General features: G+C 38.6%; 2 protein-coding genes across 2 annotated transcripts; one reads left to right on the plus strand and one right to left on the minus strand.

Moving 5' to 3' along the window:
- The first annotated feature begins 1604 nt into the window (after positions 1 to 1604).
- faim2b (Fas apoptotic inhibitory molecule 2b) lies at positions 1605 to 6340 on the plus strand. Its single transcript, XM_014999473.2, has 12 exons — positions 1605 to 1778; positions 2704 to 2752; positions 2845 to 2912; positions 3014 to 3078; positions 3183 to 3236; positions 3316 to 3366; positions 3904 to 3943; positions 4029 to 4066; positions 4160 to 4247; positions 4340 to 4435; positions 4676 to 4729; positions 5302 to 6340. The coding sequence occupies exons 1-12, from the start codon at positions 1764 to 1766 to the stop codon at positions 5449 to 5451; spliced, it is 768 nt and encodes a 255-aa protein (XP_014854959.1). The 5' UTR covers positions 1605 to 1763; the 3' UTR covers positions 5452 to 6340.
- A 1370-nt stretch (positions 6341 to 7710) lies between these two features.
- LOC106925268 (RNA-binding motif, single-stranded-interacting protein 2-like) lies at positions 7711 to 47896 on the minus strand. The gene is made up of 14 exons (XM_014999484.2): positions 47655 to 47896; positions 29052 to 29218; positions 21607 to 21665; positions 21277 to 21368; positions 16153 to 16310; positions 15954 to 16033; positions 15735 to 15844; positions 15505 to 15548; positions 15226 to 15319; positions 14957 to 15007; positions 14510 to 14620; positions 14340 to 14420; positions 13502 to 13589; positions 7711 to 13273 (listed from the first exon to the last, which is right to left on the minus strand). The coding sequence occupies exons 1-13, from the start codon at positions 47724 to 47726 to the stop codon at positions 13509 to 13511; spliced, it is 1200 nt and encodes a 399-aa protein (XP_014854970.1). The 5' UTR covers positions 47727 to 47896; the 3' UTR covers positions 7711 to 13273; positions 13502 to 13508.
- Between the last annotated feature and the right edge of the window lie 6228 nt (positions 47897 to 54124).

Below are 54124 nucleotides of genomic sequence, written 5' to 3' on the forward strand. Positions count from 1 at the left end.
TTTTCTTCTGCTGTCTGTCCTCTAGTGGACAAACCAGAGGACAGCAGAACACTGAGCTTTTATGACGAGTTTCATTCCAGATCATGTTCGGTCATATTAGGTCTGTTGTACCATAAAATCACCATTTAATGTAATTTTTAAAGAGTATTTTATATGTTTGTTGACACTTGAAATTACTATTATTATCATTATTTTTATTTTTATTATGCTGTTGTTGTAAAATGTTTCCTATAATACTATTTTATCATTGTTGTTATATTTGTAACTTATAATATTATAACAGTGCATTGTACTGACTTGTAAAATAATATCAACTATTTTCTTCTTTTTCTTTTGTTGTATGATTGTTTAAGCACAGTGCAAAGGATTACAAGCAGACAAAAGCAGAATCCTTTTAGGTAAATCTCCTAATGTGAACTTCATAATGATCTTAACCTCACACCCGTTACTTTGTCGTGCCTGTTACCAAAGCTGTCTGTTACACAAAACATGATGTCATTTGTGTACAAGATGCTAAAATTAAACTTTCCAGAATCTATCTAAAGCTGGACTCCCTTCCCGCTTCACCACTCTGGCTATTTTTACAGTTTTCATTGCAAAACGTCGACAACAATAGCACTGACAGTAATAGGGTGAGGCTCTGCCACTAAATATGTACTGCAGATATCAGTTTATGTTTGACAATAACTGTGAAACGAGGAGCAAAATGTGCAAATGATAAGTAAAAAAAACCCCATCACGCACTGATTATTACTTTTATCTCAATGCCATAGTACCAAACATTAATGTAAAAGGTTATATGAATATCAAATCTGGGTACCACTTTGCAATAAGGCTCCTCTTATCGATAGCTAATAAATAGTTTATAGCTATGTTATCCATTCATTTATAAACACTGTAAATAATTAGTAACTGTTTATTATGTGAGAATTAAGTATGAGGACATTATATGCCTATATATATATATATATATATATATATATGTGTGTGTGTGTGTGTGCTTACAAATGTTTATATTGTTTAAAAGGTAGTCTGAAATGTTTAGTACAACAACTCTGGATAAAATATAGAGGTGAACAGACTCGGCTCACTGTTTGGCAAAAAACCGGAAGATTTCTTAATTAATGCATAATAAACAGCTATTAATAATTTATAAAGTGTTTATAGATTAATTAATAACATATCTATAAACTATTTACTAGCCATCTATAAGAGGAGCCTTATTGCAAAGTGGTATCCAAATCGGTATTCGCTTACATTTTGTGGAGTAGAACATTATGTAATGCTGGTGTAGTTCAGTATTTGAAGTCATTTAAGTCTACCTGGTGAGCAGTTAAAACAATTAGAGATCTAAACTCAGCTAAGAGGGTCAGGGAAATAAATAACCACTCGTATTTTGGCGAAACGCACTGGTCCAGCCGGGCTGGATCCCAGCGCTCTGGGCCTACCTGGAGAGTGCTAGAGCGAGGTGATCAGGCCCGGGCAAACGGGTGGAGGGGGGTTGGAGAGGGATCAGGGTTAGCGAGAGATTAACGAAGGCCTATAAAGCTGTGTAATCCGCACAAATTCAGAGCGTCAACTCCTCCGCAAACAGCGTCTGTGCTCACACTGTCGGCGTGTTTCGGAGCCACAGGGAACCATAAAACCAGAGCGACGAGGGCCGAGTGGCAAACCGACTTAGTGCAAAACAGGAAAAAGAAACGCCACAGGAGGCTGAAACCTTCCTCAGCATCAGCAGCTGAACGGAGCACGAAGGGAGAATCATGAAAAAGTCAAAGGTATCAAAGGTCTTTTTGTTTCACGTCGAACTAGATACATATTTTTAAAAACGTTATCATGAATAGGGTGTGAATGTGGATAAAGAAAAGTTTTGATAAACGACAAAATCTGAGCTGGTTAATGCAGAATCTCTTTTCTTAAGTCCCTTTTGTTTGGAAACGTCCTTTAAAAAAAAAATTCCCTTTTGTTATTGCTTTGTGATCCATGGTGAGCGTAATCACGTACTCACCGATGCTGCTGCACTTTTCGTACCGCGAATATATGTGCATTTTGAGATTCCATATTTTCAGTTTTTATTGATTATTTTTGTCTTATTTCCTTTGTTTTAAATCTTTTTTTTTCACCAGTTTGAATAAAGCATCTGGTAGAGTCAAGATATCTGGGTCCTGCAGAGATTTGAACTTTTCTTTTAATGCTTTAGATTCTGTATCAATATTGATGCATTCAAATTGTCACTTTTCGTTATAATGTTCAAAGAGATGCGTTCTAAAATAAAAATGTTGCACATTTGGATTAAACAAGTCTGAACTACATTAATCCACATATTTACTCAGTGCAGCATCTTTTTAAGGAAATTCCTTTGTTCTGTAGCTATAAGTAATAAACATGTCAAAAATTACATCATAGTGTTAAAACTTTTTGCTATTACGTAATTATTGCAAACATAAGTGGCACGTCAAATAAAGCATCAAAAATGATAGTCGATATAATTGTAAAGTCACCTCACTTTTGTTTTTCGGCCTCCCTTTGCCTACATGAAGGTTCTCATGAACCTTCAAACTAATCTAACAAGTGAGGTCAGATCAATTTAGCATAAATTACTCATAGAAACTTTTTCCAGACGGTTAAAACTGCCGGTGAGTTGAGAGCAGGTGGGACGATGCCAGGATTTAATGGTCCTGCTTGTCTCTTGTTGTATCCCAGCAGGTGGGGAATGAGAATGAGCCTCCCAGCTACCAGGAAGCAACTGCAGGTGAAGAACTAACGCCGTCTCTGCAGACGATGCAATGATGCAGCTAGAAGATGATTATGATAATATATGTCCTTTTTCTTTTTTTTTCTCAGGTTATCCTGAGATGGAGGCCCAGTTTGCCTGGGATGATAAGACCATCAGGAGGACTTTCATCAGAAAGGTGACTGAACGCAGATTGAGTCAAATGAAGCGACGTAATAAACGGAAAAAACGTAAAATAAAAATAATCCTAAACCTGACAAAGTGCTCGTCCGTCTGCAGGTTTACGCCATCCTCATGCTCCAGCTGTCTGTGACCGTTGGGATTGTTTGTCTCTTCACATTTTGGTAATTTGGTCTCATTTTTCCTCCTCCTGTTCTGCTGATCTGAACTCTTTCATTTATTGATCCACATCCAACCGAATCTAGACAACTGCTGCTTTTCTTTTCAGCGCACCTGTGAGGTTTTACATTCAGACTAACCCCAGCTTGTACATGGCGTCTTAGTGAGTAAAAATACTTTATTATATCAATATTCAAGCTGCCTATTTACACGATTCATTACCTTTTTTCTTTCCTTGACAGCATCATGTTTTTTGTGACCTACATTGCTCTGTCCTGCTGCGGAGATCTGAGGTAAATTATGCTTACAATAAATGATGATTGGTTTGTCCTGACATATTAGAGAGTTGACTCTGTTATGATTTTCTTTTTCTTTTTAATTGGACATTTTAATGTTTTATTTTAGTGATTCAGTTTGCATGCCATACTAGAACATTTAGCTTGCTCCTTCTCATATTGTTAATCATATTTGATACGTGACACTTTTACCATCAAACTTAAATAACGGTTACGTTTTAATTTTGTGCATTTAGCAACATATTTACCCAATGCTGTGGGGTTTTGAGTAAACATCTGTTAAAGACGTAAAATTGTATCAAAAGTGATACATTAGGCATTAAAGGGTGAAGTTGGGCAAGTCTATATATGTTTAGATACCTTGACCGCAACTATGATTTAAATCCATAAAAGTAGATTCATGTTCATATCAGCACACAAAAGCATAAATATTGATATGTTGTGACTAAAGAAGCTGAGGAAACTTTGCATGAAAAAAAGCTACATTTGATGTTATGGTGAGGATGACGATGTATTTTTCTTTTCTCATAACAGGAGGCAGTTTCCCTGGAACATTACTCTTTTAGTTCTTTTTGTAAGTATTTTTTCTCCCAGCGTTAATAAAACTCTTTTACATTCACTTCACCGTAACTCTGCCTCTTTTGTTTTTTTCTTCAAAGACTCTGAGCATGGCCTTCATGATGGGCTTTGTTTCAAGGTAAATATTACCTACCAGGCAGAAGCAGTGTTACATATTTCAAAGTAAGATGTTGTGCTTGTGGAAAAACTAAGAATTTTGAAATGTTTGCAGCTTTTACAACACCAAGTCAGTGATGCTGTGTCTGGGAATCACAGCTCTGGTGTGTCTGTCCGTCACTGTGTTCAGCTTCCAGAGCAAGGTGAGCAGAGGAGAAAATGCTTCATCGTCATCTATCCAAACAGCAGTAATTTGGTGGAATAACTGAATCATTTCCTATTTTTTTTGCTGCAGATTGACGTAACGTCCTGCCAGGGCGTGCTCTTCTCTCTGTGCATGGCAATGCTGCTCTGTGCTATTACCATCTCCATCGTCGTCCCCTTCGGATATGTAAGTCACCCCTCTTCTCTTCTCTCTCCTTTTTTTATCCGGGGCCTTCTAGAAGAAGGCTAATTTAGCCGAGGTTAATGATGAGTTAAACAACAGTTGCAGCTTAATGCTTCAGGTGCTGCTGGCTGTGTTCACGTATGCGTCAGCGAGAGGGGATTGACCCAGCAGATAATCTTGGACTCTTCTGCTTAAATTGGCTCGCTGACTGTGTTTGGTAATGGTGGTTGTCTTGCATCACAGGTTCCCTGGTTACACGCCATCTATGCAGTGATAGGAGCCATCCTCTTCACTCTGGTAAGTCAGTCAGGATGCAACCACAAACATTAATGTATCATCGTAGCTGTGGCTACAGAAATAAAGTTTATTATTGTAATTATTCTTATATTTGATGAGTGGGACTGGTGTGTTTACTGTGATACGGTTTATACTTTATTTGAAGGGGTGCACATGACACCCCTTCAAATATTATTAATTATTATGTTATGTCATATAACATAATAGATGTTATATGACATAACATCTATTATGAACATGAAGGAGTCTTTATGAATGTTTGTGACTGTTGTCATGAAGAGTCATTTGGTAAATAATGACACTTTTAATGCAAAGTTGCTTTAAAAGTCCATTCAAAGTGCCAACGTTGCATTATTTGGTAAATCATGACACTTTAAAGCAACTTTGCTTTAAAATGTCATGATTTACCAAATGACTCTTCATGACAACAGTCACAAACATTCATAAAGACTCCTTCATGTTCATAATAGATGTTATGTCATATTTATGACAGTGTCATGTCAGCCTGATGCACATGCTGGAAAAGTTTTTTTTTTATTGTTCTTAACTCTTACTTCCTCTCCCTGCTGCAGTTTTTAGCTTTTGACACACAGCTGCTCCTAGGAAACAAGCGCTACGCCATCAGTCCAGAGGAATACATTTTTGCCACACTCAGCCTCTACCTGGACATCATCTACCTGTTCAGCTTCCTGCTGCAGCTCACAGGAACCGGCCGGGACTGAAGCGTGTGGCGCTGAAAAAACCTCCAAAACCAGCTCAGAGTCCATTCCCAGCAGCAGAATAACAAATCGGGGAATATCTGAATCCTCGGATCAGATTCCTGATCAGTCTATTGCTTCTTCATGTAGCCCCAGTGTTGCCACCCTGCTGCTGGTTCATGCTGTAAGACGCGAGGGAAGTGGTTTATATTTGTTCAGTGCTCTCTGACCCTTCATGTTTAAATGTTCGGGATTTGTTGTGTGGGTTTTCTGTATTGACTGCAGTCCTACAGTAAATGCGTGAGCACTCACAATCAGAGCCGACTCACTGGCTCCATTTCCATTTAAACACCACTAAGCCAGTGGCTGAGATTCAGCAAATCTGCTCTGATGCGCCGCTCTTTTAGATCCAGCTGATTTTATTTAACAACTTATTTTGAAAGGAGTATGTAGATGACCTTTTGTACCTGTATTAGCATTAAAAATCATTTTAGATGCTGTGCTCTGTATTTTGTGTACTGTACGTGTACAACCTATTCCAGATGAACACTGTTAATTTATGGATGAGATTTGATCGACTTGTGTATTTTACCTGAAAAGTGAGCAAACTTCAACCACAAGGGAAAATGTGTGTGTAGCATGTTAGAGTGCTTTAACTGGTAAGAGCTGTCTAAATATAAATTATGAATAAATGTTAAATGTGGCCTTTTAGATGTAATGGAAATATATTTTTTCTTTCTCAGATTAATGACCTGTGTGAGAATGAGGAAGGTCTAGTGTTGTGAATAAAAACGAGGAATGCAACTATTTTTTTTTTTACAAACTAAAAGCTATGTGTAAATGCTCTGACTACTAAAAACTGACCCATGACATATATTGTATGGTTTGTGTGAATAAAAAGGTGAAAACCAAAGCAGTGAAGTTTTCAGTCAATTTTCTGATCACATATCCAGTTAACATGATGTCAGAGTGAAAACTCTACATTTATAACATTTTTAATATTGTGAGGGTTTTTTTTTTTTTGCTTTGGGACATTAATTTAATCCAAGCAAATGCTAAGAGAGGGTTTAAATAATAGCTGAAGTCAGAGAAACCTAAAAAACAAACAAACAAAAAAAAAACCAGAACAAAACAGGAGATTGAAATTAAACATATTTAAAACCTTAAAAAGTCATAAAAATTATTAAAATTGTGTATAAAACATACCTTACTGCCACCACAGATTAAAAAGATGTTTTGGATTATCATTTATCTAATTTGCACCTTAAAATGTATCCAAATAAAACTACTGAAAACAATATGATATAAAAAAAAATAGGTCCTGCTCATCCACATGTGGACATTAAATACAAATTTTAACAACAGTAGGAAATCCAGATAATTAAAAAAACAACGAGACTGAGCTAAAATGTTTCTGTAAAAAGTATAAAAAGCATTAAAAATGCCAATTTTTGGTGAGGAGTAAATTATGAAATGCTATTTTCATAATTTAGGGCTGCCCTACTTTTAAAGCTGTGGGGCTTGTTGTGCTTTTTCATGCTTCGGAAGCAAAAAGCCCGAACAGTAACCTCCACCTTTCCTTGGTCTCTGTTTGACACTAACGACAATAAACACACTTATTGAAAATAGATACAAAATAAGGTAAAAAGATTGTCCGTTAGAATGGGTTAAAATGTTTAGATACTTAAATAGCACATTTTTATAAGAAAAATGTCCGAGAATATTGCCTACTAGCATGAGCTAAAGTTAATGTTAGCCACAAAGTTTAAGAAAGTAAAACTCACCTTCGTGTCTGCGAATGTATAAAGAGGCGAACATCTTTTTTCCAGCTTACTTGTTGGGGTTTCAGATCGATGTACATCATTAATTGTTACCTTGGCCAAGTCCTGAAAGCACCGAGTGCAAAATGCCATTTTAAATAGACCGGAAGTGACCGAGCTGCTTTTGGAAGCTGACGTGCAAAGAGCCAGAATATCAGCCTCATTGAAGCCTTATGTTGTAAAAAGTGTAATGATTTTTACATTTTACCTTCAAAAAATACCAGAATTTGCTCATTATTGCAGATTTGTGTCTGACTTATTACAATGCTACTAAAAAATAGTAATAATAATTAGACAATAAAAAATACTTTATTAGTTTTTCCTTGAGTAATTTTTTAAAAATATAACTTTTTACTTCTGCTTGAGCAATTACTTTTTTGAAGTGATAATACTCTCTTTGGAGCTAATCTACTCAAAGCTGAGTAGATTAGAGGTGAGCACACAGTTAAATAAAAACAGCTCATTCAAACATTAAAAGTTTTTTATTATAAAAAGAAAACTGACAAATTCAAAGATAAATCAAAGAGAAAGTAAAATCTTGTCTCAATCATTTAAAAAACAAACAAACAAACAAAAAAACACAAGTTAAAGACAATTTAGCAACTCTGGCACAGGAAGACAAAAGTAGCCAAGTGGCATTTGCAAAATAAACCAAATAGAAAACCTCTTTCCTCTAACAAAACTGTACAAAATGAGTTATTGTATAAATAATAAAATGTTCACAAACAGGAAGGTTTACAAGCCCAGTGGATTTTCAGAATGCTTCACGAAAAACGTTCAGTGTGGAAAGTTCAACAATATACTTGAGCTAGGCTTTGATCAATAAAGGGTGCAGAGAGTAAAATTTCAGACGATCTGCTGGGATGCGAGCCTAGACATTCTTTTACTCGGGCGGAATAAGAATCAGCATTGTTTGTTGAAAATCCCTCAAAACAAGCAATTCACACCAAAAAAATGCCCGGTTTCACCATCATGTTACCATGGCAGCTGCAACAGGACATAAACATGTGCTTTACAGCGGATGTTTTGTTCTTTATAGCCACTGCGGTTTCTCCTGCCCTCTTATAAAGAGAGGTGGAGCAAGTTGAGAACTGGGCCCGAAGATCTCACTACATCCTAAGCGATGGATGATCCACTAGGAAAATAACCGAATCTAAGAAAACAGATGTGTAGCACTGTGAAAATCCAGACTGGACAACCTAAAACCGCCTGCTTGGAAATCCTATCTTAGCAGCGAAACAATTTGAAACTATGAAATAAGCCACCAAATTAACATTAGGATGGATTTTTTTTTTCTTAAAAGAGCATTTGAAATATTAGTAAGTGCAACAAATTCTTTTTAAATCTTAAATTGTGTGTACTATCTACAAAATTAGTTTGAGTATTTATTTTTTTTCATTTAATATCGCAATCAAAACACAAGTTCATTTACAAATATTACAACTTCTTCTTGTAACATTTTCTCTTGTAAAAAAATAAAAAAATAAATAAACACTGCTTTGCAACTAACACATGGTCATTTCATAGTTTCAAATATCACGGTTTATGTAGTAAAAGTGGTGGCTAACACATGGAATAGCATTTATTTGGATATTTCCTTCATGGTGCACTGAATCTGAAAACTTGATAGTCACGATGTTATCTGGACAGGTCATAAATCATACAAAAAAAAAATCAATGAATCACACAAGATGAAACAAAATAGAATGGTAAAGAGAGAGCAAGTAGGAAGAGAGAGAAAAAAAGGCTATTTACAAAAGTAACTTTTGTGTCTGAAAACTGTCTGTTTAACACCATGAAGAGCAAAGCTGTGTTCCTCCTGGATGTGTGCTGAACCCCCCATAGATTCACCAGTGTGTCTGCATGCAGTCAAAAGCTCTCCTATTTACAGTACGGGAAAGTCCACCCTACAAATGCTTTAAAAAATGCATCAAGAGGACATTTCATTTTAGATGCATCGTCTTAATAGGTCTGCAAAGGAAATAATAAATTGACTTTACCATAGTCATAATTTTGAGCATGATTGCACACTTGTCCTATTTCTAATGTCTGAGTTAATCCAAATTTTTTTAAAATGGATTTCTAAAAAAAATGGTGATGGCTACAACGTCTTTGGTTGCAGAAACATAAAGCAGGAAAACAGAAAAAGTTACCGTCATAAAAAAAGGCCAGAACAGAATCAGGATAATCAAACTGTGGGGCCTTGAGGCAGACGCCATCCACCTCGAAAGACGAATGATTGAACAGGAACATAAACCAGGAGCGGCTCTGATGTGATAACTAACTAGACGGGATGCAAAGAAGCCTGTTGCCATTTTCATAGTATATACAAATAAAAGTCAATTCAGTGAGAAATCAGGCAGTAAATCCAGAAAAGGATCATTAAGGCTTTGCTAAAAATGTTTAGATTTTTTTTTTTTTTTTTGCAGAATTTTGGATCTCTCACAAATTCATTCAGACTTGCAGTCTCACTAAGGCTGTAAGAATTGTCTGTAATGGCACTTCCATGGTCTGGTGAGCAGTCCTTTGTAAAAACCACTACTTACTATCTACATATCTACAGTTCTGGTGTCTACAAATTTACAGGTCAACGTATTTGAACAGACATGGTGACGTAAGCTCCACTTCGCTCGATGTGCCGACCGTCACTTGAACACCGCGACACTGAGCAGGACGAATCGCTTAGATCAGCACAACATTTAAGTCAGTTTGGTTGAGCTCTCGGCTCTGAAAAGCTCTCGACAAACGGTTCGGATACAATGTGAGGACAGACAGACGACACAAGGCTTGGAACGGAAATTTTTCATGAAAGTAAAACAAGAGAAATCTTGACGTGAACAAGAGAACAGCCTCAACCCATTTGAAGAGGAAACTAACATCTAGTCTCTGTGAAGAATTAAACTCTACAGCTAAAGTCTAACCTAAGAATATTTCATCAAAAAAAGGCAAATCTTTTCAGCAACAAACAAAACAAGAAAAACAAAAAAAAACAGAAAAAAAAATATCTTTCTACAAACTAAAAACTCACTGACAGAATCAAACTCCGATGACAGCAGCATTGAAAAAAAAAGACTTATCACTCCCTTTCCTATCAGACTACATCATTCGGTGGGATTTTCTAAGTCTTTCATTAATTTTCCCTCATCACTTTTACTAAACTACTCTTTAATTTAGTAACTGCATTGCTCTTTTTACACATAATATCTAACTTCTTCTTTCTAAAGCATGTTCACCTAACCCCCTGGGACAGAGGTTGAATTAAAAGATACCTGATGGCAGCTGCAACGAAACCGCTTAAAACCACTTCTCAGAGATAGGCATGGGCCGCTGTGAAATTATAAGGCTGAGCAAAAATGACACGGTTTCATAGGTATTGAAAGACAAAATTAATAAATGGAAAAGAACAAAAAAAGCATAGAGAAATTGGCAGGTAACTGTAATTGGCTAACAGCAACATTCTTCAGAGGGCAATTTGTTACAGAGGGAAGAAGACTCAAACTTAGCAATCTTCAGTATCAGTACGGCGTTTATAAATTAAGTCTTAGGAAGTGCAAAAGGTTCTTTCTATTTTAGCTATTGAGTCCTGCCTCCTGTTCATTCTGGAAGTTGTTTCTAAACAGGCTGTGAGATTTGAGCAGACAGCAGGAGGACTAAATGCATCATACCAATGTTGCTCTGTTTTATTAACCTGAATTTAACATGAAGCATCCTGTAATTAGAAATGTTGCCGTCCCTTTGGAAGCCTCACAGTTAAGGTAACGGTCTGCAATCTTTAAGTAAATTTTAATGCAAAACAGCACATTTTTGTTCCTGACACTAACAAGACGAATAACTAATTTAAGATGCTAAACGCAGCTTAAAATGTTCCACCTTCAATCATTTAGATTTTTTTATGTATATAATCATAAAACCCTGTTCTACAAAGGCTCCTTTATTATGCAATGTGATGTTTGCTCTGCAAATATTATAAATAAACAAAAACCGGCCACACAAAAAAAGCTAGAACAATACAGTTTAAGTGCTGTTAATTATAGTTTTTTAAAAAGAAATCTAAATAAACTAATGTCAACATCTGCAGCTTGACAAGCTTCACAAAACAATGAACTAGACTTCAGCCACAAAACTGTTTAATGTGGTCAAATTGCTTTAATAACAAACACACTTAATGCTAGAGCTCTAGATATTTTGAAGACAAAGTTTGAAGTACTGAGATGAAATTTAAAGCCCATGTTAGCTAAACACAGGAGCTAATCAAATCTAGATATTCCTAACATAAACACAGTGGTGTTACAATATTTTTTTCCAGCCATTCATCTCTTTCTAAGATTACACTGGGAGTCTGACAAACTACTGCTAGCTGGTTAGTTATATGTGGAAATGCTCACTTGGGGGATTCGCTATGCTAACTATGTAATTTCTGCCATTTGGCTCTTTATAAATAAAAGTTGAGAGCCTGGAAAGCTAATATTTTTAGCTAATGAGCCAGATTAGCTGTCACGTTAGCAAAACTGTACATAGCCGTTTATTCACCAATGGACACTTGGATATTGGTTTTTGTGGAGTTTTGTTTCAATGTAATACCTTCAATTAAACAGATTTTTGGCTAATATGTTCAATTTGCAGCAAGATGTATTGGGAGCCTGACAAGCAATTGTTAGCCAGTTAATTAGTGACATTAGCTGCTGAGTTAGCTTGACTGTACCGGGATGTTTGTTGCTAAATTTCATTTTGAAACAATAGCTACTTTAAATGCCTTTTATCAAAAAAGGCTAAAAATGTGTTCCTACATGGTTATGATGCACCTATTGCAGCGATCACTATGCTGAAAAACTGCCCTTCCCTTAGCATCAAAATTCGACGTCTGATTGTGAAACCGTGACTTTGTAAAATCGAATAACAATAAACATGATGTCAGCCCATGCCTACTCATTGACAAAAATATGTGATGAGATTGCAATCTAATATACCAGGATGACTGTCAAAATGAACACAAGTCACTTTGATGTTTCGTTTAGCTGATAAATACTCAACTGGAAGCCACTAAGTTTTCAAAAACCAAAAGAGTCACTTTGGGGAATCCATTAGTGTGTAATGTCAAAATTTGTAAGTCCATTTTAGCTCGTCTTTCAAGACTACAACATTAAATAACTTCTTTTTCATAAATGTACGCTTCAATGATTAAAAACTCCAAAAAATAGAACTATGATTTGAATATAAATATAAATAATCGATTGTCTTTTGTTCCGTTATGGTCTAAATAAACAAAAACTATGAACAGTCAATGTTATTTTCATGCGTGTGTGAATAGAAATCTCTGCAGCAGTTACAAGAAGAAGTAGCTTTAAACGGTTTACCTCCCACAGTTAGAATGACTCCACACATCAGACCAGCAAAAAGTTTTGAAATCTGTACAAACTGCTGCTGCTGCAAATAGAATGTCAAACAACAGACATCAAAAAATAAAAATAAAAGTTTGCATATTTTACACAAAAAAATAAAAGACACATTGTGTTTCAACTCTTCCTTGAATCACTCTGAAACATCCAGAATGCTTTTTTTTTTCTTTTTTAAAAATAAGAATTCGCTATACCACTTGCACAAAAATAATGCTCTGTGTCATTTCTTCCTCTCCTATTTCTTTTGACATTTTTCAACAACGTTGTTATTTTTTCCTTTTTCAGTTATCAAAATAGACCCAATCTTCTTTGAAGAAGGTTCCCACCTTTGGTTGGTCAACTCTTGAGGACGTGAACTGAAGAGTCTGATGAAGTTAATTGTCCTTTTTCTTAAACAAAGAAGAAGAAGAAAAGAACAAAAACAAAACAAAGCAAAAAAAACAAAAAAACAAAACACACACACACACATTCTCACCCACAAGTACAAACAAGCACACGCACTGGCACACACGTGTTCCTTTTGTTATCCGTGTTCAAGTCCCGGTGATTGGTTGTGGTTGAGATCTCTTCCAGCTTGATCCTGTTTTGGTTGGATTTGTTTCTTGCCCTGCGGCTTCTCATTGGTGGGAGCTGGAAAGTTCACAACACAGTGTTGATACTTTGAAGGTGCTCAGCAAACAATATGCATAAGATATGATCTCTAAATAGCACTTTCATTGCAATCACTCTTATTTCCTTTGTCACTTTTTTGACAAAGGATACTCAGTTTTTTATTCTAATAACTAAATAACATCCGGAGCAGCCAGTTGTCTATATTCATCATCTTAATTACACGCCGGGCCCTGGACGTTTTCCCACCTCAGCTTCACTTGGTGTGTTGGTAGGAGTAGTTTGTATGTTCTGCCGGATTCTCCATGGCGACCTGCTGCTGCTGACCACCATTCTCCTGTCAGGAAAAAGTAAGACAAGACGTGTTGCAATAAAAAAAAAAAAAAATTATATTAAAAATACTGAAATGAGCAGCATTTGTTCATAAATTAAATGTGCTGAATTGTGTTGAGTGGAGGATTATTATTTGTCTCCATGTTACATTTTAGATCAGCTATGAATTAGAGACATCGCAGAGCCCTGCTGTTTGTGTGAAAGTCATAGCTGAATATTCGGATATTAAAATATAATTATTATTTTGTTTATCAGAAAATAAAAAGGACGTTATAAAACTTTTACAGTTTGCCTAAAAAGAGAGCTCACTATGTCAAAGCATTCCATATAAAACACTAGAAAACATAAAATGTATTTTTCAATCCATTTTAAAATTCGTTTTTTTCCACGTTGGTTTGCAACTTAATATTTAGATTTTGTACTTTGAAGTTTGCTTACATTACACTTTAAAATTCACACAAAACACCCAATTTTATCAAGGCAAAAATAAACAATATTACTTTTGATATTATTTATTTGAAAAATAAATGAAAAGAATTGAAAAATTAAGTGAAAAATAAGATGTTAAATCGTTTATTCAAAAATTAGTAAATTATTTGAGAAAAAAAAACAGAGCCAAACAGAAAACCTTTTACTACAGATTTCTTCTAATGGGACTCTAATCTATTGGTAAATCACACCGCATAAACCCTTAAATACTGTAAGTGAGCGTAACAAGTTCATACACAAGCAAACAGTGGAAAGTGTGTCATACCTCTACTGGGACATTGGAAGGAGGCACTGGGGTGTACTGGGGGATATAAGTCCCCTGCATAGTAGTGTTGGCTGGAATATACTGTAAGGACGACAGGAATAAATGATGTCAGGATGTCAGGACAGGAAGCCAGCGGTTCTGTACCAGGAGGATGTGAAAGCGATACTGACTGTGCCTGTGCTGCCCAGAGACAGGTGGCTTAATTGCTGAGTGAGAGGCCCCATCATGGACGTGGGCTGGATGGACATGGCATGCTCCATTGTCGGGGTTAGCACTGTGCCCTGCGGACAAACAGATGCACCGACACTCAGTCAGCCTGTCTCCATTACAATGTTCACTTTAATAGTCAGACAGGACCAAGCAGGGCTCCTGTACACAGTGAACAGCTCATAACTGGGAGCAAATACAAAAACAACACTAAACACTGGATATTCTGAGATTAGATCAGACAGTTCAGAAAAATGTATTTTTGAAACTTGCTTATTTTGCTTTTATATTCAACTTCAGACTGCTCCTGTCTCTCCCTGTCCTCATGCAGCTCTCTTGAGACTTCCTCTCTGTTAAACTGCGCACTCTAACAACAAATGAATGGAGCAAAGGATCTGTGAGATACTCACAGCTGGCTGCATGAGGTATGACTGGTGGTGCATCCAGGACGGACTGTGTACCTGTAATTGGGAGAAACGATAACGAAAACTCATTTGTGCTTTTCGTCTGTGACGGTCACCCTTTGGGGTGTGGTATGAAAATGCAGAGGGAGAGGAAGAACTTGACGAAATGCAGCTCTATTAGCTTAGGTAATGTGAATTTAATGAGGGATTCAGGTCGGACGTGACAAAAACAAGACTATGAAGCTAAAAACAATAATTATATTGGTGTGTCTCACCTGGTAGGAGGAGACAGGAGAATGCATGTAGGGCGAGAGAGAGGTCTGGGCAATCATCCGGTTTGGAGCCAGACTGTAGGGTGAGGAGTAGAAACTGTCGAGCAGACAAGAAGACCGTGAGAACGACGTGCGTGCGCTTTGCAGGTAGACTCAGCAATATTTGAAGGTTTCTGCGCCGGCCAGCAGAGGGCGACCTTTCACTGCAGCTCGTCAGCCAGTGTTTATTTTACTGTAGGGTCGGGGCTGTTTTCTGTCAGTCTGTGCATACCACTCACTCACCCATTCTGTAAGGCTGTTGGGTCATACGCTAGCGTCATTCCTCCCTGGGAAAACAACACACAGGATTCAGAACCAGTGAGGTCATGCAAACACTGGGGCGAAACAGCGTGTACTCAAAGAGCAGCCAGCTAGCACGGAAAGTGTAATTTAAAACAAAATTTTAGGGAAAAAAAAACAATCTGGCTTTGAGTTCCTAATGAGGCAGACGATCAACGCTTTGGCTGCGTTACCGTATCGCCGTCTCGCGCCCAGGGCCTTCCATTCTGGAGGTACTTCCCCTGGCTCTGCCTCTTCTTCTGACCCCCGTCTGCAAACTTGCATAATAAGGGCTCTGTGGGTGCTGAGAAAGCGACAGATCAAATGAGTAAGTGAATTCGGTAAAATCACAGCAGGGAACAAAAACAAAACAACATCATGTTTGTATAGTACAAAGCAAACACTCCACACACCGAGCACTCCTGGAGGAGTCTTGATGAATTTGCCATTGAAATGCTGAATTATGGCCTCACACTTCTCTGTGGACTCCATTCTGAAACAAAAAAAAAAAGGTCCGACTGAACTCCCTCTGCAGAAATCTGTTCGCATTACATGTGCATGTTACCTTGTTCCTCCACCAGGACATTTTAAATTCAGACAGAAAAGCCTCACCTTGCGAACCCCACGCCGCGGCTGGTCCCGTTGGCGTCCCGGAGGATGCGCGTGGAAATGACCTGGCCGAAGGACTTCAGCATGTTTTCCAGCTCCTGCTCGTCCATGGACACCGGCAGGTTGGAGATGTAGAGGTTGGTGGGGTCCTGCTCTTGTTGCTGCACGGCAAGATTTCATGAACCATTTGAACGCATCAGGATTGATGTTTAAGGCATGAACATTAAAAGAGTTTCATTTAGCTCCAATATAATTTGGGGAAGAAGGAGAAAAGCTCAAACTTGTTCACTTTTTACACAAACTTCAGTACATTTTTTTTAAAGATTTTTTAAAAATATTTATTTTAAGTTGGTTTTGGCACTACTAGCCTTTACACATTAGTACTTCAGTTACAGCAAGTCTTGTTAAGTCTGAGAAGATAAATTTTCAGGGAACGCCAAAGGTTCTCAGATCATTCTCAGTTTCATTTATGCCTGGGCTTTGACTGGACCACTTTAACACATACTAATGTTCTCAACTAAGCCATTCTCTTGTAAATTTAGGGTTATCGTCCTGCTGCAAGGTGAACCTCCTGTCCAGTCTCATCCCTTAGAGCATCTGACAGGTTTCCCTCTGAGGACTGTCCAGTTTTTACCTCCATCCACCTTCCAATCAACTTTGATCAGTTTTCCTGTCCCAGTGATGTTGCCTCTACCGTGGGCTCAGGACGATGTGCAGAGCTATATTTGACGTCTGTTTACTAAGCGGATACTATGTTTTATTTATAGGCGGAGCTGCACAATAATTCAAACCACAGTTGTCGCTACATGTCAATGTATGAAGCATCTCCATGCAAAGGACAGCTTGGATGCAGTTCTTGGTTGGATTTCCGCTTACACGCATGCAAATTCTGCATGACAATAACTGATGCATATATTTAGTTTGGCTATTGTATCGCATATGTTTTCCTAATATTGTGCAACCTTTTAAAGCGTATCAGAGTAAAGCGGGTTGAATAAAATGGACAACCATTTTGAAAACCATGCACCATTTCCCTTCCTCCTTGTGTGTCACGCAAACTTCCAATATTATACACTGATGGATATTTTAAAGTGCTTCATTTTTAATGTAGCAATAACTTTTGAGTCCTTTCAAAAAAATCTTTCAGAATGCATCTGGACTCCCAAATACAAGATTCCGGTCATGTCGCTACAAAGATTTTTGTCCTGGCAGCCACGAGAGCCGTCGTCTCATCGGTGTCTGCTGCTTCTCCTGGTCCATTAAAGTTTCATCGTATCTCTGCTCCTTGTCAAGCATCACTTCGTTCCAGGATCCGAAATGGATGAACCGTTTTAAGCAAGTTTTACCTGATCGATAAAACTGAAAACTGCATAATTTGACACCCGAGACTTCCCATTCGTCACCGCCTCATCCTGCTGCACGCTGAATAACTTAACATTCACAGCTATGAATGTGAAAGAAAAAGAAGGCACGCTTCTTGGTACAATTTTGTTTAAATGGGGAGATTTTGAAAGCGGCAAATCAATCAAGTATGGAGATCATTCAGAGGCATTTTTAAGGCAATAGCTTGAAAGTGAAACCTTGTGTGACTGTGCAGAAGCCCACAGGAAGCCAGGCATGAAGTTTAAGAGTTCACAGAGCAACAGGAGCCTGGCAACCGGGAGAAAAGAGGCTGGACTAAAAAGACAGGAAGGGAAAACAGAGAGTGAAAGAAGAGGATAGGGCAGAGAGTGGGTGGGAGAAATTAGCAGCTCAAAGGACTGATATTTTGTACAGAAAGAGACGACAAACAGGATGGGATGTAGTCGATGTCTGGAGTGATTTAGGTAATTAAAACGGGGAATGACAGACAAGAGCAAAACAGGAAGGGAAGACAGATGAGCCTCTACCGATCAGCAGGCTCCTTGCCTTTCATCTAAATCTAATATATTTCCACCGTTCACCATCAAGCCTCCTCTCCCTGCTGCTAAATGATATATGATTACCCCGCAACCACAAATAATAAAGGCTTCATTGTGGAATGAGCAGACTGTCAAGAGATACATTTGGAAGCCATATGAACTGGAACGGTGCGAGCAGCAAACAGGAGAGGACATGCAGCATCCCCTCGCTAATGCAGGTCTGCACGGCAGAAGTTGACAGAGGTGTTGACGTGACGGCGCAAAATCCTGGGGAGTATTTATAGCATCGAGGCGTCTCGGCAGCTAAAAGGAAGCAACGTGTTTTCTGTTACTTTAGTCACTCAGGATGCCTGTTATATAACAGGTCTGGGCTCAGATGAAACTTTTGTTTGGCGGTCCCCCAGCCCTGAAGTGAAAAACGAAGACTCGTTTCACGTTCACACACACAAACTCATCCGCGTCGTTGTTGTTGTTGTTCCAGGCCGTCTCTCAGCCGCATCTGTTAAGGTGTGCCTCCGAGCTGACAGATTTGCCGGCTTGCGTTTAGAGCGGCGGGTGTGTGACGTCTCCGTTTGAAATGCGAGGTGCGGGGAGGTAAGAATGGGTCTATTTATAACTTCACCATTGTTCTGCTGCCCCGAAGCATGCAGCTCCGCCGGGCTCGCCGCCGTGCGTCCCGGGTGGCTCGTTCAGGGACTGAGCGTCCTCTGAGGACAGCGGCTGTGAGGTGTGGCTCGCCATGTTTGTGAACTGCACAGCTCAGCAACTGTGGTGAAGGTCTGTGCGAGCGAAGCCGAACCCGATACGAAGGATGTCCTGATCAGGACTGTTTTCTTTGTTTGGTCTCTGATACCAGTGAGAGTCACTTATGGATGAGCATCTGCTATTTAGAGGGCCAGTCCAATTTTTTATTAAGTAGTGTTTAAAAATCAAAAACACAAAATAAGAGGAACGATTTATAAGAATAGCAGTTTTTACTTTTCTCTTTAGAAACTCAAATATTTAGAGCAGAAATTTAGAAATGGATGAAGATTTGGCTTCATTGAATTAATAATTAGTTGTATAAAAACCTTTTCTAAGATTTGTTAATCTTGTGGGTGTAAGCAAAAATGCTGCTAACTTACTCACAATTTTCACTGCTTGCATCTAAATACGCCAAAGCAGTTCATCTGGGAAAAAAATGAACATGTCCTCTTCAATGTCTGACGTACTGAAATCTGATCCATTTTTCGCAGCATGCTGTATCCCCACAGCATGATGCATGTGTCTCCATGCTTTACAATGTACTGTTTCTTCACTTGTTTAAGGCTTGTCTGATAAACTACAAGAAGGATCTTCCGGACATCTATCTCCCAATGTTTATGGTGGCTTGGTTTTGATTTGTTCCAATGGCACTTTTCATTTTTCCAACACCACATCCAGCTCACGAGATGAGTCTCACAAGACTATAATATGTGCAGAAATAATAAATGTAGCAGTTTGGAAACAGCCCCATTTCCAATAAAAAACCAAACACGGGCGTCCACAGTGTGGGAGTACCACCCGTATTATGTTTACTCTGTTTCAAAAGTTGGCAACTCGAAAAGCTCTGAGTGGTATTTTACCAATCACATAAAAATGCCAGTACCTCAGACCAGTACGTCCCTACTTGACATTCATATTGTTTTTTTTCTTTGAACTGCAGTAACCCGGCGACACCGAGCAGCTATGTATATTTAGGTTTATAGAGTAGTTATCAACACGTCTGCCAGAGGACACATGCTGTCTGGGTGAGTCAAGTTTTGGTGTCCAGTTGCACTTGTCGAGTGTTAAGGTGTAGTGGATAGTGTGGCGCTCTTACAGGGGAACTGCAGCAAACTTAGACTCTGGATCTAGTTGCGGTGTACTGGTTCAGCTCAACCGGTCACATTGATCTCTGACGGTTTTAAAGAGCTGGGCCAAGGGAGACCCTGGTGTTACATTGCAGCGGGTTATGTTTGGGTTTAGGAAATGGGGAGGGGACACTGGGATGGAGTGTATTAAGTGGTGGTGTCAGCCCCAGACCTGGGCCTGGAAGATGGACAATGCCGGTTCTTTGTGCTTGTCCCATTGAAAGTGGGTGTAGCGGCGCCCTCCCCGGGGTTTCCTCAAAGGGGAGCATGAGAGCCAGAGGGATCAGCTTAATGGGCCGACAAGAGTTGCTTTGACTGCAGACACTTTGACAAAGAGTTCAGAACAAGCGTTACAACTGGAGCAGGTTAGCAGCGTACACAGGGCGCGAGGGGAAGCGTGAGGGGGAGAGAGAAAGACGAGGGAGGAGGAGGAAGGTGAAGAGAAAAAAAAAAGAGGCTGGACGCCGGGAACACAAACAAAATCAACTGGTGAAATCAACAAAACCACTGCTGCCAAAACCACTTTTAGGAGTAAACACTTCACTAAACGCAAGACTTCAAGTTGTGCACTCGTCACCAGGATGACGGCTTCATGCAGCAGCATCACTTTTATACAGCAGGGTTAAGAGGTGTGTACTGTGGATGAACAGAAGTAAGTCTGCAGGTGAACACTGATCATCTACCTGTTTGGGGATCAACACAGGCCTGTTTTCACTCTGCTACCCTGAACCTTACGCCCAACAGCATCTTTACTCCAAACCCTCAATTTGGGGTTTGTGATGTTTGTGATTTTTTTTTTAGCATTAAAACCATAATTACAGTTTGAAACTGTATAGGTTTTGTGATTGTTTTTATTTGTGCATCAGATTTTAAAAGTTGTAAAAAAATATATATATCACAGCGTTTGGAAGATTTAGTTTTTTTTTTGTATTTGTGGATTGTCAAAGGCAGAACTTTCTGATTTAAATTATATTCCAGTTGAAATTCACAGAAAATAAAGAGTTTAAACTTACTTAACGGAGAAATATTGCTGAGATTATCTAACAAATAAAAAGTATTTTACACACTCCCTGTACTGAAGGTTTAGGGTGATGCAAAATGCACTGTCACCCTGTCAGGGTAATTTTCAGGGACAAATATCTACAAAGCAAAGATGCAATGGAAACAGAAAGAGGGTGAATATTGGTCCTGGAAAATAATCTGGTTTCTGTAAAATCTTCCGAAGTTGGAAGGAGCTCTCAAGAGAGAAACAGGTTGGACGTTAAGGTCAACTGAGACTTTTTATGTGACTTGGATTTTATACTTTATAAGAGGAGTTGCTAAACAGAGCAGAAGAAGACTGGAGTGATTCTCACTTTGGCCATCTGAGCCTGGACTCCGCTGGATTTCAGAGCTGTGACGGCTTTTTGTGCGGCAGCTGGACTGTCAAAATCCACAAAGCCATATCCTGCAAAAAAAAAACAAAAAACAAAAAAACAAAAAGAGCAGCTGGGGTTAAATCTACTGTCATTAAGACGTCAGAAAACACAGTGACACAATATTTTAGATTACCAGAGTAAATAAGTTACAGTACTATACAAACCACTCCTAATTCATGCAAAATATAAAGCGGGATACTTTTGAAATACAACAACATCAAGCAGTCATTTTAAAAGGCCTTATAATAAATGAAAGACGTGGTTCACCTTTGCATTTGTTGGTAGTTTTGTCCAGAATGGCTTTGGTGGAAACGATTTTGCCGTACCTTCAGGGGAAAAACAGAAAACAGAATAAGTGACAGCTGAGGTGACTGAGAGACACAGACAGGAATCTGCTCCTACAACATGCATACCAACATTTCCACATTTCCTCAGGGTGCCAGACTACAGGTGTTCACATGAATGCGTACTCTGTCCTTCCTGTGAGCGACTTTGTCTCATAAATGCCATGATCTTCAGGGCTTACAAAAAAATTTCTGCGCCTCCGCCCTTCTGTCTACGTCGCCTCTTGGGGACTGTACTCTATTCCTAGATCTTTTTTTCTTGAAAGACAGGAGACGGCACTTCAGGGACAAAAACTAAGACACCGTCTTCATCAGACTCACGCAGGACAAAACACGAACACCTGGCTTGGAAATCCAGCTCTGCCTTTCGGGTATTTCTGGCCCAAATAATGCTTAGAAATGCTGCTTTTAATTAAAAACAACAACATATTTCTCTGTTTTTGATTTACCTATGAAGATAAAAAGACATATAGCATATTAAACATCCTGGTCTGCTGTCAACAGAAACAAAAACCAAAGGCCAATCCCTAAAGCAGTGGAATCAGTTACCGCATTAATGCCGTCTCATAAATATTCATGGTCTGAAAATTAGCTTAAAAGCAGTAATCTACAGGCTTTATGTGCAGCCTGATGGAATGCAGTGTTATAGGAGTGTCCGCCAGCTCTACAGCCTATTAGACCTGCCTTCGCCTTTAGCTTGTGCAGGAGGCCGGTGTTCCTCTGTTTGGGCGACATGGCGTCTGGGTGGAATGTACACTGAAACCTGATGCTTCACCCCACCACGTCCCCCTCCCTCGCTCCCTCCCTCCATGCCTCCCTCCCTCTTGCTGTTTTTCCACCCTCACAATACAGCAGACTGCTGGGTCCTACGCTCCCGCCTCGTTGGAGCGGATATTTAACCGGATGACTCAGACCGGGCTAGACAGCTAAAACCTCAGTCACACAAGATGACACCTGGCTTTAAATTTAAACTGCAGGTACCTTTTTTTTCACCCCCACCCCCCTCTAGATTTCTGGGAAAAGTGAAGCTCAAAATCCTGTAAAACAGCTTTTATTTCCATACATCCACATGCACTGGCAACACCCCCCCCCCTCCTACTCTCCAGCACAAATTAAAACATTTTCTGTGTAAACTGAAAAAAAATGCTTGACGTTTCATCTTTCCTGCTAAGTTCGGCTGCGGGTTTTGAGAGCTGCTTCACATTGGTGCTGCATGGAGCCGATCATCTCCTGGCACCTGTGGACAGGCATGTCAGTCCAGGATGATTGAACCACAAAGATTGGCTTCAGGCAGGCCTCGTCTTATTGCTACAGTACTAACACGTTCAATCCTTCATAACACCTGGCCTCCTTGTTGGAATTTACCCCCAGCTTTAAACTGATTGATACTTCGAGTTTAGACAAACATTTCGATCAGCCAATCACATTTTGAGTAGCGGTTAAGTTTGCATTGCTCAGGTATATCAAGGTTTTAAAAAGTTACATTAAAAGTTCACGTCGCCCTGTTCCTTCAGCCGTCGTAATGATTTGCCAGAGAAGGTGCCGCTGTTTTCTCTACCTGGATGGAGCAGCGCAGCCCCTCCCCTACCTGTTGCTACACACAGCCAATTAGCCGCGGAAACGAAGCCATCTACGTGTTTACTTTTCGTAAAAAAAAAAAAAAGACAAATCAGGTTGTTTCGAATAATTTCTGGTCACAAAAATACTAAAGCAGCAACAACTCAATCAAATTACATGTCTGTTAATCAGACAGGGCTCATTTTCAAGTTCCTATTAAAGTTCATTAAGTCTTCTTTTGTGTTCAGTTTTTATTTTCCATGTGACAATTTAACAGATATTGAAAACTAGAGTGTTGCATCATGGAGTTGCTTTAGTAAAAGCTTAAACAGTTGCAACCCGTATTGTGTCTCCTTCTGTCATAAAGTGGAGGCTGTAGATTTTGTGAATTTATGCGTTGACGTTTTTAGAAAGAAATCCCACAACTCCAATAGACACACTGCTTCACTGCCTTATAGCTTTCCATAGTCATCTATCTAAACGACGGCTACTACACATGAATATTTACACAAACTAAAAATAGTTTAACCAAAGATCAGCAAAATCTTTAAATCAGATGACCAGACTTCCTCAACAAAAATCCTCTGACGAGCACCACACGTCACATCACGGCACTTCATGGAGGGTCTTAGGTGAAAATCAAATCTTATTCACACTTTTTTCACAGCAAATACATGTGAACTTATGAAACAAACATGAATAATACTCAGTTTCATTCACACATATTTTAGAAGATCATAAAATATTTTAAGCATACAGAAGTCTTTGTTTAAGCATGTTACTTCTCTTTTCGTCCAGTGTTCCTTGCCTACATTTAGTCTGATAAAACTAGTCTATTTCAAACAAATCAAACCACATACAACATAAAGCCTTAATAAATTACCTGAATTACGAGTGTGAAAATTATAACATTTCATTGAAAATATGCCACCAGGACTCACAGTATGAATATAATGCTATAAAAAGTATGTCTCTTCCAGATTTCTTATGTTTTTTATTTTTTTGTTTCAGACCAAACAAACTTTAATGTCAGACAAAGGTAACCTGAGAAAGTAATCTGAGTAAAAACAAAAAAAAGTTTCCAAAAGATGATTTAATGTTAAAGGCGAAAATATCTCCGAACTAATCTGCCTCTATGCAAAAATTACTTACGCCGTTTGTTAAATACTGAATAAACTGAATTACCTACAAATGGAAAGTGCCGTTCAATTTCACAAGCCACACCAAAACCCTACCTCCTCCCGGACCTGTGACATAAAAAAATCACTTATACAAAATCTGTCTGACAACACGAAGTAGGCTAAAGGATCTGTAACAGATGAACATCATGCACCAATGAAAAGGAATCAAAAACACATGAAACACAGCAAATAACATGTTCTAGTCTGATTAAGGCACCATTTCCAAAGCTCTAGGAACACCAAGGAGAACCTATTATCCAAAAAGCCAAACAGGGAACAGTGGTGACCCTACGTAGGAGTGTCAGGCCTACCACACATCTGAAGCACTGCAGGTCTCACTTGCCTAAGATGAGGTCAGAGATTGGGTAAAAATGGCCTCCATGAGCTTCAAAGAACAAGAAACACAGGGACAGGAGAGGGAACAAAGACCAGTGTCGAATTCGCCAAAAAGTCTTAATTCTTTCCAAGCATTTAGTTAAAAAGATTCATTGGAAAAATTAGACAAAATCAACATTTTTGGAGGGTTTGTGCCCCATTGCATCTGACATAAAACTAACACCATTAAAAAGATAGAACATCGTACCGATCATCAGGCATGGCCTTCAGGATTTGCCGTAACTCTGAGCCATGAAATCTGCCCGATGCCACAGGAACAGAAATTTATGAAGGAAATTATTTAGTCAGGCGTTTGAGATCTTAAGTAAAAGCACACTTGGTTTGAGCATCAAGACAATGCTACTAAGGACAACAAACACATGATTCAAAAACAAAGTAAATGTCTGGCAGTGGCCTAGACAAAGCCTGGACAAGATATTGTGGCCAACCTTAAATAGCTGAATCATGATCAAAAGATGCCCTCCACTGTGGCTGATTGAAAGCAATTCTGCAAAGAGGAGTGGGCCACAGTGTTGTTCAATAGCCATCTATATATTTATTATGCAAATATTTTTACTAGTACTTTTAAAAAAAAAACTGACTCATATTTTTTTACTACTCACACTATTACACAAGGAATATATATTTTTTAATCATCTATAAGTGGTTCCTGGAGCTCCAAGATAAATTTAATACCAGCTTGTAATATTTTAACATTTTCAGGCTGAAATCTTCTTATTTATTTAATCTTTTTTCTGGTTAGCATTACAGAAGAGAATCAAATGTTTGTTTTGTTTTTCAGGAACACCCAGGGAGTCACCAGGAGAGATGAAAAGTGACTTTAGTCCTTCTGCAGCTGAACGCCAGCCCACCGCCCGGTGAAGGCCAGAAGGACTTAAAAGACAACCCCAGCCCATATATGGCCAGCTGACATTCTTTCCCAGCAGGCTTTCCAACCTTTTTCCCACATCATTTAAGACCCCCCCCTACTGGTAGACACTTCTAAAGCGTCGTTCTTCTATTCACCTCTTTTCCACTCCACAAAGATGTTTCTGTAAGTCTGCCTCTGCACTGAAGTTTCAGCATTTCATGCGGCAACCACAGATTTCACACCGGCTTTGATTGCTGCTTTGATCAGACGCAAGCGTCACCGTGCGCCATGTGATTTCACTCAGTCGGTCTGAAATCTACATATGTCTGAATGTGCTGTGATGTTGACTAAACCACAATAATTAGAAAGGGTGGGGCCGGCTGGCGTACCAGACACACAGTGATGTCAAGACTTATGAAATTTGTCCGCACCTCTTCACAAACGGATTTGGTTTTCCTGTGAATGAATTCTGGAAATAAGAATGCATGACTAAAGTTCCCCTCTCTGACGTACAGTGTCGTTCTGACCTGCAGCCGCCGAAACCAGTTTGGGTGCTTTACAGCAGCCTTCATCTGTAACTTTATATGCACACACACACACACACACACACACACACACACACACACACACACACACACACACACACACACACACACACAAATATGCAGGCTCGCTGTTGTTTTAGAGATGATTTTTTTAGTCCCATAGGAAGTATAATATTTGATCAAGAGTAAAAAACACAAGACGCTCTGAGTCTTTTGGTGGCTCCTTTCCATGTTACCCTCTGGTTTTGACTTAGGTTTCTATTATTTCCTGCTGCATGATTTTTCAGATCATGATTTATTTCTGTGTAATTAATAATAAACAAACTGATGCCCTGCAAAACTACTGAACCTTTTCACTTTTTGTCACAAACTCAAATTTATGTGATAGACTGACAGAAATAGTGCATCACTGTTAAGTGAAAAGAATAAAAATCTAAAAGGTGAGGCATACATTTGCGCTTAAATGTTTTGCAGCTTGTAACAAACTTCCCTGCAGGCCTGCTCTACAGTTAACTTGATCGGTTCTACCATTAACTCTGAAAATATTCTCACTACATGACGCTGCTACCATCGACGTGGTATGTTTGGGTGATATACGTTACCTTGTATGTCAAACAAAAACTTTACTGTTTGAGTGTATCTGACCCGAACACCTTCTCCAAATAATATTTGCTGTGACACTCAAACAGCTGGTTGCAATTTGCAAACCGGGCTTCTTATGACTTAACATCATCAGTTGTTTTCTTCTGTCCACTTATCCAAAAAGGGCAGATGTTTCGTTGAGGGCATGTTGTCCTGTTAGGATATTCTTCCACCTGAGCCGTGGATCTCCGCAGCTCTTCCAGAGTCATATTAGAGGCGTTCAAACTTTACACTTCTCCAAGCGTCATCTCTGACCTGTCTGCTGTGTTCACTGCTCCTCACGATGCTTTTTTTTTGTTCACTGTTATCTAACAAACCACCGAGGTCTTCACAGAACAGCTGGATCAGATTAAAGACATACAGGTGCACGGCATTTACAAATTAGGTCACTGTTAAAAGCACGGCCCAAAAAAGTTATTTTTTCTTAAAAACAAGTCCTCCATACCTTGTGCTGTATTACCACATAAAATCCCAATGTAATACGTAAAAGATTGTGGTTGTAATGTGGCAAATTATTAATAACTCCCGGTGTTATGAATAATTCAGCACGATACTGTTTCTGTGTTTTGTTCCATTCCTGCCTAAACAGCTCTAGAAATGAAATCATGTGTCCAACAGATGAAGGGCTCAGATCTGGACGGCACAGATGTGTTTCCTCGCATTGGGTTTCTGTGAGACTCTTTTCCTCATTCAGTATCAAAGTCAAAACTTGTTCCACTTAATGTGGACTGGAATGTACAATTAGGTTCGGTCACACAATAATGTCATTTATCATAAGGAAATAAAAAGAAAGCTTGCAGTGAGACAGCATCTTTGATATAAAAGCGCTGAATGTCCTTCATCACACAGTACAGCTTTAAAGGTTTACTTGGTTTCCATAAAGCGCCAGATCACAACAGAAGTAGGGCTGTAATGATACACTAATCTCACGATACAATGCACGATATTCTGCTCACGATACGATATATCACGATATTCAGCAAGCGATACAAGTATATACATTTTTAAGATTTTCTGAAAGATTTTAGAGGGACAGAGTGATTTTGGTGACATTTTGTGACTGTTTCATAGACTTGGATTGAATTAATTGAACTGATGGTGTAATAAATGTTTTTGTTATACATTTGCTTTGTTTAAATGTTAATTGTATGGATTTGTGTATTTGGTTGTGCAGTAAAGGAACATTTTTTGTATTACTGACTTTTATTAGAAATTGTAACTTATCTATTTAATTTCATTATTAAATTAATTGTAACTGGCTGTCTTGTTACATGTCATTTTTAATCTAAAATGTGCAACTAGGTAAAAAATGATAGCTGTCATTTAATTCATGTGGATTTGACATAAAACTCAAAGTAGGATTTAATGTATCAACACTCGCCGATGGAAAATTTATACTTTGAAGAAAAAAATATTGATAAATATCATAGAATCAACAAAATTACACAGAACCTAAACAGAAGTCATCATTGGCTGTGTTTTCTATTTACAAGCCTATAATATTTCCTTTTATGAAGCAAACTAAATTGGCTTATGCTGTATACACAGTCTATGTTCTTTTAACCCTGCCAGACCAAACGGATCTGCAACGATCCAGTCAAAGTTGCAGTACCGTAACTCCGCCACACGTTGCGCTATCTGAAAAATTCAAACGGTTTCTGAAAGGGGAGACGTTGCGCTTTCGAGCCAATATCGGGTTATTATGGTAATTAGAGAGTGAAATTAATCTGAGGGGCGCTCTTTTACAAGACGGTAAATTGCAAACATAACTTGCTAGATATTAAAAGTTCCAGTTGTTATGGACAAATGGGCAAATATATTTATTCATACGACATTTAAAGAACTGCGTACAATTAAACTAAGCAAAAATATCCAGGCGGACATTTGAAACTTAGACCTAAAAGGGTTAATAAGATGCTAGATAAAATTCTGCAGCGGGCAGAGTTTGTTATGGGTGTTTGCAATAGAGCTGCTCTGCATGTTCCCCTCCTTCACCTGTTTCGGTACACTAACAGCTGCTTGTACACATTGCTCTTGTTTACAAGACAGAAAATTGGCCCTTTGGAAGGTCGTGGGATGGAAACTAAAAGATCTGTTTATTCAGGTAATTTCATTTTCAAAGTATACAGGCTAGACAATATGACAGTTACTGGGATGCATCTAAAAGCTGCAGGTTAACAGGTCTAAAATCACTCACGGTTGGCAGAGCTTCACGAGGTCCTGGTCCGTAGTTCCTGGGTGGAGGCCGCGGATATATAGGTTCGTTTTACTGAGCTGTTCCCCACCTCCGCCGCTGCTGTTGCTACTACTGTTGGTGTTGGGACTGGGAGGTGCCATCTGGTGGCCGGAGGACACATAGGACTGCTGCATTGGGGAAAACCAGGACAGATAAAACATATTCACTGTGAGAAACAAGACTAGTGAAAAGAAAATTGCCAAGATTAATGTAATTCACTGGAAATCAATGTGAGAAACTTAGAGCCGTGATATTCACATGTGGAGAGATGAAAAATAATCCTGCATCAAACAGTTGATTATGTGGGAGCTGTGAAAATTGATATCATACAGCCCGCATGTCAACACTGTTTAATACAGTACACTGAAGGGGAATGTGGGGCCTCTTGGCTAACTGCTCCATGCAGGGAAAATGGGGCCTCTCATGCTTTCTCAATATTGGGTAACTTCTTTCTTTCTTGTCGAGGTATTTGCCCTCTGATTTAAGGAACCCAGAAAACATTTAGTCCCGTTAATCAGAAATAATTCAAATACTACATGCCAATTATTATTAATCCAGCTCCTTCATTTACTTCTACAGATAAAAATCAAAAAGTTAAACATCAACATTTGCTCAAACTTGCATCTCGCTTGGACCTGAATGTCTCACGGCCATTTAATCTAAAACTGCGCTGAAGATGTACAAATAAAAAGATCGAAACTGGCAAGAGACTGATAAGGAGGGTTAAGTTTAAATTATAAAACAAGAGCGAAACAAAGGTAATGTAGAGATAAAAAATAACAACAATGCCAGCAGGGTGTTACATTATGTCAAAAGTAGGTTCCTCACTTGGCCAGAATCTGCTACATTTTATCTGTTTCCAATGACCAGTGCCAGATTTAATTCAAGACGACGGTGTGGATGGCCACCTCAGCGTTGCGCTCGTGGTGCTTCTTGTTCTTGCTCCTAATGTCTGCACACTGCGAGCGACTGAAAGCAGAATCAGACTGTTTGTGCACAGCATCTTGGCCAATAAAGCTGATTCTGATTGTGAATTTAAGTCGTAAACTCCAATGGCGGACGAGTCCGTGACTCACCACGTGCAACGCGATGTGATGTTGCACAACGACTCATGCATCTTCTAATCTCATCTCACCATGGGACTGTGGCTGTCCTTAGAGATATCAAACAAAGTGTTGTGTAACCAGGCATATGTGTGTATTTTCATGAAATAAATAAAGCTGGTTTTGTTTTTTCCGTTTTGCCAGTCACAAACAAGAACTCTCCATTTCAGACGTCATCCTGTCTGGTCTAAAGGGAGTTTTAGAGCCTAATGTTCTATTAGTTAGAAAAATACCTTAATTCACTTGCATTTGTTCAATTAGTATTGATGCATGAAGGAGTGAAAACAAAACATCTTTTATTTAAGGTGTACAGAGTAGCTCATTGGACGGAGCCAACAAGAGGACAATGGGTTAGCATAGCACTGAAGGGAAGGGTCACTGATCAACCTGCTGGTGTTTAGGAAAAACCCAGTGGGATGACAAGCTTAAACAAGGACCACCTACAACGTCAACCAACTCCGCTAATTGGAAACCATTCATGAGGTAAAGACAGCTCTCCTCACCTCTGCTTTGTTGACAGCGAGTAAAAAAAAAACAAATAATAAAACAGAGAACGACCCTTATCCTCGACTACACCAAATCTTTTTCTCAGAGAAAAATGACAGAGATTTGTTGTATTATCTTATGCCATATGCATTCATGGGTATATGATATGTGAATGTTAAGAAAGCAACATAATTTGCTTAATTATAACCAGAAACATACAGAAATTAATTGTGTTCATCCTAATGACCTAAAACAGAAAAAATAATTTTGTTCTAATTTTAATCAGGGAACAAAAAAATATGTATATATTTTATAGAGTTTATGTAAATTACTGGATTTAACTCTATGTATTATAAAAAAAAAAAATCCTAAAAATTACCAAAAGCGGCAGTAAAACTGGATGTAAAATAACATTTTTAGTAGCACAATTTAACAAAAAATGCTGTGTGGTTTTTAGCTTTTTCAAATTAAATCGTAAACGATAACTAATTTGTTCTAATAATAAGCTTGATTTTAATCTGTCTGCAAGTCTTTTTCTGTGTGCAAGTTATAAACTGCGGAGTAAACACAGTCTGCCTGGAGGAGTTTGTCGTGTCAGAGTAATTCTCGATGAATATGGTCTGGAGGCGGCTAATTTGTGAATGAAAGAACAGGAAAGCAGAGACCTTTAATCTCATTCATAGAGTCTCTCCCACCGTGCCAAGTCCCAGTGATAGTCCAGACAAAACCAAGAGCGTGTCATTGCAGCAACACTCTTAAATCATCCGGCTTCAACAACAGACACACACACACACACACACACACACACACACTCATTCATTCAATCTGAACTAGTTCTAAAAGTCATAGGAAGGCTGTAAATGACTGTTCGTGTTCAATTAGAAATTACATTTATAATAAATGATCAGTCTATGTTGTTCAAAACCGCTGACATGTGGAAATCAGTGTAAGGTTTTTGAAATGTTAGAAATGCTGAGGTGACTCATCATCCAGTTAGATAACCCAGTGCTTTGTGATTCAGCTTGTACATCAGGGTTTCAAAATGCTGCGGTAGCAAAACTGCTTATATTTAATAAATAAAATGTAAAAATGCAAGAAGAAGAAAGAATTGCAATACAGCTTAAAGAGGGGTAAAAGTCATAGATACTTTTTAAGTGTGTCATATGTTATTTTATTGTACACAAAATCAACCTAGGTCATAATTACATGAACCCAAGAGGATGATACAACTACATAATAATAAAAAGAAGTTATTTTTCTCAATAACTTGCTACATTTAGTAAATATGAGATTGAAATACTAAAATATGATACTAAAATTATCTTTACAAATTTTCTACAAAACATCCTTCTTGTTATTCATAATGTCTAGTTTTAAAAATTACATAACTTCTTTTTAAAAAACTGAGTTTTCTACCAACTGCTTGGCTTTCGAGGGTTAAGCTAATATTTGTCATTTCACTTTGTAGCTTAGTTTTCATTTATCTTCCTCTCCATGGCAGTAAGAAAATAGCACATTATTTTTAGCACTACAGATAATTAAAAAAAAAAACAAACATCTCTATAAATAGAAGATTCTGGCACCTTTACATGAACAGCCATCAAGTCTCCAAATTGTGTATCTTTTAAAAGCTGGCTTCTGTTGGTTTTACTTAAGAGTGGCTTTGCGTGTTTAAATCAAAGATCTGCTTTATTTTTGACTGAAACAAAATAAATGTGATTCATGCTAAAAAAAAAAACAAAAAAAACAAAACAAAGTGTGGTTTTCTCTGCACTCAAGTGCATGTCTGATAATTGGTGCATGTCCGCAGAGAGCCACTTGCTGGTGAATCTCACCTTTTAGTGCCACACCACTGTTTTATCTTCTCCTCTCCCTGTGGGACTTCTCCAGCTGACCCTGAATTGACCCACGGGATTCCATGGATTTCCTGGCTGCTGGGAGGTCTGTTTTCCTTTCCTGTCCCGCTCAGCGACTGAAGCTCCTGTCTTTTTCCTCCGGCGGTTAGAGGAGACATGACTGTCCAACCAGCTGACTCGCTTACACTACAAGCTTATGTGCAGATTTATGACTGGCCTGACGGAGGACCAGGCTTGAGGCATCAAGCATTTGGCATCACGCTGCTGATTAAGTTGTACTCAGCTCTCTTTAGGGCTAACAACAACTCCAGTGTGGGAATTTCGTTAATGGGCTGGTAAATTCCTAGTTATTTACTCTGATTATTTCGTTACTTATATCTGAGTAAGAGCTGCTTGCAAAAGCATACAAGGTCTTGACCATTTTAGTTTGTGTCACTTAAATGTGAAGTGAAATTACAATGATTTCAAACTCTTTTAAACAAGAAATCTGAAAAGTGTGGCATGTATTTACAGTTTACCTCTTTTCTTTACTATGATACACCAGCAGAATAACAAGGCGAAACATAGTGTACAGCCAGAGCTGCAATCACAACGGGTTCCAGGGCTTGAATGGTCCAGTCAAAGTCCAGACTTATAACCATCTGAGAATCTGAGGCAAAATTTGGAAAAGGAATGTTCACAGACTGTCTCTGTCCAATCTATGACCTTGATGTAGACTGCAAGAAAAAATGCCTCTGCAGCTGAGGCTGCAGTGTAAGCTGGCTATACAAAGTATTGACTCATTATGACTAAATGCAAATCCACACCGCACTTTTCAGATTTTTATTTGTTTAAAAAAAAGTGTTTGAAAGCCACTCATCCTCTTATCTGCTGAAACCTGCAGCCTGATTACTAATAAAAACTCAGGCATGTTATTTTTAACACGGTAAAACAATATTTCAGTGTTAGCTCAGCGCTGGGTGGGTCAGCACTGCGTGACTCGTAAAGACGTATGCTGTGTCACTGGCGGCAGGCAGGAAATCCGCTCTGTCTGCTCGTGATCTTATCATGAATAGGAAGATCTGCATTCCAACCAGGTGACAGGGACACCGAGCTCACGTCCAAACTCGTTCCTGAATCCTCCTCCTCGTCTGTCTGCAATCCTCCCCTTTTTCTCTTTGTGCTTTTATAGTCGCCTATTAACCCTCGGATTGTCTACCTTTTTGCCCGTCACACCTTGACACACATGCTGTGTGCAAATCCACATGCGTGCAAAGCTTTCAAGTCGGGTCAGGTTGAGCCAGGAGAGCCAGAAATCAGATATGTGAAAACACTGGCCCCGCAGCTCGGCCCGAGATCTAACAAAATGTGAGACACACTGAGCGTCTGGCATCAACCGCTGTACTTGACATCAAATTTCTAAGAGCTGTGCTTTCTCCAAGGACTCTGGCTGCCTTTCTACCTGTTAACCTTGCCTGCTTGATGCTATTGGCACTCACGCTGAGGACCGATCCGAAACATCTGACACAGTAAACAAAGAGAGATAAACATATAGATGGCAAAGCGCCAGAGGGACAAAGGTGGCGGCACAGCAGGGTTCAGCCAGGGTAGACTCACCGCAGCAGAACAGCTGGGTTCGTACACAAACACTAAGGCAACCGAGATAACGCAGCGTGTGACGTAGTCACCGCTTTAGAAGAATCGCAAGCACTAATTTATTAGTATTAAGCATTTACTTATATAAGGAACATTATTTCTGTCATATTAAAGTGAATTCAGTCAGGTTGAAGTAAATATTTTGAGACTCCAAAATAGACTCAAGCTGCTAGTTGAACAGGACATTTAAAAATCAGATTTTAATGTTTGGAAAGGACAAAAGATAAAAAAAATAAATAAATAAAAATGGCGTGCCTCTTGGTATCTTTTCCCAACAGTTGCAAAGACAGAGCTGTGACATAACTCAGCTTAGCACATCTGCTAAAGAAATGCAGAATGGAGCATTTTATGAGAGGAAATTTGCTAGTATTTTCTGAAGGAAAACCGTCTAAACAGTAAATCTCTTTCGCCTACTTTGCTTCCTGTCGTCATTGTTACGGATGATGTGAGAAGCAGACAGGTGCATGAACACAAAAGAAAACTACTGTGTCTGTGAATGACACAACGAAGCCCGTCTCTGACCACAGAGGATAACCAATGTACGCTCAGAGGCTCTTTTATTAGATGGAACCAGGAGCGCTGGGTTGAACGCCATTTTACCTTCAGAACCGCCTAAATGAATTAATTGAACAAAGTGTAAGAAAATTCCTCAGAGATTTTGGTCCATATTTGGTCCAGCTTCCAGAGTTGGGTTGTAATCCGGTGAAGCCACTGGACTACGGTGAATTCAAATCTGTTTCAGAGGATCTGAGTTTTGTGTCAAGGTGCTAGACAAACAAATCAATAACAATATTGTAATAAACACATGATCAATATCAATAGGTACAACGTCTGATGGAATATTAACTAACTAACTAACTAACTAACTATTTGGTTACAGCCTGTTGAGTAACTTGTGGTTACCTAGCAACCACCTGTTGAGTAACTTACGCAGCAGAAGTTTAAGGTTTCACTTTGCCTCACAACTGCTTAAAAATAAAAACAACATGGAGTGAAAACCTTAGATAAAACAGGAAAGGCCACGTTTAATTTGGCAGTATTTTAGATATTTACAACAACAAAAATGAATCAATAATTATCGATATTGACTGATATGAAATGCTTATATCATGATATGTTTTTCAGCCATATCGTCCACACCATTACACCTCCAGCAACCTGCAACATTGATACAAGGCATGTTGGGTCCATACTTTTATGTTGTAGCGTCAAGTTGCTACCATGTGATTGGCTGATTTGCATTTTGTGTACAACTCATTTGCAATAATTTGATGCCAAATTATTTATTTTTTTTATTTTTAAACCTGAATAAGAACTTATTATTTCCCTTTATGATCACAATTTGAAAAAAAAATATATTTACCAGTAAACACTTTGGACACATCTACTGGCATTTGCAGCCAAATATTGATTTTTTTGGATTTAAAAAGTCCATTTTATCACTCTTTTTTAAAGTATATATATTGTTGTTTAACAATCTGCTTGTTCAGGTAATCTCTTTACCTCAACTTCTGAAAATCCTCCATATTTGGGCAGGGCGTAGCGAGTTCCTACAAACTTGCCTAAACTAATTCCTTTATGTTTCAACAGTCTTAAAGATTAAAGCAGAGGTGTAGCAGTAATTGTTGCTCACCTTTTGCTCTATTTTCCACTTTGTAATCGTTTCCAAATAAAACTGTAATGGTAGAAACAGACTCAGAAGTTTCTGCTGACCTTAGAGAATCTGGTTAGGAAAAAAAACATCATGGCTGCTGCCAAAGAAAGGTTGTGATTTTGTTTTTAGAAGCACATGGATGCCATTTAAAAGAAATTAAAAAGCGTTTTCTGCTTACTTTGACATTTAAAAACACGAATACCCATTTTTATAATAAACTAGACTGATACAGTAGTGTATGTTTGTACAGTGTTGCCATATAGACAATAGATAAATAATCCAAAGTGCCTTAAAAATCTAAAACAAATAGTAAAGACATCACTAAAATTGACTTGTAGAGTAATCTCCAAAAGAAAGCTACAACAAGCAGTTCTACATTCAGTCTTACTTTTAAAATAATTTCTTCCAATCTCAAGTTTTTAGTCAGTTATTTTCACAGAAGAGGAATACAGAAACTAAATGTTCCCTCAGTTTGTTTAGTTCTGGTCCTGGAAATAAAGAGCAAACATATTTCTGTTTCATGTCGGACCAGCAAGTCTTAAAGATATAAAAGTCCAAAACAATTCAGTGCCTCAGAGACCAATAACAAGATTATAAAACATATCCTTTCACAATCAGGGTGTCAAATGCACCATCACAATGATCTAACCTACAGAAAGAAAAAGACCGCTCTAGTTTTTCTGTGCTCTGATTTGACAGCAAACTGTTTATTCTCCAAATGCTGTTGAGATGATTGTAGGATTTAGTAACAGATGTGGATTTTATAGCTGAGGCCCATTGCAACACTCAAGCTTCTTGTGTGCCTTTTAGTCTTTAGCCCTCAATGAATCTAGCATTTTTGAAACTAAAAACAATGTATTATGCCTAAATTCAGTTCTTTTCACTTACTGGTTTCATGGACACAATGAATCTGTGTCTGTAAGCTGTGGTAATGTGGCGACTGGACTATTACGTGTTGTCAGGCCACTTACAGTAAGACTTATAGTAGTGCTGCATGATCAGAGCTAGGGGCAGCAAACAGAAAGATTAGGAGTGCATTCATACCAGCCCACTTTGGTCCACTTTAATCCATCTGCCTAGAAAGTCTGGTTCATTTGCTTGTGCTACTGCTACATATGTGAATGCAAAGCAGACCAGAGAGCGCTCCAAAAGCAGCGCTGGGCATTCTGGATAAACACAACAAAAACAAACACACAAGTCTGGCTCTAGTGGGAGAAATGGCTCGTGTTTTTTTTTTTTTTTGCCACAGATAAAAGTGAAATCCTACAACCGCTAAAATTTGATGCCACTCCATCTTTGTTTGCATTTCTTGAGAAAAAGAAGTTGTACCCAATGTCTTCTTCAGATGTTTTCATGTTGTTTCTTCTTGGTGCAGCACCACCACAGGAGAGGGGAAGAACAGGTCTTTTGAATTGTTTACTCCGTTTGACACAGTGCAATGTGAGAACGTGGCTCACCAGCAGAAAATGTAACAAATGTCGCAATTTTGGTCCCCAATCTAACCCAGTCCACCACGTTGTCAGGTGTGGAAACCGAGGAGTTCAGATTTTATTTCTAAAGAACACAAACTATTCCCAGTCTGCAACATAAGGCATGAACAGGTGGATCAATATGTTATGATCAACTGTCGATACAGCAATATCAACAAAAAAAAGTTTTAGATTGATTTCTACTAAGAAATATAAATTAAAACCTTTACCACTGCAGGTTTAGTGTTGTGTTGTGGTGAAGCCCTAACCGGACAGCATCGGAAAGAAGGAGTAAATTTGTAATTGCCGTAATTAAGTCAACGAGAAGTGTTCATTGTGGACTATATATGCCAGTGATCAGGGAAAGCATGATGAAATAAGTACTAAATGGACAACACTTTTTTTCCACTTTATGGTTTTCTCAGTCATTGTCAGGTGAAGCAACAAAATGCTTTCTTAAAGACCCAGCGATAAAGGAAGAGAAAAGCTCTGTTAAAAGCTCCCTGAAGCTTTTTAGTCTACCTCCTGGTCGTGCTTCAGCCTCTCTGCCCTATATAAAACACACTTAGTGTGCATTTACAGCAGCCCTAAATACAAGTCCAGCTCGTTTGCTCAAAGAGTCCGATTTGTTTGAGGAGTTGTGAAAGTGCAGTCCGACTGGTGCAGATCAAAGACTCAAACTCTGAAGGGCCTAAACATATAGGTATAGTTTGACTTTAAGTGAACCTTCTGCTGGAGCAGACTTCAACAAAGGGCATTGTGAGTAAACACAACCGAGACAAACATATGTAGCAAAACTGCCAGGAGAAAGAGTTTGAGAAAACATTCAATGCCATTTTAGACAGAGAGGGGGATAAGCGAATCAAAAGGCCTGGCTCATTTGAAAAACTGCATCGTCAAAGCAAAACCAAACCAGCAAACAGCGTCTACCCCGATCGAACTCGGTTCCCAATCGGTCCGGGTCTACTGGACTAAAAGGTGTGAATATGACCTCTGAGACAGCTGAGGCAACAGAGCTGACAGCAAACAGCAGCGCTTCCAAAAGAGCATTAAAACTCTCAAAAGTCCCAAGAAAGTTTTTTAATCATATTAGTTACCGGTATCCAACATAGAAAAACAGCATCAGCTCCTTTTATTGATTCATCTGTGCTGTGTCTCATCCTGTGCAGACTGCAGTGGGGGTTATGGCGATCGCCAGCAGCCAGTCGGCACAGGAACTGTGTGAACAACCACAGCATGCTGGTCAAGTTTAGATGCATCAGCTTGTTCTCGCTTTACCTCCATGTGGGTACTGGTACATCTTGCTCAAGAGACAAATATCGCAGTAGTACAAGGGTAAGTCTGTATGTTTGCATATAAATCTGATAAGATCGAGGTCAAGATACAAAGCGTTTTACAAGGGGAATTTACTTCCAGCGGTTCTCGGTTTCACTGCTGTGCCTTCAATGTTTAGAAACTACAACCGACCTGATATTCTGTTGTCCATTTACTTTAGATGACATTTTAGAGTTGTAATCTAATATGTAACGCACAGATATATTGTGGACAGAATAAGCAGAAAAAGACATCTTTAAATTTACGACTCTTTTCGTTCCCAAATATCAGATGGTTTCACTTCATGCTAGTGCTGTAGCAAAAACTAGTAAATCAATCTACACCAATCTTTGCTCAAGCCACTGCATGGTCCACGAGCCATCCTGAATAAAACCATTTAAAAAACATAGTGAATAGTATAATCACGTAGTTCCTGGGAAGACCGCAACATTTCATCCTGCATCATATATTCTGTAGATGTTCACTATAACAAACTGGCTTGCAACCAGAAAAGGCAAATTTTCAGAGCAAGATTTTCAGCTGATAAAAGGAAGGCTGAACTAAGTACAGAAAATGTGCTTTTTTTTAATCCTCTTGAGCTTGGAACCTCTGTCTATCAGCAGACATGCTGGATTTGTTGGCAGCCTTTTGGAAACCTTAAAGTTAACATAAGAGATTGCATTCTCTAGAATATACACACAGATTACTGTTTGGCAACGCTAACTCTGCTAAACATGCTAACCATGTTAACCACGGCACATATACAGAAATATAACCATAGCTTCCAGTGCCGTTTGTTCACATAGGTTCTGATTTTAAAGTTATTATCAAAAAAATTGGAATTGGCAAAAATCTGCAGTAGATTAAAGCTTTACGTAAACCACCAGAAATTGGTGCGTTTCTAATCTTATAATTTTGTATTTATGTCATAATGTAAAGCTTTAATTTTCAACTCCAGTCAGATGCAGGAGTCAAGCCCTACATTTTTTATGCAAATATATTAAACAAGTTAAAACATCAGGCTAATAACAAGGTGAAAGGGAGCATGACCGATAACTTGGATATGTTATCCAAGTTATCTTACAGAGTTTCAAGTGAAAGGTTAAAACTACTGATCTTTAAAGTCTTAGAAGACTTCAAACAAATGGCCTTTAAACGGCAACCTTCTTATGTTTGGGTCACACTTTAATGCTCCAGTCTATGTGATTCCTTCAATTCTTTTCATCTATAGCTGCTTTTTTGGCTCTGTTGAATCTATGTTGAGGCTTTCAGAGCTTTAAATCACAGCAGTAAGTAGACATCAGTTGAAAAGGTCTCCCGCCAGGACGACGACAAAAACTCTGAATGAAAAGTAAAAAAAAACATGCCGTTGGATGAGGCCCTGACTGAGACTCATGACACCTTAAGAAGTGGAAAGCCGCCGTTGTTATTTTTCTCCAGCCAGTGAGTTTTATGCAGGAATCAACCAAATTTGATTTGAGAGCATTCATTGTATTTATTTGAGTCAGGAAATGAGAGGCAGTCAGGGGAGGAGCAACAGAAACCTTACACCTTTTCACTCAGTCTGAGAAGGAATAAAGGACATTTTTCTCACCATTTATGGGTTTATTTTTGCATTCACACCTTTACGCCATGTATTTGTATAGGTTAATCATGGATCCAATAAGAAGGAAAGCATAATACAGAATGCTGAAATTCCAGTGAATTGGGTAAGACTTTTCTCTTTCTCCTAATTACTATACAATATGATTTCAAGACCATCCATCCATCCATTTCATTTCATTAAAAAGTGCCTTAAAACAGTTGCATAAAACGACACATATTTAGTCAATAAAAAGGAGAACCTGTAATGATAAACAAAGTATATGAACAAACTATCTGCTGATGACAGCCAAGTCAAACAGACCTCACGAAAGTACAAAATGTTCATTAAGGCACAACATCCTAGTAATATAGCCTTACCATAGCAAAGCAGCACACTACACCCAAAGTAAACAACAAATGAAAGTGAAACATTGAAATGAGCCTGTGCTTGTTATTGGCCAGACCTTTAAATACGATACTGAGATATGGAGCCTAACAAATCCATGTTTTCCTTTACAGTGTGAGGCTTATTTAACAGTATATGCGATACTGTATTGGCAGCTGCAGTTTCCAATCTGTTTGGGTCATGTAACGAAGTCGCGCGACCCAAACAAGCCCACCAGGAGAACAATGCAACTATCTAATAGTCTGCCAATTGCCAAGTGTGTAGGCTTTGCCAAGGGCGTTGGTGTATGTTCTGGATGTCATGATTGAAACAGAACTGGAGAGGAGGTTGGTTTTTTATATGTGGACTTCAAAGAACAACAAGCTTTACGAGGGTAAACACTGGAGAAAAATTACCTTTTATGGAAGCTAAGAGAAAAACACATGGAAGCAGTAAACACTGCTGAATGAGCATCTTATTTTCTTTTAAATAGGTGATAATTTATGCTTTGCTGTTAAGTTCCTGCACAATTGCACAAACATAAATATAAATCAAAATCGACACAGAAATGTGGTGTTTATGTCCAGTGATTGCTGTCAGTACACATTGTAGTTCACCTTTCATTTAGATGTGGACAGGTTAGTGACAGGCGGCCGGTCATTTTGTCCCTTGGCCATTTCTTTCTGTTGCAGGTTTGATTGTTTCATACCGAACCTTTTCAGGAACTGTCTGCTGCCGGATGCTTCGTACCAACAACGTGCCATTTAATACCTACAAGCAAAACGTTTCGCACCTGCTTTGATGAAAGATGAATTCAAGTATTTTTTTAAGTTTCTTAAGAGTCCACTTTAAGGAAATGTGGTTATTTTTATTACCGTATATGTTTACTACTAACAGGTCAGTTGACTGGTCAAAACCCCAATCACTGGAAATATGGCAGTATGTAAAGTCATCCTCAATTAAACTATGTGAGAAGTCGGCATTTTAATTTTTTTTTATCTCTGTATTTCATCAAAATCAGAATTTATCAGTGGAAATAAGTGGGGAACACAGTGGTACAAATACATGTATGAAACGATTTGGTTGTGGGAAATGACAAAATATTCCACAGTAGTAGCATCACAATTCATGCTGCACATGGACACCAAAGCAATAACTCAATAACAACATTTCTTAATTTCCCACTGTACTTTGGATACGATTTGCTCATCTTAAGATGATGTAAAAGTGGAAGAGCTTTCTAAAAAATTAAACTAATAATTATCTGACTACCATAAATAGATAATGAAGTGGTACCAAGTACAAGTAACAAACCTGCTCGTGATGCAGCAACACAATTGATCCCAGTATGCACAAGCTATTCAGAATGGAAGCACATCAAAACTGAGTGACAGGCCTCAATGTTGCACAAATATAAAACTTTATTCCTTCACATTTAAACCCACAGAGCTTGTTTTTCTAAAATGCAGATATACAACGGCAGAATATGTAGACTTATAGGTTCTGAATTGTTCATAAATAAAATTAATCACTGCCATCAATATTGCAAGGACTTGCAGTTTTATCGTCATTGTTATTGTCATAACAAAGATATTTTGAATAATGTCAACTTTGTATTAAAAGTGTCATAATTTACCGAATGACGGTTTATGACAACAGTCATAAATATTCATGAAGGCTTATTCATATTCATGACATGTGTTATGTCATGTTAATGAAAGTGTCATGTCAGTCTTATTCACCCCCCTTCAAATAAAGTGTTACCAAAAGGTTTTATATCAACTCAAAGTGTGTTTCATATGATTTTTTTATGATTGTTGTAGAACAATTCAATCAGTGTGTGATCAGTCTGTTTCACATTTTGAGCAAGACATGATCAAAGAACAGATTTCTTAAAAGTCAAAACTATTACCCTTTGATTGAAAAGGGTAATATCTTCAAATTATCTAAGCTGCAACTTCAACTTAGATAACGCCATCGTAATTAGTCAGCCATGGTGCACTGCTGATGTTCTTGTGTTGTTCTCACACTATTCAGAACATTGGGGTGTAAAACACCCCATTGACTCAACCTGCATTCTAAGAATGAAAGAAACTTGATTCCAATGTGTAATGATGAACCTTTGAGACATTTCTGAGATTGCAAAAAGACACCAGACTTTGATAGAGGACTGTGTACCGTTACTCAAGCTCAGGATAAACAGAAACAGCTGAAAGTCTAACAGGTTGTTCTAGTTTCAGCTGCGTATAGAACAACCTTACCCACAAAGAAGAGTAATCTATTTCTATGGCTATGCGCATTAACCAATACCATGCAGAGTAATTGACATATAACATTTTTCGGTTTGCCCCCTGACTGAGCGTTGCCTTGGGCAGTGGGCCATACTGTCCATATCAACAAACACAACTGGGAAGTGGGTGTCGCTTCAGGCCTGAGTTCACTGAATCGTTTCACTTAGTCTTTTGTCTCCCCGATCTATTGATAGTTTTTATTTTTTTTATTTCTCTGCTACAGGTGGTTCCTTTTTATTTCTTTGCATACCGTATTTAAAATTCAAGCATTTCTTCAATTCCACACAGTTCCAAAAAAGAAGAAAGACAAAGAAAGAAAGAAAGAAAGAAAGAAAGAAAGAAAGAAAGAAAGAAAGAAAGAAAGAAAGAAAGAAAGAAAGAAAGAAAGAAAAAAAAACATTATTTCACATGATTCACCGCTCTACAATTTGTTCTGTTCCACTTTGGTAAAAGTGAAAAACTCTCCTTCACTGGCGCAAGAAGCAGTTGGTGAGAGCAAATAAACACTGATTTTGATTTGGGAGCAGTCGACTTGTTGAACTAATCAATAAAGGCTCACATCTGTATGATTTAAACCACCTTAGATAGTTGTTCATGTTGTGATAGGAAAACTATGACTTTAAAGCATGACTGTGTAAAAGCAGTGATAAGGAATAAACAAACTCAGTTCCTGCTACACAAAAACACAAAAGAATAAGAACTAGATTAAAAGGCTTAATTTATCAAAAGGTTCCTGCACATTCATATTTAAGGCAAACTAAAATGCAACATTTATTTTTGTATGTTTGTTGAGTAGAATATGGACAAATCAAGTGATAAAACTGCAAGTGCCTGCATACATAAATCTGACTTCCTTCATAAGCAGCATCACTGTCTGTTGTGATACAAGCTCAAGTGAATACTAAAGTATCAAAGATCCAAATTCGGTTAAAGTCTAATATGTGATATGTAAAATAAATAACTCACAAAACTTGAATTGTGCAAAAAAAAAAAAAAAAAGAAAAAAAGACGACTTGGTTTTCCACAGACTGGCACAAATGTTGACATCAGATTTGTGAGGATGAGGAGCCAGGTGACGCCCAGGATCAAAGGAAGACAATATGCCAGTATACATTTTTAAAATGCCTCTCAAAGTCCAGGAGATCGCAGGAGCAGACAGAGAGCGGAAAGCACCGGGGGAAGCTGACTTGCTATGGATCTGCTGAATGGAAGGTCACCATACGCCATGTTTAATTAAATTATTGCCCACAGGGATGATGACCACACAAACACAGGCACTGCAGCCAGAGCAAGACGTAAGAAAACTGAGCAGCTGCAAACCAACAAAGACCCTCATGAGAACCAACACTGTCACAAAAACCTGGTTTGTACATTTTCACACAAGAGATTCAAAGGTGGGGAAAAGGGGAAAAACTTGCATCATTGATATTTATAATGTTTTATGTAAATCTGTGTAGTTCAATATTTTGTTACTAATATGTAAATGTTAGCAGTTTGGATTTTTTTTTTTATTTCTACACAGTATCTAAGCTGTGAAAATAAGAGCAACCAAAAAACTGATGTTGATTTTGAACTAATTGAAACTATTTTAATATCAAGGCTACACTTGTGAAAGAGCAAGTCAGAGCTCAAGGTGCATATAAACATATTTCATATATTTATATATTTAATGTTTAAATGTGGATAATTTATAGAGGTTGTTCATCTAACATGTATGTAACATGAACGTGATTCAAGCTAAAATATTTAGTTGTGGCGTGAAATATTTTAAATTATTATTATTACTTATTTACTTTATTATAAATATCCACGCAATTCAATCAGGAAGGAAATTACTGACTTTAAAAATATTTTTCAAAAAATGTTCTGGGCAAGAAAGACAGCACTAAGGAGTAATTCATGAGTTAGCACAAAACATGTACTAGCATTAGCATTGAAATCAGTCAAAACATCTATTTGTACCTCCTCAATGTCATTATGAAGCCCCTTTAAAATGTCCACTGACCTTAAGGTCATTCAGAAAGAAATTCCTGGTGTGAGATGCAGCGTATTTCAATACTTTTTTTTTTTTTTTAATGATACGACATTCTTACCATAAAAATGAAAAAATGTGCTAGTAACTTTACTGTCCATATTTTTTGAACAGGAGAATGAAAGGAACAGTCCTAAGACAAAAACCTTGACGAACATCATTAGCTAAAGAAATTGAACTGGAAGTGAAACTGAAAATGGACATGGTGTTCTTCGTGAAAGATAATTATGAAATGAGTCAACAGTGTGATCAGAAAGCTGGTTAGTCTCTGCCTCAATAACGTGTTATTTACAGTATCAAATTAGTTTGATAAGTCAAGAGAAAGCAGCAAAATATTACTTCTTATTAAGTGTTTCCATGGTGTTAGTTACCGGACTGAAAGCGAGGCAATAACGATGCTATTTGGCAAATCCAAAGTAAATTTAATTTCTTAATATTTTGGAAAAAATTCAGATAATTTCTGATCAATTCTGTCACTTAATTACATTTTTCTAAGGAGAGTGACTTTCCAAAAATGTTTTGCCTTTTGCAAAAAAAATTACACAGAGGTTTTTTTTTTATTATTATTATTCCAACAGATCAAGATCATTGTAGCAACACTTACAAAAGAAACAAGTGTGACCTAAAATCACTTCCTTTTAGCAGGGAATATAAGAGATTACAGCTCAAACTGCAGAAAGTTGCTATAAAGCTTTAGTGAAAAGAGACACTGGAATCAGAAGTACATTAATTGTTGAATTTTCTAGAGTTGGTCTCAAAGCTCTCACAATCTGCATCATCATCAGAATCATTACTGTCCGATAATTTATTGCATGCATCACTGCCCCTTCAGAAGCTGAAACCAAACCAGAAGCACCTGCAATTTATTGTACCTAAAATTCTTAATTACCATGTCTAACGTACAGGGTTAAAAATGCAAATGGCAGACGTCACGACACTATAAGATAGGTACAAATCTGCAGCGTGCGATTATTTGACGGATGGACAAAGCAGAAAACATAAACATTAAACTAAAAGTGTGTGATTGAGATTAACTCTCTTATTAAATGTCAGTGAACAGGGCGGAACCACTTGGATTTCTAGAAAAACCCCAATCATTTGACTAAGTGTAATAAATTTTATTACATCATGCATTACACTGCATTTTACAGTCACATTCAGTGATTTCATCCAACATTTGGTCCGCATCACAGTAATCACAGGATCCTAAAGACAGCTTACTAAAAGCAATGCTTTCTCCCCCTTTTAAAAAAAGGAACAAATTAGTTTATTTTCTAATACGTAAAGAGAAGACAGCTTCATCACAAATAGCTGACATCCGGCAATATCTGTTCTGATGGTTCAAACAGCAAATATACCTTAATAAGCATCAGTGCAAACCATCTTGGCACTCCTGCAGAAGCTAATATCTGTGGTCTTTCTTATCTCCACTCTTGGAGGTTCAAAAAAATGAATGGTGCACCTGTGTTGGCTTTGCAGCATTACGCCTTGGTATTTCAACTCCCCAAGCTGTATTTATTTCTCAATTATTTTAGATATGTTCTATAATAAAATCCACATATAGGCAATTTTTTTCTCAATAATTTGTTATGTTCCACAGAAAAATCTGAGAATACGCGAATTTGCACATATTGAACCACGAATAGGCAGGACTCCACAGTATTAAAATAATAAAAATGTTTTATATGGCTGACATTACTTTTCAGCTGTAAATTATAAAAATGTAATTGTACAACACAATGTTTTATCAACATTGGTGCCTGGTTTTATTAAAAGCCGGATTCTGTTTAGGAACACATGGATCCAAGGACCGGCCATGTTTATAGGAGCATCAGGCTCTTAAATGCAAAAATAAACACATAAACATTGTTCTATATAACTGACAGACACATTTTATATTTCAAAGGCTGTTTTGCTTTTGCAACATAATTATATGTAACACTTTATAATTCCCGATGTTACATTAAAAAAAAAAGTCACATTGTCAAAAGTGAACATAACCACGAAAGCGCGATTCATAATTCTGGGAATGTAGTCATCATGGTCTGGTGGGATTTTTCGAGGGGTGGGGCATATTCCGCTTTCAGATGGGAAACGAGGAAAAAAAAAAAAGAAAGAAAGAAAAAACTTCGCTAACTTACGCGGCAGCGGAGACAACGAAGAGCTGATTTTACCAGCAGATATAAATGTCTGTCCCGATGCCCACGGAGGTAGCGGCAGACGTGATTTTGTAATAAGTTCTCCCACAGCCGGCCCCCTCTCTCTCCCTACCCCCACTTCCATAAACACATCCAGGCACCGACGCGCTATCCCAGCACGGTACAGTTACCCCCGCAAAAGTTGCTCTCCACCATTGACTTTCTCAAACGAGTGAGCAGAGCGATATCGACATCCCCACTGTGGCTCCCACACATATAAATACTACAAAATAGCAACAGCGGGCGTCCAGCGTGACAGGAGCGAGCGGCAGAGACCCCCCCCCCCCCCCTCTCTCTCCCCCGTCTCCAACCCCCTCTAACCCAGCTTGACACTCAGCGGACCTGGGGTCCTTCTCCGGGCTGCGGATTCACTCCACCAAGTCTTTAAGTTGAATTCAGAGCGTTTAGCTTCTCAAGGACACTGCAGCTCACTGTCACAAGCTCCCTATTTTGTCGCGACGGACGCGGGTTTGTTGCCCCGCAGGAGGAGGAGGAGGAGCGGGGGGGTAGAGAACAAGCCGAAAACGAAGGGGGTGAAAAGCACGAAAGCGTTTTACCTTTTTGCTGTTTCTGCTGTTGTAGCCGTTGTAGGGGTTGATTCCTGCCCTTGGCGGTACGGAGAGCAGCATTTTTCTCGGCGCTATGTCCGGAGCGGCGAGCTCAGCCCAGGCTGCCAGCTGACGTCAGCAGCTGGGGAAGTGAGAGCCTGGAGTCCCGCTGCTAGACTGCGAGTGGTGCTGCTGCTGCTGCTGAAGCTGCTGCTGCTGCTGCAGGACGGGGCCCCGCTGCTGGCCCCGAGGCCCCTGCAGGGCTCCAGCTCTCCAGCTCCATTAGGGGTCTTACATAGGAGGCCTTTAGATCAGATTCATTCACCGTCCAGTGTTATCTCACTCACCAGGGGACTTTGGCAGGGATAAACTGGACAAAAAGGGGTATGTAAATTCAATTACCAACATTTTAAATCCACCCCTGGACCCATGTTGCTCCTGTAAAGGAATTACAATAATACCTTGTACAACAATTAGCAACAGTGACGGTCCTTGCAGTAGTGGCGTCCTGGTCGAGCCCCTCCTGCAACCGGCCCCCACTCGCCCCAAAACACAAACTCATCTGACAAATCCCAGCCAATATTTTCACTATGCAGCTTGCAGGTTTTACCACATAGCACTCTTATTCCAACCTGGTAAAAACCAAACATAGGGTCTGGACTCCCAGCTATTGAGAAGCGATTGCCTGCTGGAGGTTTGGACTGTGCTGAAGTTTTAAATTTTAACCAATCTCTAACGTTTGACTGTGACAGCTCGATGAAGCTTATCTGGAATTGTGTGCAGTGTAAGCAACCAGAGGGCCGTCTTTGCCAGCAATAAAATGTTTAATACATTCCTCTCACTCTGACTTTAATTGCTCCACATTTGGAAGCACGGCCAGCACAGGCTGAATGGCTTCGATCACTTCCTCCACTGCCATTACCAAACTACAACACTATGTGGGCAGACTGCAATTCTAAAAACAGCACAGAAAATGTTTGTCGATTGATTGATTTCTATTAAGCCGTAGAAATCAGGCTGAATGGGAGAAATTCCAGAGAGAGCACTCAGGAGATGAGAATTGAGTAGAATTGCATGAAGGTAATGGCCAGACTTTTCTTTTTAAATTGATAATAGTGCTCTTTCACCTCTGAAAAAAATATTCATTCTCCACTTTTAGAAGACTACTTTAGCAGCTATATTAACTTTAACAGGAGAATGCAGCACCTCACCACATAAAACATTATTTCAGGTGATCTTCCTGGTGTTTTTTGACTGTAATTCAATCTGGAAAGACTCAGACGAAGAGAAAAGGAACAATTAAATGATTTAATGACAGCAATGACAGCTCGGGCCCCGGCAGCTGATCTGAGCTGAGATTTGATGTGAACTCGATGAACATCCCGATAACCGAGTAGGGATGCTCTCCCCCAGGGCCCGACACTGGTGGTGGAGGTCTGGAAAGGGTGCCATCCTGGAGAGCCGAAGGATGTGGGTGGAGAAGGGGCGGTGGTGGGTTGAACGCAGCTGGGAAGCGGCTGACGCTTCGGTGTGGATCCTTTTATGCTGAGCTTGATTGATGATTGGACACGCCGGGTGAGGTCCAGAGCTGAGGTCCGATGGGCGAACGGAGGTGATGGAGTCTTCCAGGTTGAATTTTTGCTATCAGCTACATATCAATGGCTTGCCCCTCCTGACTTTTCTCATGATTTCTTTAAAAAAGCTTTGGATCTTATTTTAACAAACTTACATGCACATAAAGTGAATCATATAAATGAACAGGAGCCACACTTATCCTGTGGATCCTGGCAGTTTGATCATTTAAGATAAATTATTACACAATAATAGAAAAAAAACTGATACAGAAAAGTCTATATAGAGTAAGAAAAACTAACATATTTTTTTCTTTTATTTGTTTTGGTGCACAAAGGTAACCTGAGTAAATGTAAAAGCTGTTATTAAGGGAGTACTGAAGTTGTCTTTTGCCAATGATCAGAAAAAGGCATCAGCCCTCATGACCCTGCAGTAGGTATATTTAATTTAATTTAAATCCTAAAACGTAAACCCGTGTCGGAGAGGCGGGAACATCCCTGACATGTTGATAGGCCATCACAGGGCAACACAGAGAAGCTCAGAAGAACAAGTATGCACACAAGCATTCATACCTAAGGGCAATTTAGAGAAACCAATTAGCCTAACAGTCATGTTTTGCAGCAGCAGCAGCAGCAGCAGCAGCTCTCTAAAGCTTGGGGGATTTTTGTCTCCTCCCTCTAAACTTTCCCTGTTGGAAAGATCAACTGATTGTGTTTCTAATGGCAGCTTCCAAAGTTGTGAAGATCAACAACCATTACATGTTCTCATGAATTTCAAAATCTGAAGAGTTGCTAAGAGAAATAGGTCTTTGTATTGCATCATATTTATACCCCAGGGAAGCATAATGTCTAGATTACTAATTAAAAAGTAAAGGATAAATAAAAAAAATAAATATTTTGCAGGAACTGATTGAAGTGCCACCATCTCTGCTTTAAATTTGAAATGTGGAAAACAAAAACAAAAACCTCCTGAGTGACCAAAATCTACAGGTCATTCCACCCAGAAACGTGTTTAGTTTCTAGAGACAAACATCCTGTTTGTCATTCAGTTGCAGTATTTGGTTTAATATTGTAATCTTTTTCTTTTTTCTGTGCTTAGTAACAGCTTTGTATTTGTTGTTGTCGTCTCGATTTTTATTGTTCTTAATGGCTTGAAAACAATAACCAAATTAGATTATGACAAACATTTAAGGCATTTAAATAAAGAAAAGCACAACAAACCTGAAAAACAGAGTGTTTAAACAGTTTGAGTTAAACGCAGCTCACAATGAAGACATTTCTAATAAACGGTCTGAAGTGACCAGCCTGATCCAATCAGAGCAGTAGCTGCACCACCATTAATGTCCAATAGTTCCTTCTGAAGGTCACAGACGAAACCTGTTAAATCACAGAGACACACAGAGAAACCAAAATATTCTGCCTCCCACTTTGTACCCAGGACTCCTTCATTTTCCACTTTGGCTTCGTTTTTGTATTCAAACATCTCCTGGATTTTTATTGCTGGCAGCAATTGACATGAAAATGCAACAGAAAGAAACAGAGGCATTTAAAGCAATCAATACAAACCACTTGTGAAGCAACTTGTACGCCTCCTTCTTATAAACTCGATTACAAACAAAAACAACAGTTCTGCCTTTGGTTCAGGTTGTTCCGTGGATTTTACTTCAGGCTGAAGAAGCTGCGGGTGAAAATTATTTTTTGACAGCATGTGGAGCTGTCACGAGTAAAGAAGTGGTAAAAAGGCACCTTTTTAATAAAAAAAAAGAAAAAAGAAAAGAGGCATCTGTTGGATGGATAAACAGTCTCAGACTATATTGTGATATCTCTCCAGCTGCTTGGCAACACTGACTTCCTATGAAGTTCAAGCTGCTTACAGCGCCAGTCAGAAATTTACAAGCAGTCATTGTAGGCAAGATTTCTTTTTCTTTTTATTTTTTTCAGGGGTGATGACTGTAAAACAAGTTTAAAAAATTTGGCACTCAGGTTTGAAAGTGTAAATTTATTCCACTTGTTAAACCATATATTCAGTGTGGAAACAGACTAAGTGTCTGCGTACACTTCCTCTAATGTCGGATAAACATCTCTCAGCTTCTTCTTGTTGTCTGGCTGGACATTTAGCCATTCTTATAAATAAAACTGTAAAAGTGAATCAAACTGTTGCACACCGAGGACAGAAAATACTCAGAATAAATATTAATAATTGACAAACACCAGTGTCATGAACTGGAAGATGTTGGCTTCACAGTGACTGAGAAGGTCCCCAACAAGAACCAATTCACTTTAAGAAAAAGTTGTTTAGAAACATTCTTTCCTGGCAGGAAATTATCAGGACACTTTCCGCTGAGAGTATGAACATTTCCATCAACTCTAAAATTGACTTCTTCCTTAGTTTAGCAGTTTATTATGTCAAATTTACAGACACAATTGATTAGTTAGTAAGCTTGCAGTATATCTCCTGGTGCATTCACAAACACTTATTACTTAAAAATATTTTTCTGGATTTCTACAGTGTATCTACATTTCTAAAAAGAAATAGTATCATGTGTTACATATATTGTAATGAAGCTCAAATTTGTAAATTTCCATTTAGGAAGCCATGCCATAATTCCCTCTGGAGGAATGGACAATACAGAGGACGCACCCAGTTGAGGGTTTGTTTCACTCCTACTGGTTCTTTGCACAAAGTGGATGTAGTTTTGCCTCCAAAAAACTTCAGCTTCACCTCAGTTCACAGCTTTCAGATCGACAGGTGTTGCAGCAGAACAATGATCCAAAACAAACATCAGAACTGATTTTGGAAACAAAAATCCGACTGACACTGAGCTTGGGGAATGGCCCACGCCCTCGCCCTACTACATAAAAAAGCTTGGACTTTAAGAAACCAATTAATTTAAATGAAACCTTCCAGTTCTGATACAGAGGAATCAAAGACCCATCCTGAACTGCACATGCTGCATGTTGATGGCCACAGAAAGCTCCTGGTTTCTTTACAACTCCAGAATAATCCACTTGCCCAATCTGCAAATCATGCTAACTCTTGATATAATTTATGGTGCATAGAATGAATTCTGAATGATAATAATCATAATAATAATAAAAAGCAAATAATTACAAACATGAACTTAAATGTGCTGATTTTCCATTGTTTGGAATGCCATTCCTGTTTTTGCACTCAGATACTTTTGTTACTACTGTTATTGATGGGAGCAGTCGGCTTGGGATTGAGGTAATTGCTGCTAGTGATTAGTTTGAAGCTTAATGGCTACATTTACACCCAATGTTATAATAATAATAATAATAATAATAATAATAATAATAATAATAATAATAATAATAATAATAATAATAATAAATAGTAATTGCTGCTATTATTATTGTTATTATGAACATTGTTTGTAAGCATCTTTACAGGGAGAATTTACAGATATAACTAGAATGATGACAGCATGTAAACTGCTGACTGGGATTATAGATCCAAATTTTTCTTCAAAAAGATCCAAAGATGTTATTTAATAGAAAGGTTTTGTGTGATCTAAATGAACGCCGTAAGTGTATATGGAAACTTTGTGGAGTTAACAAATGAAACGCTCGCTCTGCCAAAGTTCAAAGCGTCATATAAGACACTTTGAACTTTGGCTCTGCCCCGCTGCCTTCCGGTCAAGAGGCCTATCTGCGTCTTTTCGTTCGCTGGCATTCGGGAACACACAGTGACATTGTCTCCACTCAGCAGAACCTCGGTCTGGCCCGACCAGCTACACTCTGACGACATGAACATTGTTTGGATATCAACAGGCCTGTTGCTAGGGAACCCAGCCCCCACCCATCCACAAAGAGCGTTCCGGCCTGTGGCTTCATACCTATTACCTCCTGGGTAATGAAGTTGTTTTTGTGGTTCGCTTTATGCATGCACATGCTTTTAAGTGTGATTTTGCATTTGTGGAGGATTTCCTGATATTGTTTAGTGAGTATTTTGTGTGTTCCTTCCTTTTTTTTTTTAAAATTTAACACAAGGAAGGAAAATAGTTTTTTTAAGTGTAAATCAAAGGTTTGTCTAAAATAAACTGAAAAGAATCCTTCCTTTCTTGATAAGTACGGAAACGTTGATACTAGATAGGCTGCAATCTAGCTATTTTTCGTGCAAGTTTTGTGCGAAAACACAAAACAAATTTGCCAAAGCCCTCATTCGTGCAGCTATTTAAAGACAGCAGCACATGTTAAGGAAGTTCCACCCTTCGCCTGCATTAACAACCAACACACCCAATCTCCCACACACTTGCACACACATGCTTATGCAACAGTGTCAATGCAGTGGGGGATGTACCTCCATCATTAAAGCAGAGGAGGGGGACCTTGTGTGTGTGGAGGAGAATGGTTATGAATGGTGCGGACGGGTTCAGGGAGTTCATGTGTGCCTGAGGGCCTTGGTCATTGTCGCCACGGCTGAAGGGTTCAAGGTCGAGAGCCGGAGAACAACAGCGGAGGAGGAGGGTGCAACGTAGGAAGGGAAACATCAATTAAAAGAATGACATTTAAGCATTCGGCTTCTTTCCCCGCAGTTCGCAGTCAAAAACAGTAAGACACGAGCTGAATTTGGAGATGATTACTCTTGTCGTTTGTTTCGCAACATTCTTACAGTTACATTTCAGGGTAATGGTTGTGTAAAGTGCAACTCAAGACTTTCAAAATGTATTCCATGTGTGTTTTTTTTAATTATTTTTTTAAAGTTGTTGTTATATATGGAAGGTTGAAATCCTGTCTCCTCTCATCTGCAAGTGGGGAAATCTTTTGGCGCGAGCTGCATTCCTGTTTTACAAGATGACAAAATGTGGTCAGAGAGAAGCACAAGCAAACAAATGGATGTACATGCATGCTTTACGTGAGAACAGTTACTTAACATGTCTGGAGAAC

The sequence above is a fragment of the Poecilia mexicana genome, unplaced genomic scaffold (genome assembly GCF_051168715.1).
Source record: "Poecilia mexicana isolate PSO_F unplaced genomic scaffold, ASM5116871v1 scaffold_5, whole genome shotgun sequence".
Taxonomy (NCBI): Eukaryota; Metazoa; Chordata; class Actinopteri; order Cyprinodontiformes; family Poeciliidae; genus Poecilia; species Poecilia mexicana.

Excerpts from the sequence above, each read along its gene's own strand:
- LOC106925268 (XM_014999484.2), bottom strand. The coding sequence starts at position 47,726 with ATGCTGCTCTCCGTACCGCCAAGGGCAGGAATCAACCCCTACAACGGC. Across the intron at positions 21,369-21,606 it reads AACTACCAACAAATGCAAAG|GATATGGCTTTGTGGATTTT; the intron begins GTGAACCACGTC and ends TTTTTTTTGCAG. Across the intron at positions 16,311-21,276 it reads TCCAGGCTCAGATGGCCAAA|CAACAAGAGCAGGACCCCAC; the intron begins GTGAGAATCACT and ends CTTGCCGTGCAG.
- faim2b (XM_014999473.2), top strand. Across the intron at positions 3,367-3,903 it reads TCCTGCTGCGGAGATCTGAG|GAGGCAGTTTCCCTGGAACA; the intron begins GTAAATTATGCT and ends TTCTCATAACAG. Across the intron at positions 4,248-4,339 it reads TGTTCAGCTTCCAGAGCAAG|ATTGACGTAACGTCCTGCCA; the intron begins GTGAGCAGAGGA and ends TTTTTGCTGCAG.